Source organism: Maylandia zebra, linkage group LG18 (genome assembly GCF_041146795.1).
Source record: "Maylandia zebra isolate NMK-2024a linkage group LG18, Mzebra_GT3a, whole genome shotgun sequence".
Lineage (NCBI taxonomy): Eukaryota > Metazoa > Chordata > Actinopteri > Cichliformes > Cichlidae > Maylandia > Maylandia zebra.
Window position 1 is genome coordinate 38,352,311 of NC_135184.1, and position 72,089 is coordinate 38,424,399.

The window sequence follows — 72,089 nt, forward strand, 5'->3', positions numbered from 1 at the left end:
AGGCTGCTGGACACTGGCACCACCGGGCCCTCTGACCACCACCAGTAGGCAACGGGTGAAGTGTCTTGCCCAAGGACACAACGACCGAGACTGTCCAAGCCGGGGCTTAAACCAGCAACCTTCCGATTACAAGGCGAACTCCCAACTCTTGAGCCACGATCGCCCCAGTAAATCAGACACAAATTCCACAATAACAGCAGTAATAGTAATGATAAGCCGGCATAACAAAAATAACCTACTGAGCTCAATATTTCAATTTCTGGTCATTTGTCAGGTCTGGATTCCTTATTAGTCTAGTCAGGGTTTCTTACTAGTCTAGTTCTTTTTTCCTTGGTTTTGTGGTTTGTGTGTTACCACTTTTATGCCTCTCTTGAGGGAGAGATTAGTTTAGTCTGGGCACAGGCTCGCTACCTCTATCCGGAGAGAATCCAAAATCTTAGTTGCTTTATCACACGAACAGAACACCTAGCCAAAATGACAGAAAATTCCGCACAGACCATCCGAAGCCTGTCTCGTCTACCTTCCACGTGCGAAAAACCAAGCTCGTGTGTAATGGTGGTCCGGTGCTTGGAAGGCGGGACTGAAACCGCTTCCAACAAATGAAATGGCCATTACCCAATGTGATCCGTAAAAAGAAAAATAAAGTTTGATAGAGGATCACACTTCTTTCAAAATAAATTTGTCTTTTCAAAATCAGAGAGTGGAAATACATTTATACAAATAAAGAGAAAGCAAGAAAGAATAACAACAAAAGCTACTGGGTTACATACACTTGTGTGTAAAGTGGTTAAGTAGAGCAGAGAAGTGCTAGTGTATATAAGAACCAGTCAATTTATCATAGTTGTCATTACCTGGATCTATAGTACCATTAGAAACCTTGAAGTTGTTTTGTGTCTAAGACTGCATTTTTGATCTGCATAATATTGCTAAAATTAAAAACATGGTGTCTAAGAGTGATATTGAAAAAAATTCTTCATGCATTTATGGATGGAACCATTTTGATTCCCTTTTAAATAATCCTAAGTCCTAAAAGCTATCTGTAAACCTTTCACATTGTGTTCATTGTATTTATTCCACAACCAGTCAAGGCAGGTGTTCATAAAAAACAACTACCCTCTCAGATGCATCATTTCTAATTTGGTTTCTTTGACTTCGTATACGCCTCCATTTCTTTATCTCTCACAGGAAATGTCAGAGCGCTTGTGTTCGGCTCTTTTTCAAGGGGAGGTAACATAAATGAGCCCAGAGACGGGGGGGCAGATTAAAAAAACACAAGGTTTATTACCACAACTGAAAACACATAGTGAAACGACTCACTAGGCACTGAGGCAATTCAAACAAAAAAACAACTCTCAAATTTTCAAATAACACAAGAACACTAATAGAACACGAGTCATCTCAAAGGCCACAACTCAAAAAACAGAGGCTCAAAAGGCAGCGGCACAAAGGCAGAGGCAGGAGGGACAGCCTACGTCTGTTCAAGAGAGTCGAACATGAGTGAAGAATCCTCAGCCTTTTGTACTCCCAGGTAAACGCAGGCAGCCGCAGCAGCCAACGGTGTGTGTGGACTGGTCAAATACTCGTGTCAGCCAAAAGCGTTTCTCTATTCTCACTGACAATTTAAAGCATTTAGAACTATGAACCACGTTTGGTAAATGAATTGATTTTTATATAGCACTTTTCTATTCTCCCGGAGTACTCAAAGCGCTGTATAGCCTCATTTACACCCACTTCTAAACTCAAGTGTAAACTAACCAACATTCACACTCTGATGGATGCATCGGAGAGCAACTTGGGGTTAGTAAGGATATTTGGCATGCAGACTGGGGAAGCCAAGGATCGAACCTCCAACCTTCCAATCAGTAGCTGATCTGCTCTACTACCTGGCCAAGGTCTTTCTGTGTGGAGCCTGAATGTGATGCCTGCGGTTGTTTGGGATCTCTCCCAGTACTTTGGCTTCCTTCCACAATCCAAAGATATGCAGTTAGTGGGTTTTGGCTAATTAGTGGTTCTAAATTCTAAAATAACACGTACCAGTTAAATTAAACTACAGGAGAGTCTTAAAGAGAAAAAGACATTTATACAGCATCAAATCGCAACATCAGTCGCCTCAAGGAGCTTTATACTGTAAGGTTGACCCTACAATAATACATCCAGAGAAAAACTCAACAATCATGTGACCCCCTATGAACAAGCACTTTGGCGACAGTGGAAAGGAAAAACTCCCTTTTAACAGGAAGAAACCTCCGGCAGAACCAGGCTCAGGGAGGGGCGGGGCCATCTGCTGTGATTGGTTGGGGTGAGAGAAGGAAGACAGGATAAAGACATGCTGTGGAAGAGAGACAGAGGTTAATAACAGATATGATTCAATGCAGAGAGGTCTGTTAACACATAGTGAGTGAAGAAGAAACACTCAATGCATCATGGGAATCCCCCAGCAGCCTACAGCTGTTGCAGCATCACTAAGGGAGGATTCAGGGTCACCTGGTCCAGCCCAATAAGTCTCTTGATGGGGGGGGGGCATTTTTCTGTCCTGTACAATGAGATGATAAACATGTCAGCCGACTGACTAATTCTACATATACTGTGGTTTAAAATACAGGAATTTGATTGGACTGTTAAATTTAAATTTTAAAGATAAATGCCAGAGATTTTCACTCGTCTTTGATGCCATCAAAATGAAGTTCAGTGCGCCCATATTTGAGCACACGTAATAAAAAACTTCACATTGCAAAAGGGAAGTAAAAACATTTTCTTAATGGCATATAGTTTCATTTTACAACACAATTACTGTGAAATAAAGCATGCAGAATACCTTTTAAACAATCACAGTCACATACATGAATAAAATGTCATTTTTATTTAACTTTCACACTGGATTGATATTTTTTTTGTGATCAACATTTTATTGATTTAAAACGGGGTTGGGGGGGGGGGGGGTACAGACATATACAGTAGAACTGTAAACTGCAGTAGCAAAGCAAACATTAGCAAACAAGGCATAGGGACAGCAAAGAAAAGACACAACAACACAAAGTTAAAACCAATTATTGCCTCTTCCAGGAGATAACTCTGGATGAGAAGGTTTTCCAAGCGTCAACAGTCGTGGGTCGAGCTTTATTTAATTTTGCTGTGGTATGTTCAAAACCAATAACACGGATAAGACATCGTCTCCAGAATGATTCCATACAAATGTCAGGACAGAAGCATTGCTTTGTAATAGTCTTCTTTGCGCTGGATTGATATTTTTGTTTGGACCGCAAAAACAAAAATTTCTGTAGTTATCTTTTTAAAAAGTTCCCAGATGGTCCTAAAATTATACTTCAGAAAGTATTTTAGTTAAAATCACTGTAGACGGCCTGTGGGCGTCCTCTCTCTGCAGACATGAGGTAATATAAGGATTGCTCTGACTTTTTTGCTTCATCTCAGTGGATTTCTTCCCATGTTTTCCAGACTCTTGACTATGAAACCCAAGCGTCCTATACTTTCAAGGTGGAAGCATTTAATGCAGAGCTAGATCCCCGTTTCCTCCATCTGGGGCCCTTCAAGGACTCTGTGACAGTCGAAATTAACGTACTGGATGTGGACGAGCCTCCTGTCTTCACCACGCCTTACTATTCTTTGGACGTGTACGAGGACACTCCCCCAGGAACCATCATTGGCTCAGTGACCGCTTATGACCTGGATGCTAGTAGCAGTGCTGTCAGGTGGAAAGCGCTTCACAGATCTGTGGAATTATGTCAACAGACTGTTTATTTTTTTAAGTATTGTTAACAGTATTATTCATTTCCTGGAAGGCTGGAAATTGTAACGATGTTGTTCTACATCATAGTTTGAATTGGATTCTTGATCAGAATCTAAATTATTTAAGGTGTCGCAGAAAAATACAACAAAATAAAATGATCTGACCAAGACAAAAACTGGTATTTTGAAATTATATTAATAAACGCAAATTCACTGTGTAATTGTGTAACTTGATTAGAAGCGTCCTCCTGAAAATAAGCCATCAGAGTAACATCCTCCTCTCTGCCTCTTAATGCGCCCCGGTTGCTATGGTAACGTGTAAATATTTCTTTCAAAATAAGACTCACAATTGCAACACGGGAGGAAGGCCTTCCATTAGGCCTCCTGTCCTAATTTTCTCTCTCCATGAGGACACTCCAGGGCCAAGCGCAGCAGTGGGTGACCAAAATGAAAATGATGAGGAAGTGAAACAGCCACCAACGACAGGGAGGAACAGAAGAAGAGACAGGAATAATGAACTGCCAGACCTCATCAAAGAGTACATGAGGCAGAAAAGAGAGGCTGAGGAGAGGAGAGCGCAGGAGAACAGGGAGAGGATGGACAGACTGTTTTCACTTCTTGAAAGATTAGTTCCAAAATGGGGTAGTTTAATAATTTAGACTACCCCACCCTCCCAGAGGCATGCCTACCTATTCGGACCTGGATATCGTCTTCCAGAGGTGGTGTGTGCCGCAACAATCTAAGTCATCTGCACCGTGCTACGAGCAGAGACACAACTATGACGCGGATGGCTCTACCAAATGTAAGGTCACAGGTGAACAAGACTTTTATTTTAAATTACTTTTTCCTCTCTTCGGGGCTTGACATCTTGTTCCTGACAAAGACATGGATTTGCCCTGATGACTCCTTCTCCTTCTCGGAACTTCTTCCTCCTGACTGTTCCTTCTTTAGCTCACGGGCTACGGGTGGAGGTGGTGGCTTAGCCTCATTTTTTAAAAATATACATAAAGCTTGGCAGCAGCCTTCTCCTACCTATGGTAGCTTTGAAGTTCAATTAGTGGAACTGGTCAATTCTTCTAAAACCTTGTGTGCCATGGTTTATCGACCGCCGAAGTATAATAAATTCTTTATTCATGATTTTACTGATCTGTTAGGATCTATTTTTGTTGAATAGGACTGTGTTCTTATTACTGGTGATTTTAACATTCATATTTGCTGTAAGGATGACCTTTAGCCACAGACTTTCTTACCTTAACTGACTCTTTTAACCTTGTTCAGTGGGTTAGTGGGCCAACCCACTTCAAAGGCCATATTTTCAATTAGATGATGACGACCCATGATCGGAAGGTCGGGGGTTCGAATCCCCTGAACGGCTAACCTGAGGTACCCGTGAGCAAGGTACCGTCCCCACACACTGCTCCCCGGGCACCGCGCTGGTGGCTGCCCACTGCTTCACTGAGTAAATGGGTTAAATGCAGAGAAGAATTTCCCCACGGGGATCAATAATAATAATAATAATGGATTGCATTTATATAGCGCTTTTCGGGACCCTCAAAGCACTTTACAATTCCACTATTCATTCACTCTCACATTCATATACTGGTGAAGGCAAGCTACAGTTGTAGCCACAGCTGCCCTGGGGCAGACTGACAGAGGCGAGGCTGCCATATTGCGCCATCGGCCCCTCAATAAAGTATACATTACATCATACATATACATCATTATCACGACATTGCTCCTTCGTTGCACTGCTTCCTTGAGTGCACGAGAGAAGTTAGAGAATGGCTTTCAGGCAATTCCCTTATCCTGAATGAAAAGAAAACGGAGATTGTAGTGTTTGGCAACCATATCCCTAGGGGCCTATTAACTGATACCTTTGGTTCCTTTGCCACTTCTTTCTCTGACTCGGTTAGTGACCTAGGTGTCCTGCTGGATAGCTCTTTCAAATTTAACAAACAAGTGTCTTCAGTAATCAAATCAACTGCGCCTTATTGCTAAGGCTAAGCACTATGTCCCTCATAAAGATCTTGTAAACTCATTCATGCTTTTATAACTTTTAGATTGGGTTACTGTAATTCTCTCTACTTTGGTCTTCACTCTGCTCTCCTTCACAGACTTCAGCTTGTCCAGAATGCTGCGGCTCGCCTCCTGACTGGTACTAGAAAGCATGCCTCTGTCACCCCTGTTCTTGCTGATTTGTATTGGTTACCCATAAAATATCATATTGAATTTAAAATATTGTTGCTCACCTTTAAAATTATAAATAATTTAGCCCCTCGTTATCTTGTCAGTCTTCTTAGTCTATATGTCCCTGGGCGAGCCCTCAGTTCTTCAGCCCAATTACTCCTGGCTCAGCCTAGATCTAGACGTAAATCTAGGGGTGACCGTGCTTTTGCCCTGGTTGCACCGAATCTGTGGAACAACCTTCCTATCACTACCTGTGCGTCAGACTCCGTTTTATCTCTTAAATCCCGTTTAAAAACGCATTTATTCAACATAGCCTTTCCATCTAGTTAGTGTCCCTATTTTATATTTGGTTCAATTTCCTAGTTATGTACTTTATCTTTCAGCTATATCTGTTCTTAGTACTTTGTTCTTATATTTCCTTCTATTGCTGTATAATTAGTGTCCTTTACCTGATGACATATGTGGTACTTTGTTAATTGTCTTTTATTTAATGTATTAATTTTCCTGTTTTTATTGTAAAGCACTTTGGTGTACCGCCAGTCTTTTAAACGTGCTATACAAATAAAGTTGTATTGTATTGTATTGTATTTGAATATATTTGTTACATTGTTATATGTGTTGCATTAGTTTAAAGGTTTTATGTTATTAATAAATTGATTAACACAAACAATAATTGATACTGAACTCAATTTGATTTACAGGCATTTTTAACATGATGAACATAACGCTAACTATGAACAATATTACATGGATATTTATTTGATAGCAATAAAATAAATAACAACAATTAAACCAGAATATTTCAAATACACAGTATGTAAAGATGAAAAAACAATATTTACCATTGTTTACACAGGATTAACCTGAGTGACCTGTTCCTGGATCATTTCTGTAACAACTGTAATAGATTACAGGAAGTCTCTGGCAGTGTTGCTGAATCTGCTGGAGCAAGATCAGAAATAGATGGGGTGCTGCAACTGAGACCTGCGGTTTGTCTTTTCTGGTCGGTGATTGTAGAATCTCACAGGGTTGTCTGCAAAGAACTTTAGCATGCTTCCTCCCACTGTCCACTGCATCGTCCATCCACAAGGTTTGCAGGGCTGGCTCACTCCATGGCTGCCACACCACTAAGATGTTTTCAGAAATATGCAAGCAGGACATGGTGGATGCTATATTACTACTAGTATAATACTTGTAACTCTGTAGCAGACAACAGTTTGATAAAGTGCTATGTACAAAAAGAAAACAAAAGATTAGATTCTATAAGTTTCAATGGCATTTAGTTTATATATTTTATATAATAAATTACATGTGTAATAATGACCGGTGTTGTGCCATAAAATGATCGTCTGCCAAAAACCAATTTCTGGTTTTTGCCCAAAACTGATTACTTGTATTTAAATTGCTAAAAATACCTTGTTGGTCTATAATACGTGAAACATATGTCAAATGTATTAATGTCATTAATGATGTCATTCGTGATGACATGTTTCTCTAACAGGAGGACACTCTTTACACTCAACTCAGCACAGACACACTGAGGAACCTGGAAACAAGAACCTAAATCCAGGATAAAGAGTTTGAGTGAATGTGGTGTTGAAGGTGTGGAGGTGGATCAGAGTGTCAGAGGAAACTCTGTAGAAAGACAGAGTGCCAGCAGGACAGTCCACATACACTGCTGCTCTGTTAGAGACAGAGGAGGAGGAGGAGGAGGAGGAGATGGATGTTCCTGTGTTATTGTGTCTGACAAATTGAGGACCATCATCAGTGCAATATAGACTCCAGGACTGATCATTAAATCCAAACAGACAGCCATCACCTCCTCCTTTTCTTCTGATGCTTCTGTAACTCACTGATATCTCAACGTCTCCGCTCCACTCGACCTCCCAGTAACAGCGACCAGTCACATCATTTCTACACAGTAGTTGAGTCCAGTAATCAAATCTGTCTGGATGATCAGGATATGATTGAACCTCCTCCACACGTTTCACCTTCCTGTTGTTGTCAGACAGTTGGAGGTTTGTGTGCACTGTGTTTGTGTCGATTGTGAGTTGACAGGAATCTGATGGAGAGAACAAACACAATCCAGCTGCAGTTATTGATCCATCATCTGTTCATTGATTGACACTTTGATGATGACTCCTGACATCAGAGATGTGAATGATGAAGATGGTTGAATGTGTGCTGCTTTGTTTTCATGAATCCCATTAAAAACACACTTACACTTCCTCAGACCTGGTCTCAACCATCGGACTCCAGCAGGCTCCACCCTGAAAGGAGGAGGGGGGTCAGACCAGCACAGTCTCTTTCAGCATGCACACATGTACATTACATGGCTCTCATACACATGAACATTCATAGTGTTCATCAAAGTGAAATTCTGTAGAGATGTGTTTGTCCCATTTCCTCATTCCAGACTGTTACAGGTCCCGGATGGAGGAAACACAGCACAGATGACCCTCTCTAAAGACTTTATTGTCTGGCCCCATCCTGCTTTATGACTGAGGCGAATCAGATGTGCACAGGACAGACTGCCATTTCTCTAGACAGGGTTATCTTTGTATTAGTCCTAAAAGATTAATCAACATGATGTCTTGAGTCAGTACTGCAGCACAGTAGTTTTACAAAGACTGTGACGCTGGCACTGTTTCAGGTAATCTCCCAAGTTAGCATCCCTAAAGAGATACTGGCCATCTCGTTCATGTCTTGCACACTGAAAGAACAGTACAAATTACTTGGCATTAGATTTATTTAGACCAGCATCTACCAGCCTCAGAGTGAAAGGTTGGTGGAGCATCTCAAAAAGACTTCAAAGGTCATAATTCATAAATTAATTCACAAGAAATGCAATTGACTTTTTTGTTTGCAGTTTAGGAAGTGCACCACACCTCTGCAGGAATTTCTCCTTTTGACCTGCTGTTTGGCAGCAAATCCTGTGGGTGTTGGACCTAATTAATGAAAAGTGAAGAAGGTCCAAACCGAGTAAAAAATGAAATATTTTCTTAGAGCAAAACTACACACATAGGGCTAGTTGTGACGAGAGAATATGCTCCAGGGCAAAATCAGCAGCACTTATAAAAAAAGAGGGGCTATGCTTAAACAGTTTTCACTAGGAGACAAACACCCTTCATCTAGATTAAACTTAGTTGCCAAGATGCAAGGACCCTTGGTTACATGGTGAATAAGGGCCATTTACCCCAAGTGATCTTGTGGCTGGGTACACTGTCTTCACTATTATCTAGTGGGATGCCACAGCTGGAACATGATTTTTTTTTTTTATAATAAATTCACAACACAACATAATTTCCCTGTGGTTGTTAGGTTGTCACACAGTCCACTTAAATACAACTTTACCAATAATTTGTTTTTAACATTTTGATCAATTTAGGCTTAGTCCTTGCACTGTCCCTAAACAGAAATTAATCTAATTTGAATCCAGTCAAAAGTGAGGGAGGGGATTATTCTTTAAAAAGACTATGCCATTAAACATACAGACATCTATCCAAACAGGTTAATAAATGGTGAGCAAAATCCAGTTATGAATATTGGTCCTGGATTAGTCCTTTTTGTACACCACACTGATTAGTATTTCTTTATAATCCCGTTTGATTAATATTTGTGTTTCTGAAAATATTCTGGCATGTGTCATTGTCACATTTGCATCAATCAAATAGCAAGTGATTGAACAACACAGAAGATATTTCCAGCTCTTCCTCTTCTTCAGACATTCTTTTCATACCTTAGTGTGTCCAGTTTCCAGCGGGGATCCTTTAGTCCAGCCAACAGCAGCTTCATTCCTGAGGCTCCTGGATGATTGTAGCTCAGGTCCAGCTCTCTCAAATGGGAGGGATTAGAGCTCAGAACTGAAGCCAGAGATGTACAGCCTTCCTCTGTGATCAGACAGCATGACAGACTGCAGAGATACAAAACAATCAATCTATAAATATTTATGTAGCAGTAAACCCTACAACATTACAGAGAATGCCTGAAAAAACAGACATTTTATTGGAGTTCTACTTGGGTATATTGGGCAGAAAAAACTGCCTTTTAACAGGAAGAGATGTCCAACAGAACTAGGCTCAGGGACTGTTGATTCAACTGTAACTATATGATTCAATTTAAAAAACAAAACAAAAAACGTTTGAGGTGTAATCTTAAAAGCAAAGATTGTCTCTGTCTCCTCAGTGCAAACAGGGCCCTGGTTCACTTTGGTGTTGCTTTGGCCATGCACCTCTTGATTTTTTCCAACTTTGAATTTTGCACTGCTGCTGGGTTAACAGTTTTTACTGTGATTTTAATGATATTTCAATACAGAAACTCAGAGATTCATAAATTATAGTGGGGAGGGTTTGTTGTAACATTTTAAAAAAGTTCAACTTTGCAGACTGAGAGTAATTGGCTTTGTTTAGATATGGGTACTATGATGTCTCAAACATATAATATTGCAAATGGCAAAACTGTATTTGAGAACAAGAATTTACACTTTAATTCTAGACTCAATGGGGGACATAGGAAGAGAAGCCAATTTGGAAATAACAGTTTTTAACTTTCTATTCACAGTCACTACTCGCTGGAGCATTTTAGATCAACTGAAACCTTTTTAGTCAGTATGTACATAGTTTTTTCAGCATCAGTCAGAATCAGAATGTTTTAGATTTTATTGGTGTTGATCACAACAGGGATGCCAGTATTACATTTATCTTATTGTACTGTACAATATAAAGCGCCTTGAGGCGACTGTTTTTGTGATTTGGTGCTATATAAATAAGATTGAATTGAATTGAATCTTCCTTATACACAATAAAAGACATGAGACGATGAGAAAAGAGTCCAAAATTCCTGCTGATGTTTTGGAAATATTTCAGACAATGATTCAGGGTCTACTAATCAAACCAAAGGCAAATAAAATGCACCTGACAATTTTATAAACATTTATTAGAAATTGTAAGCTTGATTATACATTATGGAGAGTTGAATCCTGACCTGAGACTTTCCAGTGTACAGTGTGGACTCTCAACTCCAGCACACAGAAGCTTCACTCCTGAATCTTCTAGGTTGTTGTCACTCAGGTCCAACTCTTTCAGACTAGAGGACTGAGAGCTCAGAACTAAGGACAAAGCTTCACAATTTCTCTCTGAAAGGTTACAGACACTCAATCTGGAAAATAAAGAATACAAAAACAGTTTGGGGACTGGCTGGAATAAATTTTGCCTTGTTTTAAACACATCAGAAATGTGGGAATTCCCCGTGATTTAGAAGAAATTAAAAAATACTGAGATACAACAAGAAACATGTTAGGTTCAAATTTATTAGCTACTTTAGACTGGTTAATCATGTCATTTAAAGAACAATATAACATTGTTGGATGGGACCTTAGTGTTTCCAGTGCACAATGTGGACTCTGCAGTGCAGCAGACAGAAGCCTCACTCCTGAATTTTGTAGGTCGTTGTTACTCAGGTCCAGCTCCCTCAGATTCGAGGTTTGGCAGGTGAGGACTGAGGACAGTGCTTCACAGCTTTTTTCTGAGAGGAAACAGCTACTCAAACTAGACATAAAGAACACAAGAATAAAATCAAACATCATGGATTCAAAATACTTTCATGGTGCAATGAGGAGGTTCTAGATTTGGCTATACACACACACACACACACACACACACACATCCATAGAGCGCAGTTCTAGGAACAGCTAAGAAAATGCACAGGACCCACAAGCTCCCAGACCTCTGGTAGAGGACCCGAGCTTGTCTATAAATATAGATATCTATCTATCTACATATATATATATACATACATACATGCATATACATATATACATACATATATACACATACATACATATACATATATACTAGGGGTGCAACGATACACAAAATTCATGGTTTGGTTCGATTTTTTCGATACAAAAAAATGTTCATGCGTTTTTAATTTGTCATTTATTAAAATTATAAATATATATTTTAACTCAAAAGTACAGTTTTTAAATTTAATGTTGCTGAAACAACAAAGTAATAAAAAAATAAATCTATCTGATCGAGAAATCACTCATCTTTGGAAAAGAGAGTTTATTACAGAGAAATGGCTCTTTCCAAAATAAAAGCTCTACTATACGCTTCTTCTGGGCTATATTCTCAGCAGCATATTAAACATATCAGGTCCCCATAAGGAGAATCATGTGCTAACGGCTGTCTAAATGACTCGGGTAAAGTTTATAGCATGCCTGCTGGTTTTTGTCTACTTCCACTTGTCTTTGCACTAGGATGCTGTCGGAGTAAATGTGCAGTCATATTCGATGTGTTCCCACTAGTGCTGTCAGTGTTAATCTCGTTGAAATGACGTTAAAGCCACAACACGGCAAATCTCCATTAACGAGCTACCGCGGATCACCCCGTGCATGGGGCTGGACGGCCAACACGTTAACGAGCTAACTGCGCTAACACACTAGTTCCCACCAATGTAATTGAGCATTGCGTGGCACATCCAACATACTATATATATATATATATGTGTGTGTGTGTGTGTGTGTGTGTGTGTGTGTGTACACATATATATACACACATATCCGGGCCATCAACACGTACGCCCTGCCCATGATCAGGTACCCTGCTGGGATAATAGGCTGGCCGAAGGAGGAGATAGAAGCCACTGACATAAAGACAAGAAAGCTCCTTACCATGCATGGAGGGTTTCACCCCAAGTCCAGCACCCTGAGGCTGTACGCTAAGCGGAAGGAAGGGGGCCGGGGACTGGTGAGTGTCAGCACCACAGTCCAGGATGAGACAACGAACATCCAAGAATACATTGGGAAGATGGCCCCAACTGACCGAGTGCTCAGTGAATACCTCAGGCAGCAGAAACCCAAGAAAGAGGAGGGAGACGAGGAACCATCATGGAAGGACAGGCCCCTGCACGGTATGTACCACCGGCAGATAGAGGAGGTGGCTGATATCCAGAAATCCTACCAGTGGCTGGACAAAGCTGGACTGAAAGACAGCACAGAGGCACTAATCATGGCAGCACAAGAACAAGCTCTGAGCACAAGATCCATAGAGGCTGGGGTCTATCACACCAGGCAAGACCCCAGGTGCAGGCTGTGTAAAGATGCCCCAGAGACAATCCAGCACATAACAGCAGGGTGCAAGATGCTAGCAGGCAAGGCATACATGGAACGCCATAACCAAGTGGCCGGCATAGTGTACAGGAACATCTGTGCCGAGTATAACCTGGAAGTCCCGAGGTCAAAATGGGAGATGCCCCCAAGGGTGGTGGAGAATGACCGAGCTAAGATCCTGTGGGACTTCCAGATACAGACGGACAAAATGGTGGTGGCTAACCAACCGGACATAGTGGTGGTAGACATACAGAAGAAGACGGCTGTAGTGATCGATGTAGCGGTTCCGAATGACAGCAATATCAGGAAGAAGGAACACGAGAAGCTGGAGAAATACCAAGGGCTCAGAGAAGAGCTCGAGAGGATGTGGAGGGTGAAGGTAACGGTGGTCCCCGTGGTAATCGGAGCACTAGGTGCGGTGACTCCCAAACTAGGCGAGTGGCTCCAGCAGATCCCGGGAATAACATCGGAGATCTCTGTCCAGAAGAGCGCAGTCCTGGGAACAGCTAAGATACTGCGCAGGACCCTCAAGCTCCCAGGCCTCTGGTAGAGGACCCGAGCTTGAAGGATAAACCGCCCGCAGGGGCGTGCTGGGTGTTTTTTGTATATGTATATATATATATATGTGTGTGTGTGTGTGTGTGTGTGTGTGTGTGTGTGTGTGTACACATATATATACACACATATATAACAGGCTGTAATTACTGTCATTGAACTTTATGAAAATCAAATAGATATAGCAATTGACTGAGATTTGGAAATAATAAAAAATAGTGAGGCACAAGAACAAAAGGATGACGCTCACCTTTAGAGGTAAGTATTTCTCAGGTGCATTGAATAGATAGAATAAACTGTAGAAAACTAAACAGCAGAAAGAAGAAGAGAAATAACAATTTTAACATAAACCAGTGGCACACTCAAGGGCCTGATCAACCCTGGCAGGGCCTCCTTGGATGAGCGTGTCTAGTGATAATGGCCGAAACGCCGATGAATCCAAGGTCCTCTACTGACGATGTGTCCCAAATTTTAATATGATAATTTAGATCAGATATTTAATCCCTAAACCTAACCAAGGAAAAATGGCAGATTAGACTGGGTAAAAAAACGAAAGTTATACATTTAGCCGACCTCAGACTTTCCAGTTTACAATGTGGACTTTGTAATGCAGCAAACAGAAGTTTCACACCGGAATCCTGAAGGTTGTTGTTACTCAGGTCAAGCTCTCTCAGCCTAGAGGACTGACACCTGAGAACTGAGGACAGAGCTTCATAACTTCTCTTTGAGAGGAAACAGCCATTAAGTCTGAAAAAAGAAAATCACCTACATTTATCACCATGTCCTAGACGTTTGGGAGAATGGAATGGATTTTTATTAGATATTTCATAGGGCCGCACAATCACAATAGATAGATTAGCAGCAGTTCAGTGTTACTGCTATGAAGCATTAAAAACATCTTGTATTTGACTGTAAATACTATCTAAAATACGTTAAAATTTCAAGGGATAGTGCTTTTAGTTTCTTCTTTTTTTTCCCTTTAAAATCCACAGGACAGTTTTTTTTAACTAGAATAGATATTTAAAAACTAAAAGTATAGTCACATGTTTACTTACAGAGCTCTTTTGGAGGCTTTGATCACTGGCAGCAGCCTCAGAAGAGCCTCCTCTGAAGCAGAGTATTTCTTCAGGTCAAATACATCCAGATCTTTTTCTGATGACAGTAAGATGAAGACCAGAGCTGACCACTGAGCAGGAGACAGTTTATCTGTAGAGAGACTTCTTGATCTCAGAGACTGTTGGATCTCCTCCACTAGAGAACAATCATTCAGTTCATTCAGACAGTGGAACAGATTGATGCTTCTCTCTGCAGACATATCCTCACTGAGCTTTTTTTTAATGTACTGGACTGTTTCCTGATTGGTCTGTGAGCTACTTCCTGTCTGTGTGAAGAAGCCTCGCAGGAGAGTCTGATTGGCCTGCAGTGAAAGACCCAGGAGGAAGCGGAGGAACAAGTCCAGGTGTCCATTTGGACTCTGTAAGGCCTTGTTCACAGCACTCCGGTGGAGAGATTGAAGTTTTGGTTTGTCAAATAATTTAGAGAATTTGAGGGTTGTTTGTTGTTCTTCCAGCAGATTGAGTCCAGACATGATGAAGGTCCGATGGACATGAAGAGCAGCCAGAAACTCTTGAAAACTCAGATGGATGAAGCAGAACACCTTGTCCTGGTACAGTCCTCTCTCCTCTTTAAAGATCTGTGTGAACACTCCTGAGTACACTGAGGCTGCTCTGATATCGATGCCACACTCTGTCAGGTCTGATTCATAGAAGATCAGGTTTCCTTTCTGCAGCTGATCAAAAGCCAGTTTTCCTAGATACTTAATCATCTTCCTGTTCTTGGGACTCCAGTGTGGATCTGTGTTAGCTCCTCCATCATACTTGACCATCTTCATTTTGACCTGAACCACCAGGAAGTGGGTATACATCTCAGTCAGGGTCTTGGGCAGCTGTCCTCCCTCTCTGGTTTTCAGCACATCCTCCAGAACTGTAGCAGTGATCCAGCAGAAGACTGGGATGTGGCACATGATGTGGAGGCTTCCTGATGTCTTTATGTGGGAGATGATCCTGCTGGCCTGCTCCTCATCTCTGAAACTCTTCCTTAAGTACTCCTCCTTCTATGGGTCAGTGAACCCTCTGACCTCTGTCACCATGTCAACACAATCAGGAGGGATCTGATTGGCTGCTGCTGGTCGTGTGGTTATCCAGAGGTGAGCAGAGGGAAGCAGTTTCCCCCTGATGAGGTTTATCAGCAACTCATCCACTGAGGTGGACTTTCTAGGATCAGTTAGGATTGTTGTTTTGTGGAAGTCCAGAGGAAGACGACACTCATCCAGACCATCAAAGATGAACACAACCTGGAAGTCTTCAAAGCTGCAGATTCCTGCTTCCTTGGTTTCAGTAAAGAAGTGATGAACAAGTCCCACCAAGCTGAACTTTTCCTCTTTCAGCACATTCAGCTCTCTGAAAGTGAATGGAAATATGAACTGGATGTCCTGGTTGGCTTTGTCTTCAGCCCAGTCCAGGCTGTATTTCTGTGTTAAGACTGTTTTCCCAATGCCAGCCACTCCCTTTGTCAGCACTGTTCTGATTGGTTCATCTCTTCCAGGTGAGGCTTTAAAGATGTCTTCTTGTCTGATGGTTGTTTCTGGTCTGTCTGGTTTCCTGGATGCTGTTTCAATCTGTCTGACCTCATGTTCATCATTGACCTCTGCAGTCCCTCCCTCTGTGATGTAGAGCTCTGTGTAGATCTGATTCAGGAGGGTTGGGTTTCCTGCTTTAGCGATGCCCTCAAACACACACTGGAACTTCTTCTTCAGTGCAGATTTAAGTTCATGCTGACAAACTGCAGCAAAGTGTTCTTGATGGAAAGCAATATATAGAAACTAATTATGTTTTAATAATCACACATTACATGTTTAATTTTCTAAAGAAACCACTGTTTGAATACATTTAATCCTTTAAAACCAGTCGGAGCGGGAACGCTCCATTTTGCGTAACTATTTTTAAATGCCTGTAGAACCACATAAGCTAGCGCAATAATTTTTTCTTGCATGTGAAACCGGAGGAGTTGTACTTGCATCTTATGCCATCAGCTTGTCCTAGGTCACTGTTTCTTTCCATATATAGCTTTGCAAAACTTGCGTAAAAATCACTGGCAGCAACAAAAACACAATATTCCAGAAACACGCTTTGCCGATCCGATCATAGCACTTCCTACATTGGAATAGACATCAGTGTGAACTAAAGGGCTTTGGAGAGTGATGTAACGAAAGGGGGCGTGGCCAGGATTTTTGGTTGAGGTGCCATCTTTCTGGGCCAAACAAAGTTCAAGCAAAAGAGGAGCGAAAGCACACACATCAGCCATGGTTCGCACTTGCTGTGTGGTCGGCTGTAATGTTCGATCGCACGACCGGCAAGGGAATAAGCTTGAGAATGGTATATCTTTTTATGCTTTCCCAACCTGGAAGCAACATGAGGGAGCTCATGTATCGGATGTTACCAAGTGAAGACGTCAAGCCTGGATAGCTGCTGTGAGACGAGCTGATATCCAGTTCTCTTCCATCTCCAAATATCTGTTGGTGCTCAAGACATTTTCATTCCGGTAAGTTCTAAATATGTTCATATCACTATTTATAGCCTATTAGTTTTATTTTCGATGCACTCTGAGGTCATAGCAAATTACAACAAACATCCTACTGAGTGATTTTGCAGAATTACTCTCTATTTATAGAGTTGCTAATTATTTGGCATTATTGCAGCAAACCAGCCTATGAAATGGATGAAACACATCGTGACTGAGTTCCAGCGCTACACAAGAGACCTGCTTCAAACATACCACCATGCCAATCAGATTACTTCTTCCATGTGAGGGTGAAGAGGTGACCCTTCTGGATAAGATGGTGAACAGTATGGTAGTAAAACCAGGGAAAAATGAAACTTGTTCCTGTTAAATATTCTTAAGTCTTGTACTGTATAAATAGCAGTAATGTTTCAGAAGTACAGTAAATTAAATAGTGTTAGCAGTGGGTGCTATCATGTAAACGCTGTCATGATTTTATGTGAACATTTTGTCATTTGTAAACTATAAATGGCATGGATTCTACATTATAGATCATCATATCAGTTACAAAGTGGTTTTAATTTTTTTTTAAAAAGGCAAAAATTAGTTTGTTTCTTTAGTCAACTTTTGAACAGTGGTACTCAGTCAGTACATATTCAGTAAATGTAAATTATTTACATGGCAGTGCACTTCAGGCATAAGTCTAGACAGTAGATAAAACATTATGGGTCATTCCCACAACCCACAGCTTTACTGTGTTCCAGCAAAGTATTCAATAGCAGTGACAACTCCTCCACCATAGCAGGTGGGATTTTTCTTTTTTTGAGGACGGCTCCTTTTACCTGTCACTACGGATGGTCTGTTTATGTTTTGATCAAGAGCCTTTTTTTGGGCAGCTGAAGAGGAGAAGTCCATCTTAGGGCCAACCTCTGGCTGCATCTTGGTCATATTCCCCAGCAAAACCCAGTATGCAGGTTCATCTGTAACAGTCCTTGTGCCACAGATCAACACTGTTGGTTCTACATTAAACAGAAGAGCAGCGACAGGGGTGCAGGTCTCCGTGACTCCAGCCATACAGGTGTAGTGGGCGGCCCACTACACCTACCCAATCTTTGGTGAATTGGATGTGTCCCTCCAGAAATTTCTAATTGCGAAACTGGTTCCCCTTGTACGCGCTGACTCCACAGACAAGGTACGATAATATATCAGGCTACGTCAATAGCGGTAGGTCTTCAGGGTTTCTACTCCACGGGTCCACATTTCCAATGTAGGGAATTTTATGCAAGTACTGCCTCTTTGCATCCAGATGCAATCTGTCTCTGTACCGTCCTTTTTCTTTTAAACTGCTTTAAGAATGTTTCTAGCAATCGTCCTTCCAAGATAGTGTGTTTGTTTTGATTAGTGGCCCAGGAAGATGGCGCGGCGCTCCCACAATGCATTGTGGCGTGACGTCAACTCCAAAGCCCTATCGTATGTCTGACATTACGTGCCCGGAACCGGAAGTGACATAATTTTCGCGGAAAATGTAGCTTTTACCTTCGTGGCCTTATAAGCCTACACTTGTGTTTTTAAAAGTCATGTTTGACTTTATGCCTTGTAAATTAGAATAGACAGCTAAAGCTAGAAAACTAGAAGCAAGGGATGAACAGAATGTGGGAAAACCGCCAACTGGACAACAAGAAAAGGGAGACTGAGGACTTAAACCCACACATAGGAAAACTAGGGGATGGGAAACAGGAAGAGACTATCAAAATAAAACAGGAATTATGGAGAAAGACTTACACACCAGGCTTTCCACAGGGACTGAGAGGGGAAAAAACAGACATGAGAAGAAGACTATCTGGTAAGACAGAAAGGGAAAACCAAATGTGAAGAAAATGCTGACTAAACCCAAGAGAAGAATAGATCCCTAGGGAGGAAAATGCTAAGATAACCATGAGCAGAACTAACTAACTAACAACTAACCATAGCAAACTTTATACATAAGGTAAACACAACCATGAAACTAGTGGTATAGGATATTCCAATAACCCAGCAACCCAGTAAAGTCCAGAAACATAGACATAGACAAAGTACCATGACACAGAAGGTTAAATCTTTAGATAAATCCTCTTACTGCTCTGCAGACGGTCAGCTAACTCATCCTGCTTCATTCTTTTTAGAAAGTCCACTGTGATCTTCATAAATGCCTCTCTGCTGCTGCTCCTCTGACTCTCTAAGCATTCTGGGTAATCTGGACTCAGAACCTTCTGGATCTTCTTCAGCTCGTTCCTCACAAAAGTGATGATGTTGTCCTCCAGCAGCTGGAACAGAATATTTATGAATGAGCCAATCAGACTGAAATCATGGAGCCAAACATCAGATCCATGTTGGACACACTGACCATCCACTGGTCTACAAAGAGCAGCATGGAGATGACTGTGAACAGAATAGATGTAAAAGTAGTTGTTGTACTTGTACAGACCATAAATATGGAGTCCAGATGTGTTTGATGCTCCTGGGCAGACTGACCACTGGGAACCTCTGAGCTCTCCTGGTCCACTCTGTGGCATAATCAAGGAGAATTACCGAATTTCCCAGAGGAACACACCCGAGGGATTAATAAAGTTTTATCTAATCTAATCTAATTAGTTCAAGGACAGAGCACAGATGAGTAAGTTTTCTTCTCTGTGTTAGTTCTCAGAAAATGCAATCCCAATCAAGTTTGTAAAGCTTTAAATGGTATCTCAGATATATTAGGCCAGGGGTGGGGAACTCTTGTGTTCTGCAGGTTTTAGATATCACCCTGGGTCAACAGACCGGAATCAAATGATTAGTTCATTACCAGGCCTCTGGAAAATTTCAGGACATGTTGAGGAGGTAATGTAGCCATTTGAATAACCTTTGTTGGATGAAAGACACATCTAAAGCCGGGAGGACACCGGAAGTTCCCCACCCCTGTATTAGGCAATTTCATTTATTTTTCCAGATGCATTCTCGCACCTACCCAGTCACACCAATCTCATATTGCACCATTTTGAGATATGATTCCTAAACAATAGCTTAAAAATGTGAAAAAATATAAAACAGGCTTATGTTGCTGCCACTTAGTTCAGCTCACAGATCTGGTTGCTGAACTGCACTCACTTTAGGTTCAGGCTTCAGCCTCCATTATAATAGTTGCCGACAAGTGAACATTTATTTCTGCATGTGCAGTTTTCCATTTGCCTCACTCCAGTTGAGTACCCTAATATTTGTCATAGTGTTTTCTTACTAAAGATCATCAAAGGCATCTCAGATATCTTCTAAGTTGTATTTTTGTTATACAGAATTCCTCTTTTGAGGGGACCAAATGAGACATTTTCAGTGTACTACGCACTGCATTAGTTCACATTAGAATAAAATACTTCAATGCAGAGTGTGTTTTTGATGTCTTTATTTTGTGCATTAAACATGGGGATGTTTTCTGTTGTTGGCAGGTGGTGGGACAGCCCTATTCTGAAAATTTTGTCACTTGTTGTCACTGATCACTTCCTGTTTGCTGAAGTGGATTCTAGTCATTTAGAAACCTAAGCCTTGTTATTAAGAGACAATTTAAATGTGATTGAGGTAATGACATGTTTGCATTGCAGCAACAACAACACCAAGCAGTTAAATCAACTCTCAAAGAGTTCATGTTCCTAACAACTCACCTCTCCACAGCAGACGCCTGATGAACTTTAAAATCAATGGGCCGGTCTTCAGACCAGTCACTCTGTAAGGACACAGAGCTGGGTGGAGGTGCAGGTTGGTTCCTGTGAATAATGATGGAGCAGTGATGGGAGTGCTGAGCTGTGACATGGAGAAGAGTCATGGACAGTTAGAAATGGTCATCTCACCTCTGAGCTTTGGTCTGGCTCTCATGTTCCCCACACAGAGTGGTTTTAGAGCGAGGGACTCCCTCCTCTCTTTCCTTACACTGATCCATGCTGCTGAATTCACATCAGCTCACACACACTTTCTACCTTCACCTGCAGAGGAAACACAAATCATTCATGTGCACATTGTTAATCTATTGAACCTGCATCCCAATATTGTTGTTGTCCCAATGTCTCCCCGTCTTGTCTCCTGTTCGCTGCTCTATTGTTGTCTCTTTCTCTCTTGACCCTCATCTGCCGTGGCAGAATTCTTTGCGGGTTCCCGCCTCTGGCCAACACAACTGCAATCAATCTGTTGTGCATCATCCTGACTCACCAGTGACTATTTAAGATGGCTGTTCAGTGTTTCTCATCGCTGGATCATTGTACGACACTCGTCTTTGCAATGCCAGCTCTCTCTAGTTAATTCCTTGTCTCTTGTGATTTTCCTGGCTACTAACCATGTTCTCCATGTCAATAGAACCTGCCTTTTCCCCTGGAGTGTGTTCGTGAGTGTTTTCTCGAGTGGCGAGAGGACGTTTTCTGTGTGTGACCAAACAAGAGTGTGGTTTTCCCTTCCTGCCCCAGGTTTCCTTATAGCTGTTGTCTTCCCTTGCACATTTTTATATAGCACTTGGTTTTTTGGTAAATAAACTGTTCAATCTCTTTTTAAATGGAGTCCTGCTCTTGAGTCCGCTCAGTGACTGTGACAAATACAGGAAGTCTAAATTAGCTTTGTGTTTAAAAAGTCCAGTATCTAATCCTCTGAGTGTAGGTGTTTTAGAGCTCGGATGGAGCTGATGAATGAGAGAATATCCCAGTTCTAACTGCCTCTACGCTCTCTGGATGTCCACGCTGCCTACTCTGTTAAAATCTGGCCTTGCAGGCCTGGTACTTGCCTACCACGTTTGTTGCATCAGCTCCCCTCTAGATCAGTCCTGTTGGAATATAGCAGTTTAGCAGTGTGAAGAACAGGCCCCAGGAGTTCCTTTTCAAGCCTACAGTAAGTTGTAATAGCTTTTGATACTGCTGTAGATTAATTCTCAGTTGCTCACTTTCACTGTTTCACAAAGTAAGAAGGTAATGTTTACAGTTTAGTCTTTTTTAAAGATGTAGATGTATGACTGACTGGACCATACACTCTTCCTGAATTTGTAGGGTTTTTTTTTTTTACACTTTTAACACATTTCTAAAATTGGAAGAGAAAACACAACAACAAAAGAACAATTTAAAAATCAATTTTGTATCTGAGCGAGAGAGTATATCCATGTATGTGTTTATTCTTCTCCCGTTTTCTTTTGCCTTGTCCGCTCAGGGTATGGAGCTTTGAGAAACTACCTTGTTGTGACTGTAATCACTACACAAACTCACAGCAAGAAAGTCCCGTATTCAATTCCACCAGCAGGCCTCGGTCATTCAGTTTGGAGTTTGGAGATAAAAGACTTTTGCACCGGGTTGGACACATCCAAACTCTTGGTTATCTCTTCTCCAAGGTTATCTTTCCTCCAACCTTCCTTTGCCAATAGAGGAACCAGTTAGTGCCATACTGTCCTTCCAGGGCCAAATACTGTCCTCCATCACTCCTTTTAAAACTTCTGAACTCCGCTGTGCACATAATTTCTCCCTCACTTTCGCCAACATCACTAAACCTTCTCTCCTTGACACAGTCATTCGAGACAGGGCTCCAACAAGATGACTACTGCCTATAAGGCATTGTCATCTCCTATGAGGTTATTTGTCCCGACTGCAGTACTCTACTGGGCTCTGCCAGTTTTGGGGGGTTACCATCATTGAGGACAGGTCTCCTCTAATCAGTCTTTCAAGTCAAGCAACCCTTCCAAAACTGCTCAGCGTTGCCTCTCTTCATTTCAGAAATCTGCACAGTAGTTATTGCTACCCTACCCAAAGTAAATTAACCAGGCAGGCACCCCTTCTCAATCGTCTACTCTAAGATAAGCACACATAAGCATTTACGAGCCATTAACTCGAGTCTCAAAATCCCGGCAGGCGTCACTGTCAGTACTTCAGTTCAGAGTCAAGCCTCGTCGCTACCTGACCGAGGGTTCCCCTCATTCATCAATCAAGGTCTTTCAATGTCCAAAAAGGAACACGCCCCCTCCGGGTCTTATTTATATAAACATATTTCGTTTTAAACATATTTCTAGTTAAACCTCTGGGCTCGACGGACGTGACGGCACGTCGAAATCACACGACCAAATCAAGACAACAAAGCTACAAGATGCAGCGACTCAGAGTCTCCATTTCAAATTGGGTCGAAAGTGTGGACTTCAAACTATATACCACTCTTCACTTGCAAGTGAAAAAAGAAAAAACACCCCTTCCTTATTGGCGTTAAAGTGTACCATGTCAGCCAATCAAAAAAAAAAAAGATATGGCAACAGTGACACCCGCGACGCAAAGCGGGCGAGCGAAGGAAAGAGAGAGAGAGAGAATTTTCATATGTGAGACATTAGGGACGTTTAGTGTGTTTGGAGGCTACAGTTAGTGTGTTGTGTAGTTATTGTTTTGTATTGTGTGTCAGTTATACTGCTGAATGTCACATTGGCTCCAAAAAAGCCACCAAAACCAAATTCCAGTGTAAACGCTGTCTCCACATGGAAAACAGGACTCATACACCTCCTGCTGTCAGACCTGCAGGGTTTAGACCTGTGGTGTTCTCCTCTGTCTTATACTAAATACAAACTATTTTTTTGGACTGGCACAAATAATTTGTGTGCCTTCTTATTTGATGCAGAACACCTAATTGTTCTGTAAATAGTATTAAATGGTTATATAAAAAACGCCTGAGGCCTTGGCTGCATGTTTTAGGTAAATAGTACCATATAATTTTGTTGTTTGCAAAACTTGTGCATATTTGTTTTTAGAAATGTACAATTTCTATTTGCATTTCAAGTTATGAAAATGATTTGTTAAACATGTTTGTGGGTTTTACAGTAACAAATATATCTTTTTTCTACTCTGATTTTGAATTTGTTCTCTGAATTTAGATCAATTGTGCTAATATAGTATGTCAAAATGAAAAAATACCTCAAATTTCAGATATTTCAGGTTGTGCTGAAAATAATGATACCAAACAAGGCAAGATAAACAGTTTTTAGGTTTATCTTTTTAGAGGTAAAATCAAAAGTAGTCAAAAACGGCCAATTATATCCAGGACCCCAGAGGGTTAAAGAAATTTTAGAAGGATGTCCCTCAACAGTGTAAATGCAAAAAAGTTGCATAACATAACTTCCAACCATGTGAAATTTATTTTGAGTGTCTTCATAGTTTTATTTTTGAGATACACCAATTTTTATGTACTGCAGGAAAAACGAAAATAAATATTAAAATGCAAATTTGAAAAAAACAAAAAAACCTCAAAACAAACTATTTCCAAGAGTGTAGTTTGAGTTCTAAGGATCCCAGAAACTATACAGATAGACATGAAGTCAAAAATAAAAAAAAAACCCAAAAAGCAAAAAACACCAGGATACCTGTAAATCTGTAAACGCGCTATAGGAAAAAAAGCTACAATTTCCACGAAATGATGTCACTTCCGGTTCTGGGCAAGTAATGGCGGACACGCTGACGTATGTTGCAACGTGGGAAGTGTTATGAACGGCTAATCGTATCAGCAAAGCGTGGCCTGTCACTACCCGATCCGTACCGGAAACCTGATCAGTACCACGCATGTGCGAAAGGTGTCTACTTCCAGTCGAAGCATTTTAAGAAAGTTATGGGTCAGAGTATCTAAGATGTTAAGAATAATAAGTATCTCTTAAAATTTTTGCAATAATGAAACATTTCAATATAATGTAGACAAAAAAATGAAAAATAAAAAGATTGTTACGGATCAGGACTCTCCAATCCATACCGCGCATGTGCAGATATTCTCTTCTTCTTCTGTTTCGTTTAATGGCAGTTTACTCCCCAGTGTACGAGGATACCGCCACCTGCTGACCTAGCGAATGAACCCTATTGTAAACTGAACTAGCGTCATTGCAAATGTGTGTTAAATTTGATTTAAATGGTAAATGGACTGGTTCTAATATAGCGCTTTTCTACTCTCTCTGAGCACTCAAAGCGCTTTATACAACTAATTCATTCACCCAATCACACAAGCACTCCTAAGCATCTAACATTCATATACATCCACACTCCGATGAGTGCATCGGAGAGCAACATGGGGTTAGTATCTTGCCCAAGGATATTTGGCATGCAGCCTGGGATCAAACCACCGACCTTCTGGTTAGTGGCTGATCTGCTCTGCCACCTGAGCTACAGCCACCCCACACTCGCATAAACGAGTGATACTCGAGTGTGTTTATGCTTGTCTGTGTGGAGAGGATTGTTGGAATAGTGATGATGATGTCTGCTATCAATGTCAATTGTCAGTAAACTGTCATGGTCCGAGGAGCTGATGGGATGCCCACGCCCACGGGTGTGGCTGTCAACTCCACACCTGCATCCCATCCCAGGCGATCTTCAAATGGACTATTTAATCCAGCTCAACCAGCTGCTCCACACCAGTCCATTAGTCGCCTCTCAGCGGTAACATGCACCCACGTGAAGGTGGTTGCGAAATTGCTTCTGTCACGGTCCTGGGTCTTATGACCCAGTGTTTTGAGTTTTAGTTCATTTTTGATGTTTTAGTTTATGTAGCCCTTCAGGTTCCTAAGTTCATTTGTTATCACGCTTAAGTGTTTCTAGTTCTTATTATTTCCCCCTCGTGTTTCCAACTATGGTAAATCTCCCCTGCTTTTCATGTGTTTCATGTCTGTGTCTTACATTGTGAAGTTTGGGTTGTCATGTCTACGTCTCATTATGTTTCCTGTTTTATTGTGAAGAGGTCTGGTGTTTCTGTGTTCATCGTTTTCAGTTTTACTCTTCCCCTGTGGCGTTGTTATGTTCATGTTGATCTACTGTGCCTTTCTGTTCCATGTTTCAGATCCCTATGTTCTGTCTCCCCCAGTCTGTTAAGTCCACATGTCTTGAGTTCCGTCAGTGTGTTTCCTGTTTTACTTTCACAGTCTGTTCTATGTTAATGTTTCTAGTTTTGCTTCCCTTGCCTCGTCCTGCTCAATTACTCTCAGCTGTGCTCTCCTCCTGTGGCTCATTCCCCCTCGTTATCCCTCAGTGTATTTAAGCCCCATGTTTCTCTTTGTCAGTGTTGCGTCCTCCATCATAGCTGTGTGATTTTTTCCCTGTGGTTCTTTGTGCTTTAGTTTTTCCAGTTTAGTTTAGTTTATTTTGTATTGTTTTTTCGTGTCCCACTTCACGCCAGCAATAAAGCTGTGTTTTTTTGAGTTTACCTTTTGTCTCTGTGAGTTTGCGTTTGGGTCCTCTCCTGCCTGCCACACAGCCGAACTGTGACAGCTTCCTTGTGCGCTTAGGTAACAGCTCGGCGTGTTTTAAGCCCTCTCCTGCCTGTCTTCCTGCCCGCCTGGAGTTTTGGATCACTACCGGTACTCGTCTCCTCTATTCACCTGGAGTTCCCCTGCGGACCCTCACCCCCCTCCAGTTCCCACGGCCCCACCTAGACCATAAGATTAATTCTCTACCCACGTATGCTGTTATTTCTCCATTCCCCAGTAACCCTCTTCCTCTTTCTGTTGCAGCCTCCCACGGTCCCGATTACGGCATTCCTGAGTTATTTCCCGGTCCCTTGGTTTTCTAGTTACCTGGCGTGTTTTCCTTTGACCCTTCCGGGACACCCTTAGTTAATATAAAGTTTATTTTGTGTGCACCTTGGCGTGTTGTCTCTGCTTCTGGGTCCAGCTTGTGTGCTGAACTACGGTTCATGACATAAACACTTAATCTGGCTGATGAATCTTCACGTGACATATTACTAAGTCAGTATTATTAAGTCTGTAATTAGGCGCCATTCTTCTTATTTTACGGCGCTGTTGTTCAATCGGGGGACGTTCTCTGTTGAGGAGAAAACCCTGATTTTTTTTTGTATACAGATTATCTATTGTTTAGGACCAGGACCAGACGAGGCGGGACCAGACAAGGCGGAAGCAGATGAGGCGGAAACTGACGAGGCAGGACCAGACGAGGCAGGGCCAGACGGCGCTGAAGTGGATGCGGAGGCTGGACCAGGCAACACTGAAGCGGATGCGGAGGCTGGACTGGGCGGCGGCGAAGCTGAAGCTGGACCAGGCGACGGCATGGGCGAAGACACAGAGGCTGGACCAAGCGGCGGCGTGGGCGCAGACCCAGAGGCTGGACCAGGCGTGGATGAAGACACAGCTGCGGAACCTGATGGCAGTGGGACGGCTGCGGAACCCGACAGTGGTGATGCTGCAGGCGGTGATGCAGCTGGAGGTGATGCTGCAGGCGGAGATGCTGCAGGAGGAGATGCTGCAGGCGGAGATGTGGATGCTGCAGGCAGAGATGTGGATGCTGCAGGTGACGGAGTAGAAGTTGCAGGGGATGATTCAGCGGGTGACGGCTGAACAGACTTCCCCGGACTGTCACAAGACATGAGAATGTGCTGGTATGGTCCCCTCAGCTGATGAGGCATGGTGCTGTGTGGGCTCCTCGGACCCACCAGCTGACGAGGCATGAGGCTGGATGGGCGATTCAGGCCCTCCAGTTGACGACACTTGAGGCTGGATGGGCGACTCCGGTCCTCCAGCTGTCAACACTTGAGGCTGGACGGGCGATTCAGGCCCTCCAGCTGACGACCCTTGAGGCTGGATGGGCGACTCCGGTCCTCCAGCTGTCAACACTTGAGGCTGGACGGGCGACTCGGGCCCTCCAGCTGACGACACTTGAGGCTGGACGGGCGATTCAGGCCCTCCAGCTGACGACACTTGAGGCTGGACGGGCGACTCGGGCCCTCCAGCTGACGACACTTGAGGCTGGACGGGCGATTCAGGCCCTCCAGCTGTCAACACTTGAGGCTGGATGGGCGACTCGGGCCCTCAACATTATGCTGGTTTTGGATCTACTTGATTACTCTGATTTGGTATGTGACAATAGCTTCATTCTCTTCCTGGATTTTTATAAGGCTTTTGATACAATTGAACATCAATTTATTTTTCACTCTGTGGAAAATAAATTGAAAAATTTGGCTTTGGAGAGTTTTTCTGTGAAGCTGTCAAAACCTTATACACAAATGACAATAGTTCTATTAAAATGATTAACGGCTCCGCCCCGAGATTTGATCTGAAACGTGGTATTCGCCAAGGATGTCCTATTTCACTATATTTATTTTTACTTTGGTGGTTACAATTCTACCGGTGTTCCAGATTAACTGGCGTCGCAGTTCAACTGGTGTTGGTCATGCAGATGTGTGGCAGACTTGCTTTAGAGGAGCCGCTACCGACAAAACAGCAAATAAACACCAAATATTTTATCTGTGACATTTGTGAGGTTACCTCAAGCACAAAACAAATTCAAAATAGGTGATAGAGCCAGCAGCAGATGTGTATCACAAGTTAATCTGGCTGTATAATAAACAGAAACAAATGATCCCTGTTGTCTTTGCTTATTGACTGGCTTTACTCACGACAATCCACATTGCTGGCATTGCTTTTTTCAGTATGTTTGGGGGTTAATTTGAATGCACCAGTGTAAGAGCAGCCACTCAGCCTCTACTGCAGATGTGTGTCACAAGTTAACCTAGTAGTAGGCTATGGCACTTGGCCACAGGTGGCAGTAGTGGACTGACCTCCATGTGAGACTGCTCCAGCTGCTATGTGATAGTCAGTAGATCTGCTACCAATTTCTGATCATAAGCAAGTTTTGGAAATAAATCATGAATATTCCTAGCTTAGCTTTAAAACCAAGAAATTCTAACTCTCCCCCACACTCACAAACAGATGACAAATCAACTGACACACCTGACTAACTCACTTTCTTAAATCCACTCACTCTCACTGGCTCTGTTTATTACTAATCACTGTGTAACTGCTGTAAATTCACAGTATCTGCCATCTCCTTACAAATGTTTTTTATATTAACCACACTTATACAGACTGTATATAAAAACCAACTCTCCAGCCATGTTGATGAATTATCTATATTCGCTGGAAATGTTAATTTCCGCAGAAAAGACACAGACAGACTATGCTTACAGGATGTGATGATACAACACTAATTAAATATGGATGTGTCATATATTTGCTCAGACATATGTCTTTGTTATGGGACGAAATATTGAAATCATCAGGAACAACAGGAATGGTGATTTCTATAACTTTGTGTATATAATTTGGCATTTCTTACTGATTTAGGCAAAAAATAAATACATAATACCATTTCATTTATTTTAATGTTTTATTTGCAAGACGCAAAAGCAGACAAAATAGAAAGTTCCAAATGTATTGTGCATGAAACGAATTCAAACATAGCGATTGAGCCAGGTGCAGATGTGTGTCACAAGTTAATTTGGCTGTAGACTATGGCAGTTGGACACAGGTGGCGGTAATTGACTCCACTCTATTCGAGTGCACACAAACCAAAAGAATGACAACGACAACAAGATTTTCCCGATTGTTTACTCTTGCTGTCTTGTGAACAGCATCGGTGTGGTGACGTTTATTTGTTTGCTGTTTTCACCTTCTTCTCATACATGAGGATATCACCAGGTAAACTCGCGACATTTTTTTACATTTTGTTGTTGAACAGCAATAAGACTGACTTAGTGTGTTTGAGGTAACCTCACAAATGTCACAGATGAAATATTTGGTGTTTATTTGCTGTTTTGTCAGTAGAGGCTCCTGAAAAGCAAATTTAACACACATCTGTTCGACCAACACATGTTGATCTGCGACGCCAGTTAATCTGGAACACCGGGGTTTAAAAGTAGTTACGCAAAACAAAGCGTTTTCGCTCCGACCAGTCATTAAGGGTTTAGCCATTCGCCTTTATCTACTGAAAACGCTGCCAAACCTAAAATTCAATCACATGAATGAACTTTTCCTTTATCAAAATGCAGCTGTGTGTGTGTGTGTGTGTGTGTGTGTGTGTGTGTGTGTGTGTGTGTGTGTGTGTGTGTGTGTGTGTGTGTAGGCTACACCTTCAGATTTTCACTCCAAAAGTACTGTGTTTGACCGAACTGTCAGAGTAAAGTTGACTGACGTGTGAGGACATGAAACCTTGTTGTAGCGTCAGTGTAAAACACAGACAGAGCTGACGTATTTACATAATCCTCTTCTTAGAAGTCCTGAGTGAACTCACACATAACAGCAAACATCCAAGTCCAAACTTGCTGTACTTGATATTTAGAAAAAAGACAGCCGTTACCTTGAATGAGTCAGGGCTCCACCTCTTATAGAACAAAGAGTAGAAAGATTTCCCAACGAGAGACAAGCTCCAGGAGGTCTTTGATTTATTGACCCACAGAAAGATGAGATGCACTGATGCTACCTCACTCAAGGCCCAGTCTAACAGTATTTTGTAAAACCGTCACATAAATGGAATCTATGTTTTGTGCTCATGGTCCATTTTTATGCCGGTGAGCCTGGATTTTTAAGAAATTACTTTTGACAGGAGGGTGTTGACAAAACAGAGCTTGCCTACTGTAACCATGAAAACACAGGTTAACCACTGTATTTTAGTCCAAACCATGATTGTCTTTCTAAACCTAACCCAGTAGCTTCTTTGAAACTTAACCCCTCAACATGTTTTAATTAGAGATAATTTAACTGAGTTAAGGACAATATGGGACACCTCGTATGCTACCTGTCCTTTATATGCCTTTCTCATTTTTGTTGTCATTCTCATGCAGTCTCAGCCCAAGATCTATTCTTATTCAATCTGCAGTAAATATTCTCTAATCTAATTGAGGATGAGGTCCCTATGATTGAAATTAACACTGGGACTCAAATTGGTGGCAAGAAATATGAATAGATTAAAGATTGCAAGCAATTCATGGGTTATCTGTGAGTCGCTCTATCTGCAGCACCCGTGTAGTAAACTGGTTAATGGTACAAACTCCAGCTACAGATTTTTTCACTGTATTTATTTCAGCACCAAATTCAAACTGCAGTAAAGTCAACTTCAATAAATAAACAAATAAAATCATTGATTTATTAAAATTATTAATGACCGCTACAACCGTTTTCTATTACTACAGACAAACTATAGAATAAGGATTTGCGTGCCACAGCTTCAGAAGGCTAATACTGCCCTGAAGATAATGGCAGCGTGTACATGAGTGTAAGGAAACACACCCATTTTAATTAGTAAAATTTATATGATAGCCTCAGAGAGTCGATGGTTTCAATGAACTGTGTGGCAGCGGCCAGCTGCCTAAACTGATTAAAGATTAGATTTGCCTTTGTGTCACTGTGAGCATTCTGCAAGTTCTTTAAACACTCAGTCATGTGATATAATCGCAGAAAATAAATAAAATGCGAACCCAACATCTGGAACATTCAGACTGGAATATGAAAACAAATCTAAACCAGTTAACATAAAAAAAACAGTCAACCTAGAACTGTATTCCTGGACTGTGCTCATCTACAAACATATACAGTATCTATTTCCCAGTTTCAGCTGTGAGTCCGTTACCGTGAACTACGGAGCGGCAGATTTGTGCTGCTTGTGCTGGAACTAAGCTGTACACAAGGTGATGTTAGCCAGGGAAACATTACACACTGACTTTAATGGAGAGACCGGAAATAAAAACACACACAGTTTGTTCTGTGAAGACATCAAACATGAGCTGAACAAACAGTAAAACAGTAAAGTTCCTAAAGACAAACTGTTAAAGGAGGAAACAAAGCAAACTTACAGTTTCTTCAAACACACACCAACAACAAGCTCCACTCCACACCTGGACACTAAACACAGACACGCAGGTGAGCTGCTTCCTGGAAGGAGGCGGGACCCCACTTGTCGTACATCAGGACAGGTGTGGGAGGGAGAGAAGGAAGATTTTCACAAAAGCAGCATGTTGTTTTTGAATGAGTATAGAATGAAAGCTCTGATTTGGACACACACACTCCAACTAACAAGGAAACAAGAAGCAGGCAGGAATGGTGCTTCACCTCACTATTGTGCTACAGAATAAAAGCTGATTATGGGTCAGCTTTATAAACACACTTTGAAATATGTCACGGGCAGAATAATCTGTTCCAAAGTGACTGCTGTAAGCCAGAAACCAAACTACTTGCGCTGATGATACAAAACCTAAGAGAAATAATGAAAAGCTTATTTAACTCTGTTTTAACACATGAAAAATGCAGAAATGATAAATCATCGTCATAAGGGTCTTCTGAATCGCTCTTTATCTGGTCCCTCACCCAGGACCAATTTGCCATGGGAGACCCTACCAGGGGGCAAGGGCCCCCGGACAACATAGCCACTTGGATCCCTGGGAAACACAAATCCTCCACCATGATAAGGTATTAATTCATGGAGTTGTAGGGCTGTCCTGGTTGACACGCCTCTACAATGATGCGTGGAGATCAGGGGGAGTACCCCTTGACTGGCAGACCGGGGTGGTGGTTCCCATCTTTAAGATGGGGGACGGAAGGGTGTGTTCCAACTACAGGGAGATCACACTTCTCAGCCTCCCTGGGAAAGTCTATGTCAGGGTGCTGGAAAGGAGAGTTCGCCTGTGAAGGTTACAAATGATCTTCTTATGGCCTCTGACAGTGGACTCATCTCTGTGCTTGTCCTGCTAGACCTCAGTGCAGCGTTCGATACTGTCGACCATAATATCCTATTAGAGCGATTAGAACATGCTGTAGGTATTACAGGTACTGCGCTGCAGTGGTTTGTATCATATCTATCTAATAGACTCCAGTTTGTGCATGTAAATGGAGAGTCCTCTTCACACACTGAGGTTAATTATGGAGTTCCACAGGGTTCAGTGCTAGGACCAATTCTGTTTACATTATACATGCTTCCCTTAGGCAGCATCATTAGAAGACATAGCATACATTTACACTGCTATGCAGATGACACCCAGCTCTATCTGTCCATGAAGCCAGATAACACACACCAATGAGTAAAACTGCAGGAATGTCTTAAAGACATAAAGACCTGGATGGCCGCTAACTTTCTGCTTCTTAATTCAGATAAAACTGAGGTTATTGTACTCGGCCCTGAAAAGCTTAGAAATATGGTATCTAAGCAGATTCTTACTCTGGATGGCATTACCTTGGCCTCCAGTAACGCTGTGAGGAACCTTGGAGTCATTTTTGACCAGGACATGTCCTTCAATGCACATATTAAACAAATATGTAAGACTGCTTTCTTCCATTTGTGCAACATCTCTAAAGTTAGAAATATCCTGTCTCAGAGTGACGCTGAAAAACTAGTTCATGCATTTATTACTTCCAGGCTGGACTACTGTAATTCATTATTATCAGGAAGTCCAAAAAACTCACTGAAAAGCCTTCAGCTAATCCAAAATGCTGCAGCAAGAGTCCTGACAGGGACTAGAAAGAGAGCAGATTTCTCCTGTTTTGGCTTCCCTTCATTGGCTTCCTGTTAAATCCAGAATTCAAAATCCTGCTCCTCACATACAAGGTCTTAAATAATCAGGCCCCATCTTATCTTAATGACCTTGTAGTACCATATCACCCTATTAGAGCACTTCGCTCTCGCTCTGCAGGCCTACTTGTTGTTCCTAGAGTATTTAAAAGTAGAATGGGAGGCAGAGCCTTCAGTTTTCAGGCCCCTCTTCTGTGGAACCAGCTTCCAGTTTGGATTCAGGAGACAGACACTATCTCTACTTTCAAGATCAGACTTCAAACTTTCCTTTTTGCTAAAGCATATAGTTAGGGCTGGACCAGGTGACCCTGAATCCTCCCTTAGTTATGCTGCAATAGACGTAGGCTGCCGGGGATTCCCATGATGCATTGAGTTTTTCCTTTCCAGTCACCTTTCTCACTCACTATGTGTTAACAGACCTCTCTGCATTGAATCATATCTGTTATTAACCTCTGTCTCTCTTCCACAGCATGTCTTTTATCCTGTCTTCCTTCTCTCACCCCAACCAATCACAGCAGATGGCCCCGCCCCTCCCTGAGCCTGGTTCTGCCGGAGGTTTCTTCCTGTTAAAAGGGAATTTTTCCTTCCCACTGTCGCCAAAGTGCTTGCTCATAGGGGGTCATATGATTGTTGGGTTTTTCTCTGTATCTATGAAGCGCCTTGAGGCGACTTTTGTTGTGATTTGGCGCTATATAAATAAAATTGAATTGAATAGAACTTCATCACTTTTACTGCGTACACAGAACTGGATGGCTTTGAATACAATGTTGCTTTTACAAGACTGTTATTGAAAAGCAAAGAAACATTGTTTAGAAAACCTGCAGGATGTGGAAGAGTTTTGATGTAATGATGGATGGAGGGCTGCAGTGATCCATACAAGACACACAGCATGAAGGTGTGAGGGACCACACGACAGAGAGCAAGGGGCGACTCGAACAATATATACTTACCAGAATTCAATTCAATTCAATTTTATTTATATAGCGCCAAATCAAGACAAAAGTCGCCTCAGGGGTCAGCGTCTCTAAAAAACCCAGCAAACTGACAATCACCTCTAAACAAGGGGGTTAGTTTATGGGCTTTTTGTTTGTTTGTTTTTTATCAGCCGCAACACCATGTAATGCATGGATGTTAGACTCTTTCACCAGACCATGTTGCTAGCCCAACCACCAGGCTCAGGGTGTCTGAACTCTAACCCTGGCTGCCAAATGTGCCTCTGACCCTCTTGTGCCTGTTCACCACCAGACTAAGTTTGTAGTCTCACCTACTAATATTATTTTATTACAGGGCAATATTCAGCTAGGTTACTACTTTGACTTTCTTACTTTGAGCACATTTCTGAGCCCATACATTATCAAACTTTTACTCGAGTATTTCTGACACTAGCAGCCATACTTCTACTTAAGTAAAAAAAATGCCTGCACTATCGGCATAAAGCTGTCTGTAATTCTTTAACAGTTCATGCAACAATTATAAATTAAACCTGCACCACAGCTAACTCTTTTTCATAACCAATAACAGGTGTATTTCCTAGATCTACAGATACAGCCAAAACACTCTGCTTGTATAATGCCATATTCTCTCCCAGCATACCCTTGTCTCACAACAGGGTGATTCCCGAAGTACGACTCAATAAACAGAGACTCTAAAACCAGAACAGAAAGATAAAATTGGAAGATCAAAGATTAAGGTTTGTGTTTTTATAGCACAAAGTAAACTGTCCCCTTGTCTTCTAGGCCTTGGCGTGCGTACCTTAGAAGTCAGATTATACATTAGTCATACTTCCAAAAACATTTTGAATTCCATTTATAACCGAGCTGTCAAGCTGTTATCAGACATCTTGTGCTCACCAGGAGCATGTATCCCCAACTTCAAAACCTTAAGGTGTCAAATTCACAAACCCAATATGGGATCATTCAACACAGGGGCCAGAAGTGCATGTCACCCTTTACTGACATTTTCAGATGAAAATTTCTCTGCTTTTTTATTTATTTTTTTTATTTTACTGTAACAATCCCTGAATTGTTGAGTGAAATGGAGTGAGGGTATCTAATACACAAGTTTTCACTGTGTTTTGTACTCCCAGCTGTGAGGGCTCTGCTTTTACTTTGTCTTGTGAGTATGTATTTTTCAAAGGAGATCTTCATCAAGTCGATTTTGGTACCAAAATCCAGCAAAAAATTCAAAAAAATATATTTTTAAATCAGTAACTTAGCAAATGAAATGTTTTTTGGACAACAAATGAGTCACGTTTTAAAAACAGTTTGAATAATCTGCGCTGCCAGACAGACATTTATGAAGTGCTGGCTATAACACACATGCTTACCGTGTGAAAGGACCGCGGATGTCTTGGAGCAGAGAACCTCATTGCATTGTCGCTTTTCTCTTATGCATAAGCAGCGCTGGCTGGTCATGAACGCTCTGTAGAAAATGGTCTGCACCGGCGCTGGTCCTGACGCGAAATGGCAAGGGTCTCACGCTCTCAGGAACGCTTCATATAGGACCGGGTGCTTCCAAAACAATAGATGGGGTGCCTATAAGTCTGGGGGGGGCATACACCTGCAGGGCATCACCTTGCTGTGCAAGTTTAAAACAATGAGGGTGGGGCACGCAGTTGCTGAGATCCGGTGTAACTGGCCAAGATAGGCCTAAGGGACCGCTGTTGCTGGCTACTTCAGAAAGTAGGCGAGACCTTGCTCGACTGGTACATCTGCGGGGCTTTTACCTTGTCGAGGAATTACAAAAAGAGCCGATACCGGCCACTTTAAACAATAGGTTGGGTCCCGGCCTTGCTCGACTGGTACACCTGTCGGCTTTTCCTAAGGAATCCCAACAATTAAATGATTCCCGTGGTGGGCTTTTGTAATCCTGAACAAATTCAAACAATTAGCCAGCTGTTGAAAATACGGAGCAGGTCTGGGCTACAGGTTTTGGAAGTATCACTGCAGCGTTTATTTTCTAAAGAGCTGAATGTTATTTGCGACCATCTGTTGTGTTAAAAACTACTCTGAAACCATGAAACCCCTTACAGAAGAAATGCCCGTTTGATCCGTTTTTAAATAAATAAAATGCTTGCATCGCTGTGACATCCGAATCACAAAATGAGTGTGATTAAAACACGATTAGTTTGAAAAGAGCGATACTGGTTGCTTTGGGGGGAAAGGTGACATCGTGTGCAACGTGTTTTAGAAGTAGCCCAATAGCATTTATTTTCTAAAGGACTGAATGTTATTTGTGACCATTTACTGTGTTAAAAACTAGCTGGCTTTGTCTCCCTCTTAGTTCAACATTCCGAAATCCCGATTTTTAAATAAAACGATCGCATCAACCCTGGAAAGAAACCCCAGTAGATGCGTAAAAACTAGTTAAATTAAAACTAGTGGTTTGATGAAATGAAACGCTTGTGAACATGCTGACATTACCCATTCAGAAGAAATTCCCATTTGTGCCGTTTTTAAAATAAAATGCTTGCATCACTGCAAGCTGAGATATTGTCAGAATCACAAAATTAGTGTGACTAAAACACTATTACCAACACTTTTGACTAGATGTAAATAAAAAGCATCCCCTCTTTGTTAAGGTGCACTGTGAACCAAAACAGCTTCCACTCCACCCACAAAACAAAGAATTGCTTTTAAGAACACATATGTCTGCATAACTGAATGTTGAGACACACCTAAGTGATAAAAATAGTTTAATTAAAAAACCCTATGGTTTGATTAAATTAAAACCCAGTTAAAAGCACATAAACTCATATAACCTTTCTGATGCCCTGTGTGGAGTAATAAAGTCTCATGCTCGCTGCCCATCTCACTGCACAACGCAGCAAATAAGCAGGAGTTCACAAAGTTGACCATTTTTACTGTGGTGTCCAAAACATGTTTCAGACTGACAGTTATTCTCTTTGCAGCAAGAGCCTCTCAGTGAATGCTGGAGGCCACTTCAACAATCAGGTGGCTGTCAGTTTACTGCAATATTTTTTACTGAACACCAGAGGGTGCTATATACACATGTATTTAACTGTATTAGTGCAAATTTAGACCTTTTGAATTCGGCGAGTCCCCCCACCACCAGCCTCTTGCGTACCACTACGTTAGAGCTACTTCTGGGGTGAAAGCGCTCTAACATGGTTCTTAAACGTTTATGTGTGCAGAGAATGTGAGGCAGGAAGGGGTGGTTGATCCATTCAGGTTATTAGAGGGAGGAAAAGGCCATTGGTTTTAAGTGGAACTGATTTTTATTTTATTTTTTTAATATGGTCTTTGATTGTCCTTGTGCCTCAGCTGACCTCTGTTTCTCATTACTTCCTCCTATCTATGATTTTCTTCTTCCTTCTTCTGCTTCATGATTCATCTTTTTCTTCTCTCTCTTTCTTATCCCATCCTAGTTTTAAATAGATCAGTGAGAAAATAATAATCATTGTCTCCATATACTCAGACATCACCAAGTTCCTGGATCAAAAATACAGTATGAAAAGCTCAATAGTGGCTGAAATAGTAAGGTCAGAGGCACTGTTATTCTAAGTTCAATTCAAGAAACAATTCTGTGTTTGGTTTTGATTTTTGTTTTACTTTTTTATACACACATCTTCCATTTTTCCTCACAGTTGAAATCCTGTAATAGAAGTGCATTGGAAGCAGCAGTATCCAATGTGTGATTGAGAAAAGTAAAAAACTGATTTTCAGTTAGGACTGAACCAGACGGCACTCATCACAAATCCATGTGTCCTGAAAGGCACCACACCGACAAGGCTCACATTTAGCTTTCAGTTTGCTACATTTTCTGTCATAATCTGGTTTTACTGCCTATGCAAATATCAAAAAAGCTGTGTTTTTGTCTTTATTCAGTTCAATCTAAATATCTGATATTATATTCACTTTATCTGATTCTTGTGTCAGTATGATAGACTACAAAATCCCACCTTGGTATTTTGTATTTACTATGAATTTTAATGCGAAATCTTGGAATCTTCTCAGATCTTATGACTCATTATGCTAAAATCTTAAATGTGCAGTCACTTAAAATGTGATCCTCTAATGAAAGCTTACTAGAACTTCTCGATCCCAGAGGGTTTGACTTATTCAAAGTGTTACGTGTCTGAGAACTGCACGTCCATCTATCTAACATACACGTCCAGGAGACAATACTGAAGATGTCAGCCTGTTGTTGTTTTGCACATAAACTCCTCCCACCTCAGTAAGACTGTCACAGTCATGAACCAGAACTTGTTTGTAATCTCACACTTCATCCTTTTCCAAGATAGCAATTATCTAAATGCCTTTGCTGAAGTAATGCACATTCCAGCATGTGTGAGTCACATGTAGGTGACATAATTGTACTAATACAACCTGATATCACGGCACAGTGTGTAATAGACATGCCAGTTCAGTGTGTTCATTTCACGCGTTGCCTCTCCAAAGCGTGAAATGAACACGCCTGCAGAAATTGCAGAAATTCTGCATGCAGAAGTTGTAGTGCCGGCAGGAGGAGATAATGCATGTAAAGCCGAGAAGTTGGTAGTCAGCAACAAATCCACTTTTTTGCTCGCTCACTACCACAATGAATACAAGCTCCCCTTTCAGCCCTTTTTCCTGATGTTGCTGTCACTTGGCTTGGCTTACGGCCACACCACCCTTAGCACACCCGAGCTCGTCTGATCGCAGAAGCTAAGCAGGGTTGGGGCTTGGTTAGTACTTAGATAGATGGGATGGGAGACCTCCTCGGAATACCAGGTGCTGTAAGCTTGGAGTGGCTGTGGCTCTGGTGGTAGAGCAGATCAGTCTCTGACTGAAGGAAGGTTGGGGGTTCAATCCTTGGCTTCCCCAGTCTGCATGCCAAGTATCTTGGCATGCTCTGTGATGTGTGTGAATACTTAGATTTAAGACTTAAGTATAGAAGGAAGTGCTTGTATGAGTGGGTGAAGGAGGCAAGTTGTATACAGCGCTTTACTCTGGGAGAGTAGAGAAGCGCTATATAAGAATCAGTCCATTTATTTGTTATCACAAGAGCCATCTTCCTCTGCTTGTGCATCACTACTATGTCTGGTTGGCCAGCCATCACTAGTTTGTCTTTCTGGATCTAGAAGTCCCACGTGTCCTGTTTGACCTCAGGACTTCAAGGCCATACTCAGCACAGATGTTCCTGTATACTGTGTTGGCTACTTGGTTATGGTGTTCCATGTCCTGCCTGCTAGCATCTTGCACCCTGCTGTTATTTGCTGGATTGTCTCAGGGGCATCTTTGTGCATCTGGCATTTTGTTGTAAGATTAGATTCCTTCGAACCTGTGTAATAAGGTGCACTAATTAATACTCATAAGTTCGAGCTATTAATCATTTGAAAAAGTAAAAAATATTTGTGTTATTTGTTTATTGAAATAGTTAACTGTCACTAAGCCCAAGGACTCTCAACCTCAACCTGGAGCTGCCTGAACAGAAGTTCAGATAATAAAAAGGATTCGATGAGATGAGATGCAACAAGACCATCAGAGCTGAAACACTGGTGCAGTGGGGGTGGCCAGCATCATTCTGCACAGCTGAGTGGTTCCAGCACGGACCTGACCAAGGAATAAACATGGAGGTGAGAGTAAGCTGGTATGAAGCTGCATTGTGACATTAATGTGGTCATTGAAAGTATCATGGATCTCAGTATTAGTAGGTCTATGGCAGCGTGGGGAGCATGCTTATATACTAAGGAGAGTGAAGCACGAGTATGACTCAGGTATGAATATGTTTCATGGTATTTTTCCTAAGTTCCTAGCTTTTAAATAATTATATTGCTAGCACTGAGTTATGATATCATAGTTATGATAGATTTGTATTGTCTAATTCGTTTTTATTTCACAATTAGCTTTCATTGTTAGGGTTTTGTTTTTAGTTTAGTTTCATTGGGTTCCTCATTACAATTTACTTTTTGATGATTTGACATTGTTTATTTTTTTTGAGTTTCAGTGTTATTTGATTATTTTCAGGTAATTTATTCTTTTGATAAAACCTGGACATACCTGGGTGTTCCAACAGGAATCACACTGACAACTGGGTTTGGAATAGATAAAGCAGGTAAACAGGCTTCAGTCCCCAACCTTAATTTGTAAATCAACCAATTTAACCTCCTAAGACTCGAACTCTTCCACGGCATGCATTTTTAAATTTCTCTTTGATATTTGGGCTGATTGGGACCTGATGAATGTAAAAACGAAGAATTACCAGATTATTTTTTTTACCTGATTTTTGTTTCTAAGAAAAATGAGAGCCACATATGAGTATATTCGTTTAAAATTTCAATAGAACAGTAGCAGGATAATGTCCTCGTAAGTGGATATCAGGCCCTTGTTGAGCAAAATTTAGTATTTTGGTCTAAATAACCCAAAATGTGATGTCCACATATGTGGACGCCAGGTCCTAGGAGGTTAAATGAATTATACCAATTTTACCAAGAAGAGTTGTTAAATATCCAGCCAGGTAGTTGATGGCTGCCAAAAGCAGTTAGTCGAGGTGCAAGTTGCTAAGAGATATGTATCCACAAATTAGTTGGGATGGATATATCTGAGTCTGCATGTATGTGGTTCTGAGAAAATCCAAAATAAATTCAAACCAAGGTAACCAATTCCTTTAATTCTTCTTTTTTCCCCTCCGGTGGTCCTCCTTGGGCTCTCGCACTCTGGGGCCTCTGGATGTCTGGGGTCTGGATCTCCTCCATGCCTGCTTCATGCCCTGGGGGCGGGGCTATGCCTCTCTACATCCTCTAACAGACCGTTACATGGGGAAACCTTTTGAATGCAAGCGTGCTGATCCACACAGGTGTTCACTGTCCATAGACATAAACTACACCTTTCTTGGCTGCTATTTCCAAGCACATTGTGCGCTGTCGGTCCTGCTTGCTGCACAACAACATTCAGTATTTACTGCTGTTTACACTTAGCTAGATTAATGTGATGCTGTTGTGTTTAGTATGTTGCTCTGTTTTTTGCTGGTTTTCTCTTTTTTCTCTCAACAGCTGATCCAGGAGATTTTTCTTCTTCTTTCTCTTTTTAAGTTTCCTTTCTCACTGTCCCTCTCCCCTTCTGTTTTTCTTTCCCTTCATCTTTCTTTCTCCCTTTCCTATCCCTCAGTCATGTCTGTCCCGTCTGTAACAACTGAAAATAAAATAAAATAAAAATAACAACAAAGGCGACCATGGCTCAGGGGGGTTGGGAAGCGCATCTGTAACCGGAAGGTCGCCGGTTCGATCCCCGTACTCTCTGTCCTGGTCGTTGTGTCCTTGGGCAAGACACTTCACCTACCGCCTACTGGTGTTGGCCAGAGGGGCCGATGGCGCGATATGGCAGCCTCGCTTCTGTCAGTCTGCCCCAGGGCAGCTGTGGCTACAACTGTAGCTGCCTCCACCAGTGTGTGAATGTGAGAGTGAATGAATAGTGGCATTGTAAAGCGCTTTGGGTGCCTTGAAAAGCGCTATATAAATGCAATCCATTATTATTAAATGGACCAATACGGCAAAGCTGTGATGATCCATTTGGCAAAGTAAATCCATTGGGTCTCCTTGTTGGTCTTCAGACAACAGATCTGATGGCTAAAGAACCAAATGGGACAGGCAAACCTCTGACTGCACTGTAGTTGTAGTTAGATTTTACAAGGTACAAGGACTGGGCTGAAAATGGGTGAAAAAGAAGCAAATGTCAGATACTTAGACTGTCTGAAGAACGGCTGCAAGAGACTATTTTAAAAACACATCAATGTACAGCTCTTTAAAAGAGCACATTCAAAGGGACTGGATTACAATTACTTTCTTGAGGTATACTGAAGTTTCTCCATTACTGCTACACTGGAAACAAAATAAAAATGACCCTAACTTTAGACCAACAGTGAAAGTTTAAGGTAAAGTAAAGCACGAGATTTATAGAAGTTGCTCTTAAGCAACTTCATGAGTTCACCAGACAATAATTATGTTGTAGTCTCCACACTTTAACAGATAACTCACACACACGAGAAGCAGCTGGGCTTGACGTTTCAGTTGTTGTGTTATTCTCAACAACACACCACCTCTGTCTTACTTCAGATTCAGATTAGTGGATGACTCTGCTTTCAGCTGTGTACTCGCCTACTTCTGCCTGGACTCCAGAGGTTACTGCAGAGTACTGGGTTATTAAAGGTTACTTAAACTGGCTTCAGTTAAGCTCTCATAGCCTCACACTGGTAAATGTTGTGACATTATCATTTACATGAAGGAAAAATATTCATTAAGTTTCAGTCTCCAGACTTAATCAGGCAAAATTCATACAATGGCAAACATACAAGCCAGCACTCTTTCTAGTATCAGTATAAATGCAATACAAGTATCACATTACTCACACTCTCATAACACATACATATAGGGCCTTGGGGGTGGGCACGTTACACGGCGCCCACAGGACGGTCTGTGTATCCAACCTCACCTCTGTGGCCGGTGCCCACCTCTCAATTTTAAATGCATGTGGACATTGAGGTTCTCGGGAGGGGCCGTGCTGACACCTGCTGTTCTCTGGCAGCAGCACCATGGCCTCCTGTGTTTTAAGTGCACTTTAGAACAACATGCAGCAACACCACATATGAGCGGGCAGAGGGAGGTATGGGGTGGTCACAAACCCCCGTTCTCTGTTCGCCATTGGGGCGGAGGGCGCGGAGGAGGAGTTGGCCGTCCGGTCTGGGATGCTGGGCCTCCCTGCTACTGCGGGACCAGGGTCTGCCTGTCTCCACCCCGGGGGAAGGGTAACATCTCCTGGTTCTGGGGGCGGATTCCCCCTCTGGGGGCGAGGGTACCTGGACCTGGGGTATAGAGGATGTTTGGGCAGTGTGAGTGTGTGTACAGTGTCTGTTTGTGTGTGTCTCCATGTTGGGTGAGTGTTTGTATATGTGTGCAGGTTGGGAATGCACGTTCGTGTCTGCGTGCGCCTGTTCATCTGTGTCTATATGTCAGGTCGGGTCTTAGACTCCACCTCTCTGGGAACATCTCAGCCCCCCCAGGTGTGGAGGCCTATCTCCACCCACCACACTCCCTGCTGTTGGCTGATGCCCTCAGACGTCGGTGGGTTGGTGGTTGTCAGTGTACAGGGCTGGGCGCTCAGGTATGTACCGACTCACTCCTGGTGGCTGCTTAGCAGGGCCTGGCATCTTTGGCTCGGTCGGGGCCCTTCTGGGTGGTGGGGGTCGGGGGCCCAGGCCTTGGGGCCTGGGACTCCGTCCACTCTTTCACAGCTGGCTGCCGGCAGAGCCCCCTCTGGCTTCTGCTCCGTGGCTGATGGGTGACCCCTCGTCTTCCCAGGAGGGTGGCACAGATGCCCCTCCGGTGGTCCTCCTTGGGCTCTCGTACTCTGGGGCATCTGGATGTCTGGGGCCTGGGTCTCCTCCATGCCTGCTTCATGCCCTGGGGGGCGGGGCTATGGCTCTCTACACCCTCTAACTGACCATTACATGGGGAACCCTTTTGAATACAAGCGCGCTGGTCCGGGTGTACACACGGGTGTTCACAGGCACAGACTACACCTTTCTTGGCTGCTACCTCAAAGCACACTGTGCGCTGTTGGTCCTGCGTGCTGCACAATAATATTCAGTATTTAGTATTTACTGTTATTTACACTTAGTTAGATTAATGTGATGGTGTTGTGTTTATTATGTTGCTCTTTTATGCTTGTTTACTCTTTTTTTTCCTTCTCTCAACAGGTGATCCAGGAGATTTTTTTCTTCTTTTTTAGAAGCTCCCTCTCTCACTGTCCCTCTGTTTTTCTTTCCCTCTCTTTCTTTCTTTTCTTTCTCCCTTTCCTATCCCCCAGTCATGTCTGTCCCATCTGTAATAACTGAAAATAAAATAAAATAAAAATATAATAATAACAAAGTTCAACCAAACGGACCAATACAGCAAGGCAGTGATGATCCACTTGGTAAGGTAAATCCGTTGGGCATCTTTCAGACAATAATTCTGATGGTTAAAGAAACAAACGGGACAGGCAAAAAAAACCCAACAACACACCACCTCTGTCTTACTTCAGGTTCAGATTAGTGGATGACTCTGCTTTCAGCTGTGTACTCGCCTACTTCTGCCTGGACTCCAGAGGTTACTGCAGAGTACTGGGTTATTAAAGGTTACTTAAACTGGCTTCAGTTAAGCTCTCATAGCCTCACACTGGTAAATGTTGTGACATTATCATTTACATGAAGGAAAAATATTCATACTCATATATAAATACTTCTCACCTCACCAACACGATTGTGCACTATGTGCTCATTATACCACGCATGATTATTGATGTTATTTTGGGAAAATCCACAAACCTCATCTTTAGCACCAAAACATATGAGAAGATTTAAAAAAGTACACCAGTGAGGTCAGGAAAGCCTCACGATGTAGTTTTGTATTTCACATACAAACACTTGTCAGTGTGTTGATGCCATGAAACAGTTGTGGTCCCTGAGCAACATGACAGTGAAAGGAATTTCACCTCATGGCACTATGATCACTAATGCTTAATGTTAGTCTTCATCACAACACAAATACACAGTAAAGTTCTGGATACATCGAATTAGTGGGAGCAAATGCTTGTTTAATGGTGTCGTTTCACATTTTAAATGAATCTGTTCTGGAATGCACCTCCTTCGCCTCCACAGCTCATTATAAGAAAAAGTATCAAGACAAGAGAGAAGAACTGAGCTTGTTATACTTTTTGTAACTGGTCCAAAAACTCAACAATGCAAAATTACACAATGCACACAATGCAAAATGATTCCACAATTTTGCATTGTAGCTGGATAAAAACAGGATATACACTGGTCAGACTGGCTGGCTTATTATTGGTGGCTCAAACACAGCACACTCTAAAAGAACAACACATTATAGAAACATAGAGGCTCACTAGCTTAGCCAATGTACAATGCTTTTCTGTTTTAGCGCCTCACAATAGGCAATCTATTTGAGTTACAATCTGCATTCAAGACAGAAAAGCAGCTGCTGGACAACCAACCCAACGTAGCAGTGGCTGAGAGGGAACAGAAGACAGCAGATAGATGTGGCAATACCAGTGGATCAGAAAGTAACACTAAACAACAGAACAGTAGCATGGGCTGAAGGAACCAGATCAGCTGTGAAAGGTAAAGTCCAAAGTGGTCCCCCAGGAGGACTAGGTGCTGTGACCACAAACCACAGAAGTCTCCACCCTAGTGGAAATACACTATAAAGTGAAAATTTACAAGAATATAAAAGAGTGGGTCTCACAGGAACTCTGAGATTTTCAGTGCAGTATCATGATAAGATGCCACCTGTCCCACAAATGTGGAAGTGATTAGGACCAAAGCAACTTAGCCACAAAGTGGTAGGCCATGTAAAATCACAGAGCGGGATCAACGGATACGTCACCAACTTCCTGCAGAGTCATTGGACTGCAGATTGGTCTGTAGTCGTGCTCTGTAACCCAGTGACTTTCATTAACGTTTCCCTTCATTCATCTGTCCAGTACACAGAAATGAGTTGTCATGGCCAGGTAGCCCCATCTAAACCTTAGATCACTGCAAAGTGTTGGATTCAGTTATTTAAAGCGTGCTGTCACTGGACTCTAGAGCAATGGAGACGTAATCTCTGCAGGGATAATTCACACGTCTCCAACTTAAAAACCTTAACATAGTGTTTAAAACTGTAAAACCTTTCAAGCCTTTCCAGGGATCAATCACTGACTTTTTGATATGACTCCATGTATACTGTGCATTTCTACTGTGAAAGTTTCTGTAAGGGTGCTTAAACTATTTCTGAAGGAAGGAAGGAAACATGTGGTCCTGGATTATTTCTGTCCAAAGAGGGATTTTCAGTGCAATTAAAGTCAGTTCCGACAAACAGAGATCCCTCACCTCTACGTCTCTGTGTCACTTCACTTAAGACAGTTTTTAAAAAGCCCGTCTCCAGCCTAAGATTGACACGGTCCTGGGTCTGTGACCAAGTGTTTTGTGTTGTTTATTATTAATAGTCTTTTTTGTCTTAATTTGAATCTCTAGTTTTTTTGTTTCAGTGTTATTTGGAGTTCTTAGTCTTTTGGTTTCTGTCTCTGTCTCCCCTGTCAGCTGTTTCCTGTCAAGCCCGCTTCTCTGTTTTATGTTTCCTGTTTAACTTTGGTTCCTCTGTTGATGTTTCCATGTCTTAGTGTAGCCGGTCTGGCCTTAAACTCTTATTGCCGTTAGTTCTCTGCGTTGTGTTGTGCGAATGACCAGAGGAGTCAGCTCTCACTTTGCCAGCCGGGTGGATTTATTCTCCCAGAACTGTTTAAAATAAAAACAAAACAGTACAGCAACTTCACTTTACTGGACTTCTGCATGAACACCTCTCCTCAGCGGGGCCTCTAGGCGACTGAGGAAAATAGCGCGCAGCTACAGGAAGTGACTTCGTGGGAAGTCAAAGGTCACACAAACAAAATAAAAGCTCCCAAAATATAAATACAGAAAATAAACATATATAAATAAACACATATACATAACCAATACTGACAAAGCGAGATAACACTGCAGGATTAGATTAGATTAGATTAGATAGAAATTTATTAATCCCTCGGGTGGGTTCCTCTGGGAAATTCGATTTCCAAAAAAGCACAGCACCGACAGAAGTTACAGAGTTATACACACACACATATATAAATACAGAGACAATATAAATAAAATATACGAAGGGGATAAATATAATAAATAGGAATAAAAATAAAAATACAAGTGAATTGCACATTTCAAGTATTGAGTCTATTGCACCGTTGACTATTTACAACAGTATTGCACAAAAGGTATTGCACAGTGAGGTGAAGAGGCACTACAGCTTAGTTGTTCCCCCCTCCTTTGTCCTCCTGTTTCCCCTCCCTCTCCCCTCCAGAGAGGAGTTAAACAGTCTGATGGCGTGTGGGACAAAGGAGTTTTTAAGTCTGTTAGTTCTTGTCTTTGGGAGAAGCAACCTGTCACTGAACAGACTCTTCTGGTTGTTTATGGCCGTGTGCAGAGGATGCCTGGCATTGTTCATAATGTCCATCAGTTTCTTTAATGTCCTTTTCTCTGCCACTGTCACCAGAGTGTCCAGCTTCATGCCGACCACAGAGCTAGCACTCCTGATCAGTTTCTCCAGCCTGCATGAGTCCTTCTTTGCTGTGCTGCTCCCCCAGCACACCACAGCATAGAAAAGTACTCCAGCAACCACCGACTGGTAAAACATCCTCAGGAGCTTCCTGCAGATGTTAAAAGACCTCAGCCTCCTGAGGAAGTACAGTCAGCTTTGGGTCCAGTCCAGTTTATTGTCCACCCACAGCCTGAGGTACTTGTACTTGTTGACCACCTCCACCTCCTCCCCCTCTATCTGAACCGGCAGTGGACCTGCTCTAGACCTCCCGAAGTCCACAACCAGTTCCTTAGTCTTTGAGGTGTTGAGTTGGATCTTTGGTGAAATATAAATTCTTTTTTAATACACCCGTTACATTAGGTTCCTCATCCCCTTGTTTTGTAATTTTTTCTGATGTTCCTTGTGTTCTTTAGTTTAGCTTCCCCCCTTGTCTAGGTTTTGTTCAGGGGTGTCCAACGCCAGTCCTGGATAGGGATGGGTACCGGTATCCGGTGCCATTATGGTACCGGTTCTGACATAAACGGTAGTAACCAGACAGAAAAGCAGGTGCTTTTTTTTTTCCTGAGATGTCATACACATTGGATTCTAGCCAATCATTTTACGTTTCGAGGATAGTAGGTGGGCCCAGGTACGTACGTTCTTTTAGAGCAGAGCTACAGATTAAAAATGCCCAAGGCGAAGCGGTCAAATCTGGCTGTACTTCACAGCAAAAGATGCAAACTCAGCAGCCTGCAACAAGTGCTTTAAGGTGATACTGTGATACTGTCAAAGGAGGTAACACCTCGAATCTGATGAAAAACCCGGCAACGCATAGCGTTTTTTTAAAGCCGAGAAATGCACCGTATTTGATAGCTTGCTGCAAGAGCTCACACCGAGCACATCTACTGCGGGTGTGGTGCCTGTTATCGGACCCGGAGTTAGCAACATCCCCCAAAAACCCGAAGAGCAGAGTCCTGGCCCCTAGCCCTGCCAGTGTAGCAGACATGATGAGGATGATGATGCAGCAGCAGCCGTTCTTCTCTGCGTGAGTAGCTTAATGTTGTCCGTGTGTAATTTACGTTGAGTAGGCTTTCTCTCACTCTCTCTCTCTCACACTCTCTCTCTCTCTCTCGCACTTTTTCCCACTTCACTCAGCACGCGAGCCTTGTGCCTTAAACTGGGCAGAGGGGGGAGGGGCGGTAGTTACACTCAGTAGCACAGGTACAGAGCGAGAGGGAGAGAGAGAGCCAGGGACAACAACGTCACATTAGAAAGGTATAGTAATCATCCACAACTATTTTCAGTTGCAGATGATGAAGGATTCAGAAAGTTTATTCATGCAGGTCCATATGACAGAGAATGTGCATCTTCTTTTTGTTTTCATATTTTAATTTATATTTAATTGTGTTGTGGTTTGCAGTGTTTTGTGTTGTTTCACTTTAAATTTGTTTAAAAGGAAAAAGCTGAAAATTTAAATAGTTAAAAGTTGAACTGTGACTAGTTGGTTTTTGTATTATATGATTTATTTATTACATTTTATGTGGAGTGAATAAATAAAAGTATATTTACAGTGGCTCCTAGAGACAAAGTACGTACAAACTCCAAAACACGTAAAAACTGCAAAACACGTAAAAACTCAGAAGCACGTAAAAGCTCCAAAAAAACGTACAAAACACAACAGCAGTGCTCCAGGATGCTGGGCGCAGTGTTGAGCTTTTGTTACCTAGTGGCTACACAAGTCAGCAAGTACCAACGTCCGGATTTGGTGTGTGGTAGTAACAGGTAAAGCAACTTTTTCTTTTTAATTATTTGAATATATGTGAGTGCTTATGTACAAATACACAAACAATTCACATATGCTTTCCATTGTGTAATTTAAGTGATCTAGTAGCTCTGTTTTGGAAGTTCAGTTCATGCTAGAAATGTGTTTTGGAGTTTGTACTTGCTTTGTCTCTAGGGGCCACCGTATATATTTATATATAAACATATATTAATAAAACCACTTCTTTTTTTTTACATTAGTAATTCCTTTTGTGCATAATTTTATATTATTGTTAATAATAAATTAATTAAAGCAACAAAACAACCTGAAGAGCCGGTCGGAGCCAAAAGAGCCAGAAATCCCATCATTACTCCACACAGGCTCATCTAGGTTTGGATTTTTTGTTCCCTAATAAATGAGGGGTTCTAAATAAACACATTCACTTAGAAACTGAGAACATTTTGTGCTTACTTGTGTTATGTCTTTCTAATATTTAAATTTGTTTGAAACAGTTAAGTGTGACAAACATACTAAAAGAATGAAAATCAGGATGAAGGCAAACATGTTTTCACACTGCTGTAGCTATCTGGGAATATCAGCTCTGTCAATCCTTGATATTTATTATTGAATGGTTTTTATCTATTGCGCTATTTGTTAAATTTGTAAATCTGTAACATATTGTATTGTTAAATAGTCTAGTCTGTTTCTGTTACTGTATTGGAGCAATTGCAACTGAAGGCTAGTGTTTATTATGATGAGCGGATGAGCAGGACATGAAACGGAGGACTGACTGAACTGAAATGACTAAACTGGCTGGCTGGACTGGAAACACGTACAGCGTAGACAGCGTCAATGACACGACGGTGAACGAGTGGAAACTGAAGACTTAAATACACAGACTGATGAGGATGATAATGAGAGACCGGCGAATACACAGCTGAACATAATCTGGCTAACGACACATGGAACGAGATGGCACAGGAAAAACTGGAAATGAGAACAAGTGAAAAATACAGTGAACATGAATGAACTGAAAATACTCTTTTTTTAAAATGTTTATTTATAAGATTTTAAGTTCGAAGTTACATAAAATCACACCAGACAAAGGACATAAGACTAAAAAACAATAACATTTAAGCACAGAAAAAAAAGAAAACAAAAAACAAACACACAATAAAACAACCCAAACAGGAAAAATTCACCGGTTAGCCAGTACAAATCAAAAGTTCAAAAGAAATACCAGTGTCCAAAGCAGATGATCTTCTGTGTGAGGTTAGACAGGGCAACAGAGAGTTCACCAAGTCCAGACGATGTGGGGAACAAGTCCAGGAAGGAATCAGGGTCCGGCAGAAGTGCAGTTTCACACAAACACAAAGTGCAGTCAAATGGGTTAAAGTTTATGTTTAATCCCCGTTAATATGATTGAGAAAAGGGCCCCAGATTTCGACAAACTTAAAATGAGTGTCAGCCAGACGATAACAAACCTCTTCAATATACAAACATGCAATCATCTCACGTAGCCAAACCCTAAACAATGGAGGAGATGGTGATTTCCAGGCTCTAAGAATAAGTCTTTTAGCTACAATCATGCCAAATATTAAGGCTTTCTGAAGAGGACGTCTGAGTGCCAATGAGGTTAGGGAGCAGCCTAGCACTGCGAGTACACCATCCGGCTTTAATAAGTCATAAATCCGGTTATATATATTAAATATCTCTGCCCAGAAACTCCTGAGTGTGGGGCAAGACCAGAAAAGGTGACCGAGGGTTCCCTCCATTGCTTTACATCTGTCACACAAAGACAAAATAGCTAGGCAGCATTTTTCCGTCTATGCTTTAGAAAAATGCAAACGATGAAGGACCTTGAACTGTATAAGTTGTAGTCTGGCATTAACAGAGCGTTCTTTAATCTTCTTCAACCCATTGGCCCACAAAGCATCCAATATGTCTACTTCCAAGTCATTAACACAAGCATCCTTGATGTGGTTAGCAGGTTCTGTAAGTGTAAAAAGTGTAGTAAACTGGCTGATTAGGTGTTTGGAAGTGTGATTTTTAATCAAATAATCATAAAAGTCACTATGAGCAGGGGCTTATCCAGATGGGCAAAAGAGTGTTTAACAAAATTCCTAATTTGTAAGTATCTAAATAAATGAGCAGAGGGAAGCATACATTTTGATTGCAGCTGAGCAAATGAAGCAAAACAATTGTCGATGTAGAGCTCCTTAATAGTGTGAAGACATAATTCAGACCAAAGCTTAAACACAGGGTCCATCAAGCCGGGTGAAAAAGAAAGGTTTTCAGTTATGGGAGCAAAAATGGATAGGTCTGGAAGGCACAAAGCACCCCTAACTTACTTTAAGATCCTAAGAGAATGACCTAGAACAAAATCATTACTTAGAAGTTTGGTAGGTATGTTTGGCTTAGGAAACAGAATAGCATCAAGTGACATACCAAAAATTGATTTAGTGTTGTGCGCCTCTATAAAAGGCCAAGAAGGAAAGCATCCCTTCTAAACAGCAGGAACAGCTGAAACACTGTTCCAGAAAACCCATGTTCTGGCATTGCAAGCCCAATAGTAGTGCCTGAAAACTGGGAGGCCTAATCCGCCCTCAGAGGAAGGTTTCTGCAAGTGTGCCTTTGAAATTCTATGGGGTTTATTTGCCCAGATGAAAGACAAAATGATAGAGTCTATAGTTTTAAAAAAAGGATGTAGCAACTTCCACAGTCGCTAGAGGCCGGGAATGGAGGCCGCCTCTTTGCTTGACGCGCTGTCAACTTTACGCAATAATGCCAGAGGTGGAATTGCTTACTTGTTTATTAAAGTGCTTTGAGAGTTTACAGAGTAATGTCATGGGCTCCTGATTCAGACTCTTAAAACATGACAGGCTCTAATGCAACAAGGGGAAACTCGTTGTGCAGCGGTCAACAAAAACTAAGGCTACCCAGCCCTCCCCTCTGTCAAAATCAAACCAGTGAATGACAGACTGACAACGCCCTCTTAATGTCACCGCTAGCACCCACGTGACTCCCATTACACATCACCATAGCAACCAAACAAATGAAAACCCAGTGATCATCAAAATTCAATACATTTAGTTATGGCTCCTACAGGGTTTATTTGCCCAGATGAAAGACAAAATGATAGAGTCGATAGAGAGATGGGTATGTTTTGGAAAAGATGAATACATTTAGGAAGTACTACCATTTTAATTATATTGACACGTCCAATTAAAGAAAGTGGGAGAAGAGTCCATTTATCTATCTTAGCTTTAATACTATCAACGAGGACCTGAAAGTTCAATTTAAATAGCAGCTTACGGTTTCTGGGACTGTTAATACCTAGGTATTTAAAGTGACTGCTGGTGGTTTTAAAGGGTAAGCTAGAGATGAAGCTAGAGTTGAGACCATCTGCCAGTGGCATAAAAATGGACTTGTCCCAATTAATTGTGAAACCAGAGAGTTGTCCAAATTTGTTAATGAGATGAAGCAGGGGAGGCAAAGAGAGCCTGGCATCAGACAGTGTTAGAACCACATCATCTGCATGTAGAGTTATAGTAGATTTGACAGGACCACAGGATATACCCACAATATCAGAGCTGCTTCTAACTGCAATGGCCAGAGGCTCCATAGCTAAAGCAAAGAGCAGTGGAGATAAACAGCAACCCTGCCTAGTCCCCCGGTGAAGCAGAAATGGATGTGATCTATCAAAATTTGTCAGTACTGATGATCTTGGCCGTGCATAAAGCATACGTACCAAAGTTGTAAAATTACGACCAAAGCCAAATTTCTCAAGCGTAGCAAACAGGTATTTCCACTCAATTTGATCAAAAGCTTGTTGTGCGTCTAATGAAATAACAGCTGAATTTGGAGAGTTTTTTCCATACAGTTCATTCAATAGACGACGGGTATTAGAGAAAGCAAATCGGTCTGGGATAAACCCAGTTTGATCTTGTTGAATTAAAGTGCCCAAACATTTATTAAGACGTGAAGAAAAGACTTTTGCAATGATTTTTGATCACAGTTTAATGAACTAAGTGGGTGAAGTCACATTGGTGGGGTCTCTGTCCATCTTCGGGAGAAGACAAACGTGTGCATCATATATGCTATCAGGAAAAAAGCCCCGTGCAATAGAGCAGTTCACCATTCTGAGTAAAAGTAGAGCGATTATATCAATATGGGCTTTATAAAATTCTATGTTGAACTCATCCAGTCCGCAGGCTTTACCGCTAGGGAAAGAAAGGATAGCAGCTTTGACTTCTGTGATGCTAAAGTCAGCTTCAAGCGCTTGGGTGGCAGACTCTGTGAGGGGAATACTCAGAGAGTTAAGAAAGATAAAAGCTCAGAGTCAGTAGCGTTTGATTTAGAAGAGTACAGTTGGCTGAAAAATTCAAAGAATCTGTCATTAATCATTAATAAGAGGAGGCAATTTTGTGTATGGTCTGATGGGCTTGCACATCTTTTAATTGTCTGGCAAGTAATTTATGGGGTTTACCTCCCAACTCAAAGTGTCTTTGTTTCAATTTAATAATATTGATTCTGACTTGGGTTCCCAAAATATGATTGTATTCAAGTTTTAGTTTTAGAATAGCATTAGACATGTCCTCAGTATTAGATTGGCGAAGTGCCTCCTCTAATGTTGATAATTCAGATTCAATTTGGGACAGACGATTTAATCTAGTCTTTTTCAAAAATGTTTGAAAGGAGATGATCTTGCCACACAATACTGCCTTAAGTGATTCCCAAAGAGTGGAGTCAGAGAGCTCACCGTTGTCATTGTGTTTTAAGAAATCTGAAATCTCAGTGGAAACATAAGTGGAAAAAGTTTTGTCTGACAGAAGGGTAGAATTGAATTTCCAATTGAAAATTCGAGGCTGTAAATTAAAATCTATTTTCATGGTAAGTGGGGCATGGTCAGAAATCAAGATTTGATGATAAGCAGAGCTGATAATACTGGGTAATAGTCTAGAATCTGAAACAAAGTAATCTATTCTGGTAAAGCTACAATGTACAGGTGAAAAAAAGGAATATTGCCCATCATTTGGATGCTGAAGCCTCCAAACGTCTACCATGTTGTGTGATTTTACCAGGTTGTTCAGAACTGCCATGGATCTAGTAGTGGCGCCTATTTTTGTAGATGATCTATCCAAAACAGGATCAAAATAGCAGTTAAAATTGCCACCAATTATTATATTAGACATATTATAATCAGAAATTAGGTCAATTTTTTTGGAAAAGAAGTCAGGACAGTCAAAATTAGGGGCATAGATATTTAGCAAAACCAGTGGAAAAGAGTTAATGGACCCAGGGACCAAAACAAATCTCCCATCCGGATCAGTAACGACGGATCCAAATATAAATGGAGTGGTTTTCCGTATAAGCAGTAGCGGTTTTAGATACGGGCGGTTGCCCGGGGCGGCATCGTGGTGGGGGGCGGCATCACGGGCATCGGCAAAATAAAAATTGCTCGTACCCATGCTGCCCCGATGTCATGACAGCGCATATTGGGAATGGCACAGGCACCGATCGGTTTTCTATCGCCCATTTGCTGGGAGTAAGGGCGCCCTTCGTTTGCGAGGTGCGCCTGCTGCTTGCGGCGCAGAGAAGAGAGGGCGGGGCGGCGGGGGATTTTCTGACCGGCTGGAGCAGCGTCTAATAACCAACTCACAAAGTAAAACAAAATAAAAACAAACCAACAAACACGAAAACACCAGACATTATAATACAGACTTATAATTTGCACCAATGTTTTTTTGAAATTCTATACACGAAAAGTGAGCGAGAGCACTCGGTGCGCCTGCGCGCTGCTGAAGTCAAAGTAAACTTTATTGTCATCACCGCTACAGACAGTCCAGTATATAGAGAGACGAGACGACGAGGCTCCAGTTACAGCAGTGCAAGTAAACAAACAATAAATATAAGAAGAGTAAGAAAATAAATATACACTTTAGGACTCGGGGTAAAGGATCAATAACAATTTAAAGTTTACAGTTTGATGATTTAAAGTCTCATACACAACCCGTTGAAAGGGGGGGGGCCTGCTGCTTCCAAATAGAGCACATTTCATTCATAATGATGTAAATCCAAGCCCATCATGTATTCACTGGGTTGTGTGAAATCTCAGAAATGCACCTTAGACAAAGTGAATCTGTGAACTAAGGTGTAGGTGTGTTAGGTTATGTTGTGGTGATCCTTGAGTTGGGGGATTTGTGTTCATACTGGAGTGCAAAATTAAAACCAATGGAAGATGGACAAGACAAGTTCAAAGCCATCAGGTGCTCAGGTTAGAAAAAAGATAAAAGAAGAGGAGGAGAAACGAGCAAAGATGCAGGTAAGCAGATGTGTGATTGGATCATGGCAGGTCATCCTGAACCAATCAGAATCAGAATACTTTATTAATCCCTAAGGAAATTATGTGGGTTACAGTCGCTCCAAGAAGAAATGGTAAAAATAGTAACAGTAACAGACTAAACTCCAAACATTATGTTACAGATTTTAATATCAATTAGTCGTTGTCAATTGTTGATTCTTCCTGTTCTCATTGTATGACTAATTATGATGGCTGTTTGGTAGCCGTTTGCATACAATGCATACTCTCTCTCTCTTCATATGTGTGTGTGTGTGTTAGTGTGTGTGTGCGTGTATACAAGAGTTTTATGTTAATGTACAATCCTTAATATGCTTTGTGTGTGTGTGTGTGTGTGTGGGGGGGGGGGGGGGGGGGGGCAGAGGGAGTGTTCGCCCAGGGCGCATAACAGGCTAGGACCGCCACTGCGTATAAGTACAGTTTCCTGGAGAAAAGTTATATCAGAAGATAAATGCTTCAAATGTGACATAACCTTCCCATGTTTCAAAGCTCTGCCTAAGTCCTTGCAATTGCAGGATGTAAAAGTCAAAGGATATGTTCCTAAACCAGCAGCACTGTTACCCCGCATCTAAATGAGAGGTGGTATGACATATGGACTGGTGAAAAATAATACAAAGGACTGGCATAACAACAGTTAAAACAAAATTAACAACAAGAACACTGAACCCCACCCCCCAAAAAGAACAAGGCCGCAAAAAAGAACAAGAACCACTGCGGCCCATCCCAGCGTGCATTAAGGGGACTGCCGGGAAGAGGAGCACAAAAAAAAAAGAAAGAGAAAAAAAAACATCCTTCGGATCTGGCAGCTCCGCACCAGACTCCATTAATCAAAACAATAGTTATACTCATAAATCGACTGATCGGGTAAAAAAAGACGCCAACATATGAAATAACTTATATATGTCCAAAATTATAATATAAACGTTCTCAAAACTTCACGATAGAGAAAAGTTTCAAGACGTAGTAGCAACAACTTTTAAAAAAATGATAGAAAACTATCACCACAGAAGCATTTAAAAGATGATCGAACGAATCATGACTCTCACTGTAGGAAGAGAAGAGTGAGAATGTTCAGCAATACAGCCGCATCAACAACATGAACAAATATATTACCAGGTCATGATTACAGTGAGTCCGCAAACCATTCAGCTTCAGCAGGAGACTTGAACGTGTTAGTGATGTTGTTGTGAACTACCCGAAGCTGGGCCGGGTAGCGCAGACTGCACGTCGCTCCGGAGGCGCTAAGCTTTTTCCTGACCACATTGAAAGCCATCCACTGTGCAAAGACCTCCACAGCGGGAAAGATGGACAGTCTCTCTCCATCACAGCTCAACGGTGCACGTTGGCGTGCCAGACGCAGGACATGCCACACGTCTTTCTCATGATGTAACTTGGCTATGATAGCCCTCGGTCGCTGGCCAGCCGTTGGTTTTGGTCTAAGGGTGCGGTGTGCCCTCTCCACTTTTATCGGCTTAATAAAGTTGTCTTTCCCCAACACATCCAGCAGCAGAGATGAAAGAAAGTCCGCTGGCTTACCGCCCTCAGCACCTTCCTTCACTCTAACAATCCTGATGTTGACCCGACGCGAGTGCGCCTCTATCTGGCCTAGCTTGTCACGCAGGTTAACGGTGGCCGCCATTAGTTCTTTGCATGTAGCTTCAAGCATACAAACATGGCCGTCCATTGTAGTAAGCGACATCGAGTCGCTGTTCGGATGACCAGATATCTGCCTGGAGGTTAGACAAAGTTGACTCAATTGTGTCAAGGCGGCTCTCCATAGAAGTTTTTAAGCTAGCTATAGCTGCTAATATGGTGTCGATGCTCGCAGAGTTTTCAGCTACAGCTTTCTGGCAGTGTGTTTTTAGGCGGCATGTCGTCCAGTCTTTATTGTAATTGATGCAGACCAGTAGTGCTGTTGACTAGTTAAGTAAAGAAGCAGGGTGTCGGGTTAATTGTTGGAAAATAAGAAGAAAAGTGCGGAGCTGAGAAGAGTGCGTCCTACTCCATCAGTGTACACGAGCGCGCCCCGGAACCCTGACATTCTGATTCTGATAGGACATCCTTGTCTAATGCCTCCAAACCAAGCCTTAAAGTCAAAACCATAAATGCTCTGTCAATCCTATCAAACTGTTTCTCCTGATCTAAAAATAATTCCAACATCCAAGGTGTATGATTTACAAATATCAGCCCGGCTTTTATCAGAAATAGGCTGCCCATAATCTGTCCAGTTCACAATAGGACCGATCTCTGTGAATGATCAACTCCAGGAAATGTTTCAGCCTATTGGCAAATACTTTGAAAGTAGTTTGTAATCTGTACATAGCAGAGCCACTGGTCTCAGATCTTAAGCAGGGTCAGTCTCCTTTTTTAGGTGGAAGAAATACCGCTGCACCTCCTAAAGGTCAGCTCCCAAACACTTCCAGACATGTTTACAAAAGTCTGCAGGGAGCCCATTCAATCCAGCAACCTTGCTGACCATCAGCAGCAGCAGGAAGCTCCTGCATAGTCTACTGTTGACAAAAAGTACATATCCCTTTCACACTTCCCCCACACTGGCACTAACCCACACGCCTTCTTCACCATTGACCTTTCCTGTCACTATTTCTGTGGTAGAAATAATGTCAACATTAAGCTCTGGAAGAAACAAAATCTCGCTGGTTTAAACAGCAGAAAAATCAGTCAGATGTGACAAAAAAATCAGCTCTTCCACCAAACCACAAAGAAAGTAAAGAAGAAAGATCACCAAGTGCAGCATGCACTAGTGCACGAGTGTAATTATAATGTTATTATGCAGTCTTTAATTTCTTTAACCTTTTCCTTGTTTAACTATAAGTGTCTGAGACTTGTTGTGTGTTTTTTCAGCCAGATCCATATCCACAGAACTCTGCATGTCATGTTATACATGAAGTCGGCATACTTTTGACTTGTTTTGCTAAAACTGGAAAATACTCACTCACTTTACAGATTTTCCAAATCTTTCATTAAGAAAGTTACTAATTTCTTCCAATCTGTAAAATTCCCCATTGCATTATGATAGTACATGTCTTCTCCTGCAACAGCACCTGGCTCCCTTCCTCCTCACTTTTTAGATATTTAGATAGATAATTAGACAATCTGGAGAATGGTCTCTAAAGACTATTATTAAAAAACACGTGAAAGTATGGCTCTTAAAAGAGCACATTCCATTCAAAGGGACTGGCATTACAATCATTTTTCACCTACAAGAAAGTGCAATAAAGTATGAATGAGATTTGTAGAATATGCTTTTTAGTACGAGTGGTGAGTTCACAAATTCAATTCAATGTTATTTATACAGCACCAAATCAAAACACCAGTATTGTAAGGTAGACCCTACAGTGATACATACAGAGAAAAACCCAACAATCATATGACCCCCTATGAGCAGCACTTTAGCGACAGTGGGAAGGAAAAACTCCCTTTTAACAGGAAGAACCCTCCAGCAGAACCAGGCTCAGGGAGGGGCGGGGCCATCTGCTGTGATTGGTTGGACTGAGAGAAGGAAGACAGGATAAAGACATGCTGTGGAAGAGAGACAGAGATTAATAACAGATATGAGTGTCTGGCTCCTGAATCCAAACTGGAAATTAAGAAGCAGAAAGTTAGCGGCCATCCAGGTCTTTATGTCTTTAAGACATTCCTGCAGTTTAACTAATTGGTGTGTGTTATCTGGCTTCGTGGACAGATAGAGCTGGGTGTCATCAACATAGCAGTGAAAATGTATGCTATGTCTTCTGATGACACTGCCTAAGGGAAGCAGGGGGAGTCCACATCGTTTCTGGGACACCACTCAGACAACCAGCAGTTTAAGGAGAACATGCGGCTAAACATGTCACTGCTGGTCTGATTGGGGAGGGGACCAGAGAAAGCTACAGAGTCCCACATTGTTTTGGCAAAGTTGCACACTGATTCGATATTGATTTTAGTGACCTCTGATCAGAGATGGGCAGTAACGAGTTACTTGTAACTCGTTACTGTAATCTGATTACTTTTTTCAAGTAACGAGTAAAGTAAGGGATTACTATTGCAAAATCGGTAATTAGATTACCGTTACTTTCCCGTAGGAACGCTGCGTTACTGCGTTACTAAAACCGTGATTTTTTTTGCGAGAATGTCTCATGACAGTGACGTAAGCAAGTGCGACGTTGGTGACAGCAGCTGTGTGCAGATCAACAATGGATAATATATCGAGTGCAGGAGAGAGTATGAGCGTGCAGCGTTTAAAGCGTGGAAGTACTGACCTTACTTTGAGTTTGATTCCATAAAAAGTGACAAAAACATTAGTGTCCATCGTGCGTGGGAAGAAAACTTCTTTTTACAGCGAAAAAACCCCTAAACTTCCGAGCAAGCACCGAGTAGCTACGACGTAATGGGAAACTCACAGAGACACTCGCGCGGATTCTTCAACTGACCGCAGCACACCTGCACCAGGGTAACCCTCCGCCTACCCTGCTCCTGCTTTACAGGTGAAAATAGAGCAAAAGGACCGCTGAGTCTTTGACTTTATTTATTTTCTGCTGTGTTTTACTTGCATCTATTTGAAAGATTGAGTGAAAACACAAAAAATATTTTATTTTATGTGCTGGAATGTGTAGAAAATAGGTTTAAATGTTAAACTAATTTATTCAAGTCAGAGAATGTTGCATATAATTAAATGTTTTGCTTGATGCATAAAGTTAAAAGATTAAAACTAATAAAACAAGTTTTAAAAAGAGACTTTTCCATTTGATTACATTTTGTATGATGGATTATGTAGAAAAAGTAGAATTGGGCTGAAAGATCTATCGCTTTATCACCTATTCAGGTTGTAAATCGTGTTTTTAAAAAGTAACTAAGTAATTAATTACATTTGAAAATAAGTAATCAGTAAAGTAACGGATTACTTTTTGGGGGGAGTAATCAGTAATTAGTTACTGATTACTTTTTTCAAGTAACTTGACCAACACTGCCTCTGATTGGCGTAACTGGGTGTCATTAGTGTACATTACAGTGAATTATAGTAACCCTCAGCCAGCAGTTTTACATTTCCCTCAATGTCGCCTGCTCTGGCCCCTGGAAGACAATTGACTATGGTTGCCGGTGTCTCTAGCTTCACATGTCTGAGAACAGAATCACCAATTACCAGAGTTTGACCCCCGGCGGGTGTGTCGCCGAGTGGGGAAAAACGGTTAGACACATGAACAGGTTGGTGGTGTATCTGGGGCTTCTGTTTAGGACTATGCTTCCTCCTCACCGTCACCCAGCCGCCCTCTTTCCCCAGCTGCTCGGGACAATCTGCTGTGGAGAGCTAATGGGGACAACTCTACCTTCGTCTGGACTGCCTACGGGGATGTAGCTAGCTGCAGGTTTTCAAGAGTGCGAAGCCAAGCTGCAAATGGGCTACATTTATCACAAGTACCATTATTGATAAAGGAGGCTGAGGAGTAACTAAACATCTGACGCAATGAGCAGGAAATGGACAGATGAAGTGGCGGGTGAATTAATCGAGAAGCCCAGACTTCCCTCTCCTCGGCCACCTCCTCCAGCCTTTCCGGGGGAACACCAAGGTGTTCCCAGGCCTCCTCACCCTATCTCTAAGCAGAGGCCAGCCACACTTCAGGGAAGCTATCCCCGGCAGAAGGAACTGTTCCCTCGATCTTCTGCTCATGGGGGTCCTTTGAATTGCTCTTTGTCTGGTTCCTCACCCAGGACCAATTTGCCATGGGAGACCCTAGCAGGGGGCAAAATCCCCTGACAGGGGCCCTTGGATCCTTCCAGAGGTGTGTCCCTTCCACCACGATAAGGTAGTGATTCACGAAGGGGGAAACAACATTATGAAACAGGACATTATGTACAAGTTTTTAATTAAATTGCTTACGCAGATAAGCTACACAAGAACACCATTGTGTGTGTAACAGGAACAGGTTTCAGACAAACAGAGAATAATTATGTTATTGTCTCCACACTTTAACAGATAACTCACACACGTGAGAAGCAGCTGGGCTTGACAATTCAGTTGTTGTGTTATTCTCAACAACACACCACCTCTGTCTTACTTCAGGTTCAGATTAGTGGATGACTCTGCTTTCAGCTGTGTACTCGCCTACTTCTGCCTGGACTCCAGAGGTTACTGCAGAGTACTGGGTTATTAAAGGTTACTTAAACTGGCTTCAGTTAAGCTCTCATAGCCTCACACTGGCAAATGTTGTGACATTATCATTTACATGAAGGAAATATATTCATTAAGTTTCAGTCTCCAGACTTAATCAGGCAAAATTCATACAAATGGCAAACATACAAGCCAGCACTCTTTCTAGTATCAGTATAAATGCAATACAAGTATTATATTTACAGTCTTTAACGTATTGAGGGGAAAAGCCCCTGAGGGATGTCTGCGTTTGCAAAAGTATGTTAAAGTGTGACACAAGAAGAATCAGACAGCTAATCTCTTGTTAGCTCAGTTGTGCACTATGTGCTCATTATACCACGCATGATTATTGACCTTATTATGGGAAAATCCACAAACCTCATCTTTAGCACCAAAACATATGAGAAGATAAAAAGACGACAGCAGTGAGGTCAGGAAAGCCTCATGATGTAGTTTTGTATTTCACATACAAACACTTGTCAGTGTGTTGATGCCATGAAACAGTTGTGGTCCCTGAGCAACATGACAGTGAAAGGAATTTCACCTCATGGCACTATGATCACTAATGCTTAATGTTAGTCTTCATCACAGCACAAATACACAGTAAAGTGGTGTGTGGCTGACTTCAAACTCAACACTTTATAACATCCCATTATCTCCATTGTTTCCTCCTTTCATTTTGTGATGCTTTTTGACTGTTTTGTATTTAACAACTGCAAAGTCTGATTTTCACCCATATACATAAATATTTACTGATATATGGTTTGTGTCAACATCTTGTGTCTGTGGGAAAGCTGTTAAATAACCCTGTTTATATAATTTATTGGAAGAAAAAGTCTTTCTTTTTTATTTGTATTGACTTTAACTAGAAGGTACATCAAAACAAACACACACAGATGAGTGCAATGTTATTGATTTATTATCTGTTTGCACAGCAGGTCAGTTAACAAAGACACATGTGGACTGTCCCTCAGTTCAATGAAAAACCTTCAGAATTTAAAGGGAATGTAATCTGTTCCAATTTACTCCCATGTTTGGAGGTAAATGCATTTAAATACAGCATGGACATAAATACTGATTCACCCTCTTTCCCCGAGCACTTAGACTGTGGCTCACAGTGTGTTTTATTCACAATATAAAACAGCCAAGCGTGCTGTTTACAAACCAAACATGGTTTTTGAATGAGCAATCACAGACACCTTCATTGTGCAAATGAGCATTCCTTCACATCCTGAATATATCCTCAGTTATGAACTACGGAGCTTATAATTCATGTCACGTAAAAGTATTTGCAGCTGCTTCTAAATTTGATATTTAGAAGCAGCTGCAAACTGATCTTTCTGAGTTAACTAACCAAAGTATCAATGGGTCTTTACACCACATCCCTACATTCTAGGTCTACCGATGTTCACTGCACCAATTAAAATTATCATTATTAAACCGCATGGCTTGTAATAATGATACTAAAAAGGTAGATGCATGCTAGCATAAAGGTCAGCGCTGGCTGACAGCATGAGAGTGCCAGCGAGAGCAAATTCCAAGGCTGATGGACAGTAAATGAGTCTGATTGCAGCAATTTGTTCACTGATAAAAAGGCTGCCCGCAGCAACTTCAACTCACAATGTACGATTTCATTGATGAATGCTAATGGTAACACACTGCAGTGATAAGTAAAGAATTTTATTTAATCAAAGTTTCATTTGTTTTGGTTTTTTTGTTTTGTCTTTCCAAAAGCCTCTAATTTTTAAACTGATAACCTAACTTTCATTTTTATATTAACAAAAAAATGATATATATGTCATAACAATGGTTACCTGGAAGGAGTTTACGTTTATCTGAGAAGAAAAGAAAGAATGAATCTGAGCAGTGTGCACAAGGTTTCTGAACTGTCTTATTGACAGACACTGAGGTCCTGTGTATGATGTTAATGCTCCCTATACTTTAGACCATGTATATAATCACAAGTCAGTGTCATGGCATAGTGAATTCCTTTTATAACTGACTGCTTGGATTTTAGAAAAGCTCAGAAATTTGCTTTGGCAAACAGTTAACAGGATCAAATGCATACCTGGATCAAACATGAACCGCCCATGGTCAGTACTACAAATGTATTTGTCTCTCAAATATGTCTCCAGTCTGTCCACTGGAACTACTTATCATTTTTAACAAACTATAAACTAGATTCTCTGAAGCCTAAGAGTAAGGGCTCCACCCATGTGTGCAACATATGTTCTTCAGAAGCAACGCAAAGCAGAAAAAACATTCATATGTAGTTATGGATCTTCATTAAAACTGTATAATATATACACTATTTACAATATGAGCTTTAATCTCTCTGTCTAAACACAACAGAACCTATTGACTGGATTTTAGTTTGTACCTGAAGTCTATATCATACGTAGGCTGAAGGATACCCAGGCCAGCACGGGACTGGTCAAGAGGCGGGGCTTTGATACCAGGGTCTAAAAGTTCCATGTCAAAGTAAGACAGAACAAGAGTCAAGAACTGTTTGATCTCATACACAGCGAAAAATCTGCCCGGGCATTTAGTGACCCCAGAGCCGAAGGGCATGTAGAAGTAACGCAGCCGCCGCCCACTGCGGTAGAAAGTGGTTTTCTCCTGACCCTTGTTGTCCAGAAAACGGTCAAACTTATACTCCTGCAGAGTGAAGAGGAGAAAGAAATGAAGAACAATAAAAAATGCAGTAATTTCTTGGTGAAGAGACTTTTCTTATTTATAACCCATCCGGCTCTTACATAGGGATCCTCATAGATTTCAGGATCATAGTGCAGCAAAGGCGGATACAAGGCTATGACATCATCTTTCCTTATGTGGTAAGCTTCTTGGTTATCAAGGTGAAGGAGGAAGTCTTCCTTGGCAACACGCACATTCATAGAAGCACTGGAAAGACGCATGGCTTCTTTAATGATGCTGTCTGTAGACATCAAGGAGACAGACATAAAGCGAATATGTTCATGCTAAAATTCTGAACGCTAGTCTTTTAATTTAGCAATATTAGGTATGTCACTTTTTCTTCTAGTGATCTAATGACTGGGTAAAATAAGTAATCTCACCCAAAACAGGCATGTTGTCCAGCTGGTCCCTGGTGAGGTTCAGTGAGGGGTCGCTGGGGTCAACTGTCTTACCAGAGTCTCCCAGGATTTTCTGCACTTCCTTGTGAGCGGCTTTCATAGCATCTGGACTCCTGCGCAGAGGTACAACCTCTTACTGTGTGTATTTCTTTCACTATTCTGTGCTTAGTGAAAGACGTAGGACAGTTTTTCCAATTTCATTGTACTACTGTACTATGTATGACTGTGCAATGACAATAAAGAGTTATCTTATCTTATGTTATCTTATGTCCTATATTATTTTTATTGTAATAACAATTAGTTTTCTTCAGCAGAAGTTATTGGTATTGGGCTGCGTACTGCATTTTAAATTAATACATTTGTTGTGTTTGAGAAAGGTGTTTATGGAAAAAAAATATTTGAAAAGCTGCTCAATTTTTAATATTTAGTCATGTGGGATGTATCACATCACATATTGTCCAGCACATGTAGATTTCCAATCTAATCGAGTCTTTGGCCCAAAACAAACAAAAATATGTAGCCTGTGCAAAGGCATGGCCCATGATAGTACCTGTGAGTGTAGAGGGTAAAAATTCATGTTCATGTTAGCGATCAATGTAACACTACAACGTACATCAGCATTACTTTTTATAATAAGTATTTCCTTAGATAGCCGGAAACAACTTACCTCCATGCAGTGCTGGACAATTAGTTTTTTATTGCATGTAATGTGACATATGACATAACTTAACCATAGGTACCCTACTTAGGATCTGTAAAAAAAAAAGAGCTGTGCTCTCGGATATAAACTGCACAGTGATTGGTCAACAAGACTTTGTGATAAGGTATCAAGAATACTGCGAAGTCTTGATGCATGCTCAGTCATCAATGTAAGGAAAGCTAATTCTGTTAAAGCTAAATCTGGTGGGAAACATTTCATCTCGCCATTCAAAAGTCTTCAGTCTCAGCTGACTGCAGGTTTCCCCATTGACTAACAATGTCAAAGGTCAATTTCATGATAAGAACTTAGTGATTCAATGTCAATAACACTTATCAATTCAGTTCCTTATCGATTCTCTTATCATCCTTATTGGGTTTTCATTGGCTCCCCTTTGAGAGTCACCACCATCGCTAAGAAGCATATCAAGAACATTGCATTTGTACAAATTAATTACATGCTGTGTGGTCAAATGTTCGGGTGTTGAAAAAAAAAAATAAAAGTAATAAATGTAATAATTACACATCTTACACTGAATGCATTTCTTAAAAGTAATGCAGTATTTTACTTAATTACTCACAGGAGAAAGTACTTTCATGTTACTCTGTCTCATAATTACCATTTAACAATGTGAACCTGTTGGTCCTACAAACCAAGTTAAATCCCCATCCTAATTTCAGTTCAAATAAATTTTATTTGTACTGTGTTAAATCACAACAATAAGGTGCTTTATATTGTAAGGTCGACCCTACAATAATACATCCAGAGAAAAAACCAACAGTCATGACCCTCTCTGAGCAAGCACTTTGGCGACAGTGGGAAGGAAAAACTCCCTTTTAACAGGAAGAAACCTCCAGCAGAACCAGGCTCAGGGAGGGGCGGGGCCATCTGCTGCGACCGGTTGGGATGAGAATCAGGACAGACTGTGCTGCTATTTTCCTCCTCTGACACATGAATTGAAATCAGCTAATTGTAGCGTGATTGCAAGAACCAATAAGCAGGATCTACGGGCAGGTAGAACAGTTCCAAGGAACTGGACTACTGGGAACTGGTTCTCTACAAGAACCATCCATAATCTATACTGTGCAGATAGTCATGGTGAGCACTATTAACAGAGAGCTGAGGAGTGGCTACAATCAGAGCGTTGCAGGATGGGGAATGATGTGCCATTAGGCCCCCTCCTCATTTTCTTTTCACATGAATGACGTCCTTGACTGACGCTCAGACCAGCATACATCCTCATTATTGAAGCAGTGACATGTAGGGGACCACTGATACATGTCAGGGCTTTTTTGATATGATGTTTTTCTGCTTCCCTGGCTGCTGTGTCTGTAGAGATGGTGTCCCTCTATGTTATAGTGTATTTATGATACTGATTTGTATGCACTGGTTTTTCGTACACATAACCTTTTGAATGCCCCTATTACTGATTGAAATTTCACAGCAAAACAATGTCCAGATGAACAGCATCAACTTTCTGGTAATGTCCTACTACTGTACCATTTATTGCTGTATTTTTCTAATTATTTTTGTTATCGTGTGATGCTTTGCTTAGGCTGCTGCCCCCGCGACCCGGCCTCGGATAAAGCGGATGAAGATGGATGGATCGTGTGATGTTCGTACACAGAGTAAAACTCACGAGACTGATTAGACACACAATTTGATTTACTATTCCTTATGGCTTTTCATGAGACAGCCCATTACCAGCTTACCTGATCATATAAAAGAGACTCCAGAAGGTAGCAGGCAAGGTGTTAGCCTGTGAGGCCCAGAGCAGAGCAACATGGGTCCTGGCTTTGCTGATGTCATTGAAGGTAGATAAGGAGTCATTCAAGATCATCCTCATGGAGATTAAATCGGACACATTCTCTCTCTTGGACAGGTGTTCAGCATGCATGGTCTTAGCTAGGTTCTACATAAGAGTGTAAAAAAAAGAACATTCAAACATATTAGAGGATGAAAATGTTACAAATGGCTCAGAGGCCTTTGACTCTGACAGCCTACTAACCTCTCGGGCACTGTAGGCACTTTTGAACACGTGAATAGGCAGCCCGGCCACAAGTGCCGGGAAGATTTTGTCAAATTCTTTGAAGTTCTCCAAAGCATTGAGCACCAAAGCTTTCTGGGCTGCCTGCCGAGCCTGACACTTGTCTTCACCAAGCTCTTTACCAAACAGAGTTAGGTAACCAGATTCAAACATCACCTGAAGAACAGCAGAGCACAAACTTATAAATGACTATTTCAAGGGTTTTTTACTCACATATGTGGCATGAATTGTGTCCCACCCTGAGTAGAGAATATAGGTGTAGAGCCTTTGCAGTTACTACATCATGACTATTCAAGAGAAATGTATCTTCCATGGGCCAATGCTTTCACTCTAAATTCAAGTTACTGACCTTATAGCAAAAGGCAAATATGCCGTCCACCTGCCAGTGGTCCTTGCTTGGGCTGAGTGTATCTGATTTCAGCATGACATCCTGAAGGTGCCCCATCATTGTCTCAATAAGGGAGGGAAGAGCCTCCCCCTGTAGTGTTTTCAGAAACGTCTGATGGAGGTTCTCTGTGGTGTGGCCATGGCGAGGATCAAAGCTGTCATGACCAAACGCCTTGTAAAGAAAGAAGAGCTTCAGGACTATCGAAAGATCGACCAATACAATGAGAAAGTGGATCAAGAAAAGTGTCCTAACAGACTATATGATGTATTCATATAATATATCTTTTATAATAAAAGATCAAATCACGTCATAAAATTACCTTGACAGATGTAGCAAAATGGAACTTCCTCCAATCAAGGTGTCTTCCCTGCCTGATGACTGAATGGTAAGAGAAGGGGTCGCACAGGAAGTGGATGTACCTGCCTGCAATTTTGCAGGTGAAAATGTGGCCGTACTTCTTCTGGCGGCTGCGGAGGAATTGAAGTGGGTTGGCCCCGAACTGGAGAGCACAACCTAAGTAGGGGATCAAACCATTTTCAACTGCTGGCTCACCTGGTTGCCTGAGGACAATGACAAGAAAGAGATCACAGAGATAACTCACTTTGTTGGATCTCAGTTGTCTGGATCGAATTCTGTAACTTCCGGATGAAAACGCTTTCATTTGTCTGGCATGTGCGTCAATGATTTCTTCAAGACTTCGGCTGCACTGACGTCTTTAGACTGATTTTGGCAGCAGCACATATTGTGCATTTCATATAGTTCAGCTAATTTAGTAATAAATTAATATCTCAGTATTATTAAGAAGTCATTATTTTACAAATACAGGTAAGTTTAAACTGAAATGTTCAAATAAAACAATGAATCAGAGAGAGCAAAATGTTGGCTGCATCTCAACAACAACTCCAAAACTTTGCAAACCTACAACTCAGGACTGATTGTTGACATAGCTACATAGCAGTCACCTCTGTGTTACTCATGTATTTGAAAATAATAATCATTCTTCTTGTGCATTTCTATTAAAAAGGTTTCTTCTTTTTATGTGCTGTAAGCTGAAAATTAATCAAAATCCTAACATTCCTGTCAGTGTTTAATTCAATATATGCAGAAGTTAAGTAATATACTCAAGCCCAAATTAAGATTCATGTCCTTCATTACATCCTACATGCTCTTTCTTAAGTCTTACCTGCGTCTTATCCCCACAGCAAGCCAGAGGAGGCAGCAAAATCCCACAACAACTGCCCAAATCAGAGCAATGCTTATAATCATGCTGATGATGGTAGAAAGATCCACACAGTCGAGCCCACCCGTCCCTGCAGAATATGTGAGCAGCTTGTGTGCTATTGAGAGTGACAGTTGTGTGAGAACAGCAGCATGCAGCAGGTTTTTTTATACTTCCTTTGAGCCTCTGGGTGGGTCTGATGATGTCGTCACCAGATACATCTCAACAAGGAACCAGTTAGGCGTTTTCATTGTGCAAGATAAATAAATAAGCAATGAAGTTATTAAGTTAATTTTATAAAGAAGAAGCAAATTTATTTTCTTGGATGTGTGTGGATTTTTGTTTACATGTTGTATTTATTTTGTGCTGTCCGAAATCTGTGGCTAAAAACAGCTCTCATCTTAAGTTAAAAGTCTTTTATGATGCATTTGTTTTTAAATTTACAGAAATTTTGCAAGAATATTAGAATAAGAATATTTACATTTTACATGAAAACTTCAAACAGCAATTTCTTAGAAATGTACTGAATAAGTAACATGTTTATATTTTCTGAGAAATAGGATTCCAGGTGTGTGTGTGTGTGTGTGTGTGTGTGTGTGTGTGTGTGTGTGTGTGTGTGTGTGTGTAAGAGTTGGCCTTGACCGGAGTCCATGGACAGTGTTGCCTGACTGCATCCTGATAATGCATCTGGATTGATAAATAGATTCAAGGTCACTTCTGTGTCTGTTTGTGTGCATAATGAAAATTTCTTTTGACGTTGCATGGCATGTGCTTTCTGTTGAGACTTGCAGTTGAGCAAGAAGTGATAAAATCTGGTTCATCAAGAAAGACAACTAAAAGAATAGCAAATAAAACTGAAGTACATGCATTGTCGCACAGTGTGCCACCGAACATGTAAGAGTGATGAATCAGTAATCTATTTGGAAATACTAACAAGTCTCAACAAAGATTTGCTAGAAAAAAATAAAACAACATAGTAAAGCAACATACCTGAAACTGCAGCCTGATGAGTTAATAACAACCATGTCTTAATGTACAAGCCCCCAAAACTATTATTGTTCAACTCAGGTACCAAAAAGTTGGAATGACATGCAAAATAAAAACAAAAATCAGGGATTTCCAAATTTCATAAATCCATATTCATATTTAATTCATGATATAACACATGTTTATATAGAAATGTTAGGAACTAACTTTGTAGTTGTGCACATTCATTCCTGTCTGATCCCTCCCAGATTCAGTAAGCTTAAGTGATCAAAGTACCTTCATCTCATAATACAATAAATACTGCAGGGATAAATACATGGATGTGTGTTTTGTCTTTCTTGTGCACCTGTGGGTGCAAAAAGGTTGAAAAGCACAAAGCCAGATGATCTGTTAGCTATGATCTCTCTTTCAATAAAGTGTTTGTCTCAGTTCAAGGTCTTCAGCGCATGTTAATGACGGTTTTTATTTGTTTTTCTTTTCTTTTTATAAAATTTTCATCACAAGATTTTACCCCCACTTATCATTTTTACCAAAAGAGATCAAAAGAATGGAAAAGAAGAAAGTACTAAGTTTAAAGGCCAAAACACTGGTGCACAACAAACACCCAGAGAAAACTTCCTTGAGTTTCTTAAGAGTCGTCTGGGCAGCCTGGAAACCCTAGCAAAGCTGGGCAGTTGCAGAATGGCAGATAACTATGCAAAAGGAGTAGCATAACAGTGATTCTGAAGGCTGTGTCAGTGACTGGCATAAGGTCCAGCTGCAAACTGCATCGTTGACAAGACAGCGCAGATAAGGGTCGCAGGATACACTATAGTGATAAAAACAACCTGACAGAGACGCTCAGTCACAGCCAGACTTAAGTACACAGCCTTTGATGAACAGATCGCTTGAACATATGTGGCAGCAAGCTCATAGACTCGGCTCCACCTAGGGGCGGAAAAAAGGTGGATCCACTGTTCACACCACCTACAACTGAAGAGAGAAAAACAAAGACAGGTGTGTTCCAGAAGCACCGCCTGTCTTCTTTCCTTGACCTTGATGACATTAAAGTTAAGGAAAAGAAGTCAGGGGAACTGATAAGGACTTGGGAAAAGAGAGGAGCCCTTCTACAATTGGAACTGCTGTACACTCATCTCTGTTTAACAATGTGAAGACTGAACAGACTGTGAAAAGCAAAGGCTGGCATTTTAAATAAGGAAGTTTTAATGCATGTCTGCAGCAGCCAAAAACCTTCCAGTGAAATTAAAAAGCTTTTGAATTTACAAAAGAAGCTGAGTGTCAGTTTTGTGACTGTAAGTTGTGAATACACTGCAAAAGTTCAAACTCTTGCCAAGTATATCTGTCTAATTTCTAATCAATAATATCTCATCACACTTAAAATGAGACACAATCAGCTACAGAGTAACATTTCAGTGAGATTAAGGAAAGTGGATCTGGAGAATTTTCCCTTCTTCCATTGGCAGATTTTTTCCACTTAATAGAAGATATAGTTGCTTCAAATAGTGAAAAAAAATCTGCTAATGGAACAAGGGAAAATTCTCCAGACCGCGTGGAAAGTGGCAGCAGCACGGTCGGTGATGATGTGGTGTGGTGGATGAATGTGGACGTGCAGGCCGAGCAGCACACAGACGTATCTGAAGGCTCTTGGGAGGCTTGGCCGGTGACAAGAGCACAAGGCCAGATCAGACAGGACCAGGCGAGGCAGGATCAGACGGTGGCGTGGCGGCCGCAGGCAGTTGATCCGGTGATTGAGCTGTAGGTGGAGCTGACAGCTGGACAGACTCTCCAGAGCTGCGAGCGGAAACAGACGGCGGCGTGGAAG

General features: G+C 41.5%; 2 protein-coding genes across 6 annotated transcripts; both read right to left on the reverse strand.

Annotated features, from left to right (window-relative positions):
- Positions 1–3,019: 3,019 nt before the first annotated feature.
- Positions 3,020–31,867, reverse strand: LOC106676656 (NLR family CARD domain-containing protein 3). 5 transcript variants are annotated; one of them, XM_076876607.1, is made up of 12 exons: positions 31,778–31,867; positions 21,013–21,144; positions 20,827–20,928; positions 19,620–19,698; positions 19,272–19,458; positions 14,653–14,803; positions 14,171–14,344; positions 11,304–11,477; positions 10,915–11,088; positions 9,671–9,844; positions 8,155–8,201; positions 6,923–7,993 (listed from the first exon to the last, which is right to left on the reverse strand). In XM_076876607.1, the coding sequence occupies exons 2-12, from the start codon at positions 21,099–21,101 to the stop codon at positions 7,455–7,457; spliced, it is 1,890 nt and encodes a 629-aa protein (XP_076732722.1). In that variant the 5' UTR covers positions 21,102–21,144; positions 31,778–31,867; the 3' UTR covers positions 6,923–7,454. The 5 variants fall into 5 exon arrangements, 4 of the variants coding, with proteins under 4 accessions (XP_076732720.1, XP_076732722.1, XP_076732719.1 ...); XR_013094066.1 differs by lacking the exons at positions 19,272–19,458; positions 19,620–19,698; positions 20,827–20,928; positions 21,013–21,144; positions 31,778–31,867 and adding an exon at positions 3,020–3,727 and having other exon boundaries at positions 6,774–7,058; positions 7,785–7,993; positions 14,653–15,711; XM_076876605.1 differs by lacking the exons at positions 19,272–19,458; positions 19,620–19,698; positions 20,827–20,928; positions 21,013–21,144; positions 31,778–31,867 and having other exon boundaries at positions 6,668–7,058; positions 7,785–7,993; positions 14,653–15,711.
- Positions 31,868–62,734: 30,867 nt separating this feature from the next.
- On the reverse strand, positions 62,735–69,422 carry cyp7a1 (cytochrome P450, family 7, subfamily A, polypeptide 1). Its single transcript, XM_004575705.3, has 8 exons — positions 69,245–69,422; positions 68,381–68,621; positions 68,023–68,232; positions 67,635–67,829; positions 67,339–67,538; positions 64,912–65,042; positions 64,594–64,772; positions 62,735–64,495 (listed from the first exon to the last, which is right to left on the reverse strand). Exons 1-8 carry the CDS (start codon positions 69,325–69,327, stop codon positions 64,193–64,195), a joined length of 1,542 nt encoding a protein of 513 aa, XP_004575762.1. The 5' UTR covers positions 69,328–69,422; the 3' UTR covers positions 62,735–64,192.
- Between the last annotated feature and the right edge of the window lie 2,667 nt (positions 69,423–72,089).

Coding starts and splice junctions, on each gene's coding strand:
- cyp7a1 (XM_004575705.3), bottom strand. CDS start 69,327: ATGATTATAAGCATTGCTCTGATTTGGGCAGTTGTTGTGGGATTTTGC. Junction 68,622..69,244: donor GCTGTGGGGATAAGACGCAG/GTAAGACTTAAG, acceptor CATTGTCCTCAG/GCAACCAGGTGAGCCAGCAG. Junction 68,233..68,380: donor ATTTTGCTACATCTGTCAAG/GTAATTTTATGA, acceptor TTTCTTTACAAG/GCGTTTGGTCATGACAGCTT.
- LOC106676656 (XM_076876604.1), bottom strand. CDS start 15,620: ATGTGCCACATCCCAGTCTTCTGCTGGATCACTGCTACAGTTCTGGAG. Junction 11,089..11,303: donor TGTGCACTGGAAACACTAAG/GTCCCATCCAAC, acceptor TTTATTTTCCAG/ATTGAGTGTCTGTAACCTTT. Junction 8,202..9,670: donor TGGAAACTGGACACACTAAG/GTATGAAAAGAA, acceptor TCCTCCTTTCAG/GGTGGAGCCTGCTGGAGTCC.